Source organism: Rutidosis leptorrhynchoides, chromosome 10, assembly GCF_046630445.1.
Source record: "Rutidosis leptorrhynchoides isolate AG116_Rl617_1_P2 chromosome 10, CSIRO_AGI_Rlap_v1, whole genome shotgun sequence".
Taxonomy (NCBI): domain Eukaryota; kingdom Viridiplantae; phylum Streptophyta; class Magnoliopsida; order Asterales; family Asteraceae; genus Rutidosis; species Rutidosis leptorrhynchoides.
The window spans coordinates 70,580,122-70,652,210 of record NC_092342.1 but is presented as its reverse complement, the minus strand read 5'-3'; positions in this window follow the sequence as shown (position 1 = coordinate 70,652,210).

The window sequence follows — 72,089 nt, the reverse complement described above, 5'->3', positions numbered from 1 at the left end:
GTTCGTGAATCCGAGGCCAACCTTGCTTTTGTTCAATGCCGTCATATGCATAATTACTACAAAATACAGTATTGTGAGTTTCATTTGCTCCTCTTTTAAATGCTTTTGCAATATATATTTTTTGGACTGAGAATACATGCGTTGTTTTATAAATGATTGAAGAAATAGACACAAGTAATCGAAACTACATTCTATGGTTGGATTATCGAAATCGAATATGCCCCTTTTATTAGCTTGGTAGCCTAAGAATTGGTGTTTATTATAATTGCCACCAATTGACGCGAATCCTAAAGATAGATCTATGGACCTCGACAAGTCCCATTCAGGTTACGAATGCTTTAGTACTTCGATTATCATATCCGATGACAGTCCCAAAATGATGGGGATATTCTATATGCATCCTGTTAGTTCAGTTATCAAGCGTTCACCATATGAATGAATTTTAATTCACTGGTTACGCGTGTCATTATGTACTCGGGTTACGTGTACAATTAAATATCTGAAATCTTGTGGTCTTTTAAAAATGATAGAAATGAATGTTTACGATAAACTAATGAACTCACCAACCTTTTGGTTGACACTTTAAAGCATGTTTATTCTCAGGTATGAAAGAAATCTTCCGCTGTGCATTTGCTCATTTTAGAGATATTACTTGGAGTCATTCATGACATATTTCAAAAGACGTTGAATTCGAGTCATTGAGTTCATCAAGATTATTATTAAGTCAATTATACTTGGATATATTATGAAATGGTATGCATGCCGTCAACTTTCGATGTAATGAAAGTTTGTCTTTTTAAAAACGAATGCAATGTTTGTAAAATGTATCATATAGAGGTCAAGTACCTTGCGATGTAACCAAATATAATGTATTCGTCCAGATGGATTAGGATGGGTCATTAAAGTTGGTATCAGAGCAGTGGTCTTAGCGAACCAGGTCTTGCATTAGTGTGTCTATCTGATAGTTGCTTAGATGAATTTGTGGGTCTGAACTTCGACCGTGTCTGCATGTCAAAAGTTTTGCTTATCATTTCGTGTCGAAAATTATATGCTTATCATTCCTAAGTCTAGATACGTCTTACTGCATTTATTGCATAGATAGTGTATAGATAGATTCATATCTTAGCGTATCTGCTAATTCATATCTTAGCGTATCTGTTACTGTAAGCTTTGCCTGACAGCTTCCGAAAATTCCTCCGTAATTCACGGGATCTTCTGTACTATATACAGGTATTCTATGTAATTAGAATATCATCCGATATCCGAAAATCATTTCATAACGAAAACCCTTTATCTAACCATACGAGACGGAACTCACAACTAGTTCAAACTCCTTGGATTCCGACAACTATTCCAATATGGATTTCCACTCGAGCTCCGAAGGCAGTGTAACCAGAATAGATCAACCAATCAGCCTTCATCAATTCTGGATGAAATGGGGATGGGTTCGTAGTCTACTAAATCATTGGAGACAAGAAGAAGGTGATCCCTTCCATCCACCACATTCCCCTCTTGACGAAGAACCTGAAGCACTTATCGGCGAACCTGTTCGTTATACCATTTTCACCTTATTTCCCGAATATCTCGCCATGATTATATACTATCTCAAATTCAAAACCTTATTCAATCGCTTGTTCCAACCGCCAAACATTCCAGAGTAATCGAAGAAGTCAACGAGCTTCGCGCCTGAATAATGACTTTGGAGAATATGGTGCAAAACTTACCAGCTTCAGCAACATCACCGACATCAACAGAACCACCAGCAACAGCACCCGTACCATCAACACCACAAGCCACAATATCAAAATCTATACCGCAAACATGATCTTCATTCTACATATTGTTCTACATCGATTAATTTTCGTTCTACGAATCGTTCTATATCATTTATCTTCGCTGAACATGGCGATTATGTAATCTCTAAAGTCTTAGAGATTATTTATTCTAGCTCAAACCGAAAAGCAAATGAGATTAATATCATATTAACTCATTAAATCCATGATTACATCTGAAGAAAATATATATGTATATATGTTTTCATAAAGATTGTAATTAAAAAAAATTCTTTTGTACAAACTGTTAATGGTGAAAATATTTTAATGGGTAGTTAATACCCGAGGAATATTTAGATTTCACATTAATAAGTTATATTGTACATTCTTTGAATCTGATTCAACAGTCATTTACTATCCTACTTACATCCACAGATATAAGTATCCGTTCACCACAGAATAACCATTTTCATTCAATTTCATATTTGGATTTTGACCTATCAGAATCCAACAAGTAGCATAATGAAGAAAACATTGGATAAAATAAAATTGGTTAGAAACAAACAAATTAACTATGAGAAATTTTGCTAAGAATCCACGCTAACAAAATCCTAGCTAACTGTTCCTAGCTAACTGTTAATTCCTTATTACATTTATCGCAATTTATTCATCGCAATTTTAATTCTCGAAATTTTATTTATCGTCATTTAATTTCTGTTATTTATTTTACGCACTTTAAATGTCGTCGGATAAATCGGGACACATATACAATGTTTTGGCATATCATATCGACGTCATCTATATTTATTATTTGGAATAACAATAGACACTCTATATGCGGTAATGTTCGAGTTAGCTATAAAGGGTTGAGGTTGATTCTAAAATAATATATATACTTTGAGTTGTGATTAAGTCTGAGACATGTATACAATGAGTCACGATACGTATTAATTAATTCGAATATTATATCTTAAACTACATATGAATTATTGAATTACTAACTGTGGACTACTAACAGTGGACTAATAACATTGGACAATTAAAATGAATTAAAATATTAATTATAACATATGAAACTAAACATTTCTTCAAGTTTGCCACTTGATTTCATCTTAAACCTCATTTGTATCTTGACGATTACAATCTGCGTTCAAACCTTTCATGATTATTTAAAACACCTCAATCGAGAGGATGAACCTGAAATGTCCCATTCATAATGATTATAAATGTTTCATATTATTTGATTTCGTTGAGAGGTTTTGACCTCTATATGAGACGTTTTTCAAAGACTGCATTCGATTTTTAAACAAACCATAACCTTTATTTTATCGATAAAGGTTTAAAATATTATGTCGTTTATCAAACAATGATAATCTAAAATATAGCGTTTTCACATGACCATTACATAATGGTTTACAATAATATTGCACAACAATATAAGTTTTCGAATGCAGTTTTTAAACAATATTATACAAGCATGCAGACTCCAATCTTGTCTTTATTTAGTATGCAACAGCGGAAGCTCTTAATAATCACCTGAGAATAAACATTCTTTAAACGTCAACAAAAATGTTGGTGAGTTATATGTTTAACCTATATATTTATCAATTCGTAATAATAGACCACAAAATTTTCAATTTTCATTTCTCAATAACATGCAAACTGCATAAAAATCATTCATATGATGAACACCTGGTAACCGACCTTAACAAGATACATATAGAATATCCCCATCATTCCGGGACTCTCATCGGACATGATAAATCGAAGTACTAAAGCATCCGTAACTAGGATGAGGCTTGTTGGGCCAAATAGATCTATCTTTAGGATTCGCGTCAATTTGTGATAATTATAATAAACACCAATTCTTAGGCAACCAAGCTAAAAAGGGGCATATTCGGTTCGATAATTCAACATAGAATGTAAATTTGATCACTTGTGTCTATTTTGTAAAACATTTATAAAACTGCATGTATTCTCATCCCAAAAATAATAGATTTCAAAAGTGGGACTATAACTCACTTTCACAGATTTTTACTTTGCCGGAAATAAGACTTGGCCACTGGTCGATTCACGAACCTATAACAAATATATACATATATATCAAAGTATGATCGAAATATATTTACAACATTTTTTATTACGTTTTAATGCTTTAAGTTTGTTAAGTTAACAGTCCAACGTTAGTAATCTACAGCTAGTTGTCCACAGTTAGATGTACAGAAATAAATTAATATATATTATCTCGAATCAATCCACGACCCATTGTATACAAGTCTCAGGCTAGATCACAACTCAAAGTATATATATTATTTTGGAATCAACCTCAACCCTGTATAGCTAACTCAAGCATTACTGCATATAGAGTGTCTATGGTTGTTCCGAAATATATATATAGATGGGTCGATATGATATGTCAAAACATTGTATACGTGTCTATGGTATCTCAAGATTACATAATATATGTTAGAATACATGTATAATACAATATAAGTTAGTTAAGTTATGATTTGTATAGATTTGTTACAATTTTCACGTAGCTACAACAAGTAAAATTATTCAATCTTGTTTTACCCATAACTTTTTCGTTTTAAATCCGTTTTGAGTGATTCAAGTTGCTATAGTTTCATAATGAACTGAAATTTATGAAACTAAACAGAAAATGTATAAGTTTATAGTTGGAAATACAGGTTACAAGTCTATTTTGTAAGAGGTAGTCATTTCAGTCGAAAAAACGACGTCTTGATGACCATTTTGGAAAACATACTTTCACTTTGAGTTTTATCATGATTTTTGGATATAGTTTCATGTTCATAATAAAAATCATTTTCCCAGAAGAACAACTTTTAAAATAAAGTTTATCATAGTTTTTAATTATCAAACCCAAAACAGCCCCCGGTTTCACTACGACGGCGTATGTCCGGTTTTACGGTGTTCTTCGTGTTTCCAGGTTTTAAATCATTAAGTTAGCATATCATATAGATATAGAACATGTGTTTAGTTGATTTTAAAAGTTAATTTAGAAGGATTAACTTTGTTTGCGAACAAGTTTAGAATTAACTAAACTATGTTCTAGTGATTACAAGTTATAATCTTCGAATAAGATAGTTATATATATATGAATCGAATGATGTTATGAACACCATTAATACCTCAAGTATAGTAGGTAAAACTACTGGAAATGATGAGAAAATAACTTGAGCTTCAAAGGATCTTTGATGGCTTGGAAGTTCTTGAAGTAGAATCATGACACGAAAACAAGTTCAAGTAAGATTACTACTCGAATAAAGATAGTTATAGTTATAGAAAGTGAATCAAAGCTTGAATATGAATATTAACTTGAATTAGAAAGATAACCTACTGTAAATAACAAAGGTTTCTTGATCTTAGATGATTGATTGGAATGGATTAGAAAGCTTGGAAGTAGACTTGCAAACTTGAAAGTGTTCTTGTTGTGTTCTTGAGTAGTTGTTTTGTAAGTTGATCTAAGTTAGGATTTTTGTACAAGAAATGATCTAGAGCTTCAAAGGATCTTGGATGGCTTGGAAGTTCTTGAAGTAGAATCATGACACAAAAACAAGTTCAAGTAAGATTTTCTACTCGAATTAAGATAGTCATAGTTATAGAAATTGAATCAAAGTTTGAATATGAGTATTAACTTGAATTATAATAATAACCTACTTTAAGTAACAAAGGTTTCTTGATCTTAGATGATTACTTGGAATGGATTAGAAAGCTTGGAAGTATACTTGCAAACTTGAAAGTATTCTTGATTTTATGAAACTGGAACTTATAGAATTTATGAAGAACACTTAGAACTTGAAGATAGAACTTGAGAGAGATCAATTAGATGAAGAAAATTGAAGAATGAAAGTGTTTGTAGGTGTTTTTGGTCGTGGATAATGGATGGGATTTAAAGGAAATTCTTGTTTGTATTTTAGTTTAATAATTCATGATATAAAACATGTAACTTATTTTCTAGTTTGATATTTGGTATTAGATGACAAAGCTTTGAGTCCCACATGTTATTAATAATTTAGAGCTGCTAAGGAGCTGATTATTGAGGTGTATATACCAATAGTATATACATCTAGAAGCTGTGTATTGTACGAGTAAGAATACGGGTGCATACGAGTAGAATTGTTAATGAAAATGAATGAGAATGTAATTGTAAGCATTTTTGCTAAGTAGAAGTACTTTGATATGTGTCTTGAAGTCTTTAAAAAGTGTACTAATACAACTTAATACACTACATGTATATACATTTTAATTGAGTCGTTAAGTCATCGCTAGTCGTTACATGAAAGTGTTGTTTTGAAACCTTTAAGTTAATGATCACATTTAATGTTGTTAACCCAATGTTTATTATATATAATGAGATGTTAAATTATTACATTATCATGATATTATGATGTATGAATATATCTTAATATGATATATATACATTAAAATGTCGTTACAATGATAATCGTTATATATATGTCTTGTTTCAAAATTCTTAAGTTAGTAGTCTTGTTTTACATATGTAGTTCATTGTTAACATACTTGATGATACATATAATTATCATTTTATCATGTTAAATATAGTGTAACAATATCTTAATATGATACATATGTATTTAATAAGATGTTGTTATAACGATAATCGTTATATATATCATTTCGAGTTTCATAACTTAGTAGTCTCATTTTTATGTATATAACTCATTGTTAATATACCTATTGAGATACTTAATTAACATAATATCATGTGAACTATATATATACATATCCATATATATATATCATCATATAGTTTTTACAAGTTTTAACGTTCGTGAATCGCCGGTCAACTTGGGTGGTCAATTGTCTACATGAAACCTATTTCAATTAATCAAGTCCTAACAAGTTTGATTGCTTAACATGTTGGAAACATTTAATCATGTAAATTATCAATTTCATTTAATATATATAAACATGGAAAATTTCGGGTCACTACAGTACCTACCCGTTAAATAAATTTCGTCCCGAAATTTTAAGCAGTTGGAGGTGTTGACGCATCTTCTGGAAATAAGTGTGGGTATTTCTTCTTCATTTGATCTTCACACTCCCAGGTGAACTTGGGTCCTCTACGAGCATTCTATCGAACCTTAATGATTGGTATTTTATTTTGCTTAAGTCCTTTAACCTCACGATCCATTATTTCGACTGGTTCTTAAATGAATTGAAGTTTTTCATTGATTCGAATTTTGTCTAAAGGAATAGTGAGATCTTCTTTGCCTAAACATTTCTTCAGATTCGATACGTGGAAAGTATCATGTACGCCGGCGAGTTGTTAAGGTAATTCAAGTCGATAAGCTACTGGTCCGACACGATCTATAATTTTGAATGGTCCAATGTACCTTGGATTCAGTTTTCCCCGTTTACCAAATCGAACAACACCTTTCCAAGGTGATATCTTAAGCATAACTTTATCACCAATTTCAAATTCTATATCTTTTCTTTTACTGTCCGCGTAGCACTTTTGTCGACTTTGGGCGGTTTTCAACCGTTGTTGAATTTGAATGATTTTCTCGGTAGTTTCTTGGATAATTTCTGGACCCGTAATTTGTCTATCCCCCACTTCACTCCAACAAATCAGAGACCTGCACTTTCTGCCATAAAGTGCCTCAAACAGTGCCATCTCAATACTCGAGTGGTAACTGTTGTTGTAGGAAAACTCTGCTAATGGTAGATGTCGATCCCAACTATTTCCAAAATCAATAACACATTCTCGTAGCATGTCTTCAAGCATCTGTATTGTCCTTTCACTCTGCCCATCAGTTTATGGATGATAGGCAGTACTCATTTCTAGACGAGTTACCAATGCTTGTTGTAATGTCTGACAAAACTTTGAAACAAATCTACCGTCCCTATCAGAGATAATAGAGATTGGTATTCCGTGTCTGGAGACAACTTCCTTCAAGTATAACCGCGATAACTTCTCCATTTTATCATCTTCTCTTATTGGCAGAAAGTGTGCTGACTTAGTGAGACGATCAACTACTACCCAAATAGTATCATAACCACTTGCAGTCCTTGGTAATTTAGTAATGAAATCCATGGTAATGTTTTTCCATTTCCATTCTGGGATTTCGGGTTGTTGAAGTAGACCTGATGGTTTCTAATGTTCAGCTCTAACCTTAGAACATGTCAAACATTCTCTTACATATCTAGTAATATCGGCTTTCATACCCGGCCACCAAAAGTGTTTCTTGAGATCTTTGTACATCTTTCCCGCTCCGGGATGTATTGAGTATCTAGTTTTATGTGCTTCATTAAGTACCATTTCTCTCACATTTCCAAACTTTGGTACCCAAATTCTTTCAGCCCTATACCAGGTTCCGTCTTCCCTAATATTAAGATGTTTCTCCGAACCTTTGGGTATTTCACTCTTCAAATTTCCCTCTTTTAAAATTCCTTGTTGCGCCTCCTTTATTTGATTAGTAAGGTTAGTACAAATAATTATATTCATAGCTTTTACCCGCATAGGTTCTCTGTCCTTTCTACTCAAAGCGTCGGCTACCACATTTGCCTTCCCCGGGTGGTAATGAATCTCAAAATCGTAATCATTTAACAAATCAATCCACCTACGCTGCCTCATGTTTAGTTGTTTCTGATTAAATATATGTTGGAGACTTTTGTGGTCGGTATATATAATACTTTTGACCCCATATAAGTAGTGCCTCCAAGTCTTTAATGCAAAAACAACAGCACCTAATTCCAAATCGTGAGTCGTATAATTTTGCTCGTGAATCTTCAATTGTCTAGACGCATAGGCAATTACCTTCGTTCGTTGCATTAATACACAACCGAGGCCTTGCTTTGAGGCGTCACAATATATTACAAAATCATCATTCCCTTCAGGCAATGACAATATAGGTGCCGTAGTTAACTTTTTCTTTAACAATTGAAACTCTTTCTCCTTCTCATCCTTCCATTCAAATTTCTTCCCTTTATGCATTAATGCAGTCAAGGGTTTTGCTATTTTAGAAAAATCTTGGATGAACCTTCTGTAGTAACCAGCCAGTCCTAAAAATTGGCGTGTATGCTTCGGAGTTTTCGGGGTTTCCCACTTTTTAACGGTTTCAATCTTTGCCGTATCTACTTAAATACCTTCTTTGTTCACTATGTGACCAAGGAATTGAACTTCTTCTAACCAAAATGCACACTTTGAAAATTTTGCGTACAGTTGTTCCTTCCTCAATAATTCTAGCACTTTTCTCAAATGTTCTTCAGGCTCTTGATCATTCTTTGAGTAAATGAGTATGTCATCGATGAAAATAATGACAAACTTGTCAAGATATGGCCCACACACTCGGTTCATGAGGTCGATGAATATAGCTGGTGCGTTAGTCAATCCAAACGGCATAACCATAAACTCGTAATGACCGTAACGCGTTCTAAAAGCAGTCTTTGGAATATCATCCTCCTTCACCCGCATCTGATGATACCCGGAACGTAAATAAATCTTCGAATAAACCGACGAGCCTTGTAGTTGATCAAATAAGTCATCGATTCTCGGTAATGGATAACGGTTCTTGATGGTAAGTTTGTTCAACTCTCGGTAGTCGATACACAATCTGAATATACCATCCTTCTTTTTGACAAACAAAACAGGTGCTCCCCACGGTGATGTGCTTGGTCGAATGAAACCACATTCTAAAAGTTCTTGTAGTTGGCTTTGGAGTTCCTTCATTTCACTGGGTGCGAGTCTGTATAGAGCACGTGCTATTGGTGCAACTCCTGGTACAAGGTCTATTTGAAATTCAACGGATCGGTGTGGAGGTAGTCCCGGTAATTCTTTCGGAAATACATCGGGAAATTCTTTTGCGACGGGAACATCATTGATGTTCTTTTCTTCGGAATTGACTTTCTCGACATGTGCTAGAACAGTATAGCAACCTTTTCTTATTAGCTTTTGCGCCTTCAAATTACTAATAAAATTTAGCTTCGTGTTGCTCTTTTCTCCGTACACCATTAAGGGTTTTCCTTCTTCTCGTACAATGCGAATTGCATTTTTGTAACATACGATCTCTGCTCTCTCCTTTTTCAACCAGTCCATGCCAATTATCACTTCAAAACTCCCTAACTCTACTGGTATTAAATCAATCTTAAACGTTTCGCTAACCAGTTTAATTTCTCGATTTCGACATATTTTATCTGCTGAAATTTGTTTACCGTTTGCTAATTCGAGTAGAAATTTATTATTCATAGATTTCAATGGAACACTTAATTTAGCACAAAAATTTCTACTCATATAGCTTCTATCCGCACCCGAATCAAATAAAACATAAGCATGTTTTTCATCGATAAGAAACGTACCCGTAACAAGCTCCGGGTCTTCCTGCGCTTCTTCCGCATTAATGTTAAAAACTCTCCCACGGCTTTGCCCATTATTAGTTCCCTGGTTTGGGCATGTAGTTTTGTAGTAGCCCTTCTTCCCGCATCCGAAACAAATAATGTGGGCAGTATTTGTTCTTTTAGTCACTGGTCCGAAAGCTTCACACTTCGTTGCAGCATGATCCTTCCTATTACATGTAAGACCCGATTATTTATTTTACAGAAGTGTATTAGAGTGCATGAAGTGTGGGGAAAATTGTGTGAGTAAACCGAAGACAGAACCTGTTCAGCCCTTCTTGCGCGCCGCGTAGGGGTAATGGTGCGCGCCGCGCACTGTCCCTGCGACAGAACCCCAGTTTTTCTGTTTTGAGTTTAATGAAGGGCATTATGGTCTTTTCACTTGAGGGTCGGTTTTAGGCCACAAAGGCAGATTGGTGGACTCTTTCAAGTCCACAATCTTATCTTCATCTCTTCCACACACTCTCAAACCCTAGAGTGAGAAATAGAGCTTAGAGAGAGAAAGCTTCATTTAGGGAAGAAGGAGCTTGAATCAAACGAAGTTGCAAGTGTTAAAGTTGTTCACCTTGTTCACATCTACGTTGTGGTGGTATTGGTAAGCTCTAACTCCGAGTTTTCATAGTTTGATTTAGTGTTCATAATTGGGGTTTTGAAATGGGTGTTCTTGAAATAAACCCATTAGTTGTTAATTGGATGTTTGAGCTAGTAAATGGTGTTAATAACCATTGTTGGTTGGTTTGGGTTTGTTAATGAAGATGATTAGTTGTTAATCATGTTTGGTTGTTGGAATCACTAGTTAATTAAGATTATAAGTGATTAGAAGTGTAAACTTGCAAATGGGTGTTGACTTGAGTTTGGGTCAAAATGGATTTTTGTGTCCTAATGATGCAAGTAAGTGTTTTGATGTTGAACCTTGAGCATAAGGGGGTGTTTGAACATAATCATTAGTTAATTTTGATTATGGGTGTTTTGGGCGAGTTTTGACTTAGTCAAAGTGATGCATGTGCAAATGGGTCGATATTGCACTTATGGTGTTTTGTGTATAAGCTAGTGTATTTAGCTTATTCGGTTGTAAATTACTTAGGTGATTTGCATCGGACGATTAGGAGCTCAAGCGGAAGTTGCCTTACTTGAAATCAAGGTGAGTGGAATATTTATACATGTATGTATGTGGTTTATTTACTCGTACGCGATGTGGGCCTTTGGTGCCACATCGTGAGTGTTGGGCGTTATGTCACAAGTTGGTGGCTTATTTGGTATTCGGGTGTAGAGAACTACGGGTCGGTAGTATCTCGCTAGGTGTCTCACGAGTCGGTGACACCTCTTGGAGGTTTACAAGTCGGTGACCTCATATGTATTGATGGGTGGTGCACTAGTCGGTGACACCCCATAGTGTTCACAAGTCGGTGACACTTGGTGGTACTTCACAAGTCGGTGATGCCACATGGCGTTCACGAGGCGGTGACCCATAAGTAATAGTGGTGATTCACAAGTCGGTGACACCTTATGATGAGTCACAAGTCGGTGACATTTCTTAGTGATCACAAGTCGGTGACACTAGGTGGGGCTTCACAAGTCGGTGATGCTACATGGTGATTCACAAGTCGGTGACACCATATGACGAGTCACAAGTCGGTGACATGGTACGAGTGAGACTCGATGATCTTGGTCGGCTACAAGTCGGTAGTAGTAAGCGGTGAACGGTTAGCGTGCTTATGCCCTTTTATGTTTAGTATATTATCGTGTTGAATTATATACTAACGTTGTTGCTAGTCGTGTGTTTGTTGATGCTAACTCGTTTGTTTGTTGTATGTAATGGTTTTGTAGGTGGATGCGTGTAGGTAAATTACATATGTATATGTATAAGTATTGCATTCACTAAGCATTAGCTTACCCTCTCGTTGTTTACCATTTTATAGGTTCCGGCGTGGATAATGGTTGTAGTGACCCGGGAATTTCCGATCAAATTTAAACTTTAATTTTTATATGGTTCCGACACGATAAGCAAAATCTGTAATGTTGAGTCTCGAAAGTTTTGAAATCTATATTCATGTAATCAATTACCCTTTGACTATTCCCGATGATTCACGAACCATTGCTTGTAAATATGTGAGTATATATAAACATGTGTATATATAAATATGTATATAAAAACTACTTATAAATATATAAAATAATATTAAAACTATTTGTTTAAAAATATATAATATATATTTATGTGATAAAACTTGTTATTTAAAACTGATTATATTTAGAGAGAGAGTAAATGGAAAATGAATGATTTCAAGCTTAATTAGTAAACGTTAGTAACACTCGGTTGACGTTTTATTAATTTTAATATAGATATAGTACTTGTTCATGTTGGATTGAAATAAAAGTTGAACTGGAAATTAATTTCGAAGATCTTAGATTTGTTAAATATATTTTTACCCTTTTTAGTTTGAATATTAGTACTCCGTACATATAAATTGGAACAGCAATAAAATATTTTTAGAACTTTTTTGATCAGGTTTCAATCAGGTAATGAGTGAAATAATTAATTACACTTAATCTAAAAATTTGAGATTTTTAGGAACACTTTATTGCGTTAACTGTTTAGCATTGAACACGATATACCCACCCTCTATCAACTGTCGGCAGAGAATAATTCATTGCACACTGTATATAGTACTCTAATCATTGGTTTTATTATTTTTTTAATTATTATTATTATTTATATTAAATATTATAATACATAATATATATAGGTAATAGATGTGTATATATATAACGAGAGAGATGGGGAAGAGAGACCCGTCACCACAACCACCCACAACCACCATCACCGGAATCATCTCCGGCCACCTTAACATCACCATGAACAATCACGACCACCATAACTATCATCGTCCATCCTTCTCTCTCTCTCTCTCGCTTCTTTCTCTATCTCTTGTCCAAAAATCACCAAACAAACACCATAACCATCGAATCACCACCACCTCGATCACTCTCAACCACCGGTTCACAGTCCATGAACAATCACGACCACCTTCTTTTTATTTTTCTCTCTCTCTCTCTCTTCTTTTTGTTCCTGCAACTCGCGACTGCCACAGTTATATGTTCAGTTAATTGTTTGCTGCTACTGCACCTTGTCTCGATATCAATCTTCTTCAAATCAACACTTGACTGCCGCCACTACTGCTACCGTAAATACTATTTCTATTTTCGATATCAAGGAGACGATGAATAGTCATAAAATAAAGAAGAACGATATTGAAATATTCTAATACAATAATTATAGCGATGAGGGCGTGCAACGTGAAGGTATTGAATGAAGAAGGACGATTGTTGCTCCTGTTAATTTATTCTGTTACGGTTACGTGTATGGTGTGGATAACTATGATGATAAAGATAAAGTTAGAGGATGACGATGAGGTGAGGTGGTGATGAAGGCAGCGAGAATGTTAAAGGCGATATTTGTTGATGATGATGATGTTTCGAGGAAGAACGCGATCGTGATTTTGTGAGGATGGTGATAACGATATGATGATGACTGACGATTATGAATGATGTAGATGATAAATGATGTCGTGATGATGATGATGCGTTTGATGTTCGTGCTTTTGGTCGAACTACGGTACCATACCACAAAACCACCGATGGGTTTATTTAAAAACATATATTGGACAGTTATATTGATTGTTGTTGGGTTTATGTTTCTGTATTGAACCGAAAAGAGTAGTAAATTAGAATCGGGTTTCATGTATTATCAGAAAGATAGTTAATGGATGAGTGGTTTATGGGATTAGCTTGTATGCGAGAGACCAGAGTTCGATTCTTGCCTGCTGCCATATTTTCTTTTTAATTAAGCAGCAAGTGTTGGGGCTTGGGCCGTGAGCTGTTGGGCCGTGAACTGTTGGGCTTAGTTAAAATGATTTTCTTGTTGGGCCGAGATTCAAAGTTTAGATTTTCTGTTGGGCTATTCAGGTGTGACATAGAAAATGGGTTATGTTAATTATATTGGGTATTAAATCAGAAAGTTAATAGAAAGACAGATGGTTAGGCATGGTGTTGGGTTAGCGAGAGGTTGCGGGTTCAAGTCCCGATTGTGGCAATTATTTTTTTTAAAGGGCTTTTGAGGTAGTTCTCTTTATTAATATTATGGCTATTATTAATACTATTATTATGATCAATGTTATGTATTATTATGAATGGATAAATATTGTTATAATTACTATCATTAATATTATTATTATTATTATTATTTTAGATTACTTATCATTATTACTAAGATTAACATGATTATTATTATCATCATTAAGTATTAATAAGTATTATTATTATTATTATTATTATTATCATTATTATCTTTAGTAGTAAAATTATCACTGTTATTATTATTATCGGTAGTATTATCATTATGATCCTTAAAGTATTTTTTTATTTTTTTATCATTTTTATTAGTATTATTATTGAAATAAACATTTTATTTAAACTATCACTGTTATTATTAAAAGTATCACTTTTATTATTATTAGAGTTATCATAATTTTTATTATAATAGTATTATTTTTATTATTATTATTATTAGTATTAAAAATATATCAAATAAAGATTTTCTATATAAAAAAAAAATATATATATATTTATGACATAAAAACCAAACCATATTAATACTTTTGTAATAAATAGTAATTATCTATATAAAAATAAATATATATCTAATTATCTTATTAATAAAAACATGATATAAGATAACAATTAATAGCACTAATAATATGTAAATTTGTTTGATTACAACTATATGTTTTAATATATATATACAAATGATATAGGTTCGTGAATCCGAGGCCAACCCTGCATTGTTCAATATAGTCATATGTATTTTTACTACAAAATACATTATGTGAGTTTTCATTACTCCCTTTTTAAATGTTTTCGCATTATATATTTTTGGGACTGAGAATGCATGCGCTGCTTTTATAAATGTTTTACGAAATGGACACAAGTGATCGAAACTACATTCTATGGTTGGATTATCTAATCGAATATGCCCTTTTTATATAGTCTGGTAATCTAAGAATTAGGGAACAGAAACCCTAATTGACGCGAACTCTAAAGATAGATCTATCGGGCCCAACAAGCCCCATCCAAAGTACCGGATGCTTTAGTACTTCGAAATTTATATCATGTCCGAAGGAGGATCCCGGAATGATGGGGATATTCTATATGCATATTGTTAATGTCGATTACCAGGTGTTCAATCCATATGAATGATATTTTTGTCTCTATGCATGGGACGTTTATTTATGAGAATTGGAAATATGAAATCTTGTGGTCTATTAAAATTATGAAATGATTGTTTATGATAAACTAATGAACTCACCAACCTTTTGGTTGACACTTGAAAGCATGTTTATTCTCAGGTATAAAAGAAACGTTCCGCTGTGCATTTGCTCATTTTAAAGACGGTATTTGGTGCCGATCATCGCAATGTAACCAGTTATTGGTGACTTCGTCCAGATGGATTAGGACGGGTCCTTTCAAGGGTAAGGGCATTCGTTCGGACTAGAGATCCCGCTTGATGCTAGGGGACGCTTTTGGCTTTAGTAGCTCTTCGAGTTTGACCGATAGTTGGGTAGTTTAATCCCAAACGCCATGCTCATTGTGTAGTTTGGAACTTAAACTTTTTGGTGGTCGAAACTCTAAACTTGTATTAAACTTGTATTTTGGGTCGTGTGGGCCCCGCTTGTAAAACATCGTTTTATGTTTGATTCGTGTTAGTTTTACATATATAAGTTTGTAGTGAAAAGCGTTCGGTCTAAATATGTCGGGAAGTGGTCCATCTTTTTACGAGTTAAAAACAGTTTGATCAGAGCCTGGAACGCCTTGTGCGCGCCGCGTACTTTCAGTGGAGCTCACCGCGCACCACACCTGAGCAGCAGTTTAAATTTTTTTTGGGACTGTTTTTGGTCGGTTATCGGGTTGGGTTGTTAGAAGTGGTATCAGAGCATGGTCTAAGGGATTTAGGTGACTTGAGATAGGCGCCTAGACTTAGACTTTTGTGTGTGCTATTATGCGGGACTTGTAGGATTGCGGGTCGGTTCGGGATTTAGTTAGTGCCTTAGAGAATGGGTGAACTAGCTATGTATTGATTATGTTGTTATTAATCGTGTTGTTTGCGTTGAATATCTAGCGAGATAGTTGTTGTATTCATGAGCTCGGCATGGCGTGTGAGCGTAATAATGCTTCGCGACCATTATTACGGTTGCAAGCCAAGTCATGCAAGTGATGTACAACAAGTGTTGAACTAGATGGGATGTACGAACTGTGGCATATTATATGTTTGTGAACGATTGATCGTGGTGGTGTGTGTAAGTTATTCATGTTGTGCTCCTAACCGAGTTCATTTCTTAGAATGACTACAAGGAGCAAACAAGCCAACGAAGATAAAGATGAAGACGTTGAGTTCACGGCTAAGGTTGAGGCCATCTTTAAACGTCAAAAAGCGGAGTTTCTCGAGGATGTTAGAAAAGTTTTTCGGGAATCGGTTGATGGGTAATTAACCGATCTAATTGATGAAAGGGTGAAGGTCGCAATCGAGGAAGCGCTTGATGCTAGAAATATTTATCCCCGAGGCGAAGGGAGTGAAGGAAATGGGAGGCGGGACTTCCATTACAAAAACTTCAAGGATGCACAACCTCCTATGTTTAATGGGGTAAGGGATCCGTTGAAGAGTACATGTTGGGTTTCAGACATCGAGGGGGCTTTCCGTACTAGTGAATGTCCTCCCGAGAAGAAAATGAGGTACGGTTCTAGTATGTTACGTGAAGAAGCCAAGTTGTGGTGGGATGACAAGATTCAATTGTATGGCGAGGAACAATGTATGAGCTTGTCATGGGATGAGTTCAAAAAGGAGTTCTTTGATGAATACCGAACTTCTTCCGACCTTGATAGAATCCGGGACGAGTTACACAATTTGTGACAAGGTTCGATGGACTTGGTTACTCTCAAGTCTACCTTCTTGGCAAAGACTCGTTTTTGTCCGGAGTATGTTGGTGACGATCACAAGTTGATGAAAGATTTCTACCGTACCATGAATGACGAGTTGAAGGGTAAGATTAGTCGGGGAATGGCTAAGTCTTTTGAAGAGTTGTTTGAGTTGGCGCGGGGTTTCGAACCGGAGGTGTCAAAGCCAAGTGTGTCCGATGTTAGTAAACGGAAGTTCGAAGCGGCGACGTTTTCGAACAAGAAGAGTAAAAGCGCTATCGAAGGTGTCAGAAGCGTAAAGATGAATGACACGGGTGGTTCTAAATTCGCGTGTTATAATTGTGGGCAAACGGGGCATAAGTCTCGTGATTGTCCGTCTGGTAAGGTCACATGTTTTAAGTGCCGAAAGGAGGGACACCGGAAGTCGGAATGTCCCGAGTGGAATAGTGACGGAGCGCGAAAATCTAGCGACGCTTGATTCAGGTACTATTCAATTTTAGTACTATCTTTATGCGGGTGATTTTGGATAATGATTGAGTTTATCCATGTGTTGTAGTGACTAGCTAGGTCGAGTTAGTCCATTGCGGTTTGATTAGCCATGTCGGGTTAATCAATTGGATGTTGGATGTTGACCGAGGCGGGTTAACCAAGTGAGTTTGACTAACCGGATCGGGTTAATCAATTAAATGATAAGTGTTGACCGAGTCGGGTTGACCTAGTGTGTTTGACTTAACCAAGTCTGGTTAATCAATTGTTGTTAGGCGTTGACCGGGGCGGGTTAACTAAGGGTATTTGACTAACCGAGCCGGGTTAATCAAATTGTTTTTAGGGGATTAACCAAGTCGGGTTGACCGAGATAGTTTGACTAACCAAGTCGGGTTAATCAATAAGTTGTTGGGAGTGTTGACCAAGTCGGGTTGACCAAGTGAGTTCGACTTAACCGAGTCGGGTTAATCAATTTGGTGATAAGTGTTGATCGAGGCGGGTTGGCCGAGCGTATTTGACTAACCGGGTTGGGTTAATTAATTCTTGTTAAGGGTTGGCCGAGGTAGGTTAACCGGGCGAGTTGGAGGCCTAACCGAGTCGGGTGAAACCGTGATTTGATTAGAGGGTTACTTGTATTGCGCTCCATAAGGTTTAGCGTAGTAATGGTATGCCGTTCGAGAGGCGTTCACGTTGACTTTGTATGTGTGCGATTATAGTCATGGTGGTTAACTATCTTTGTTTGTGTGTAAGTGACCGCGTTAACGGTCGAGACGGTACGGGTAGGGTATAAGTCTTGGTGGCACCAAGCATCGCCATTGTAAGTGAAAGTTTGCTAGGCCTGCTTTGTGTCCTAGGTAGATCTCGACTAGCAGTTGATTGCTAGGGAGTTGTGGCATTGAGCCGTAATGTTCATTGGGTTTGGGTGAATTCGAATAGTTAAGTGTCATATAACGCCAAGGATGGACCCCGAAAGGGGCAAGTGAATGAGACTCGGTGGTAGTAATGAGAGTTGCATAACACTACGTCAGGTGCCCTCCATATACCTGCAAGTGGAATGCTTCACTCCGGTGGTGTGATTACTTTGTACTTGGGTACCGGTGAGGAAACCCGAAGGTATGATCATGGTTTATTGCGACGACTAGCGGGCGTTGACGTTTAGCCTATTCGGAAAGACTAGGTTCGAGTATCTTGTGGTAAGTCTGCGGAAAATTTTGAGTATGACCGACGTTGGTACCGGTCATGTATGTTGTGGAATGTTGAAATTTCGCAAGGTATTATCATCTTGACGATGATAAGGTAGGGTTAAAACCCTAAGTGGGAGAGTATGTACCCGGAGGGTACGATGCTTCTTTGGTTTGGTAGGCGTGTTTGAGCCATTTGCCGTAAGTTATCTCGTTTTGAGAGCCAACTAGAGACGTAGAGTGTTAGTTTGGACTGTCTCATGTAGGGGCGTGTTAGGATAGAGTGCGTTCGGGAACGAACTCTCTAGAGTATTGGCGATGGGCGTTAGAACTCTAAGTCGTGAGTTGGAGTATGCCAAGGAAATCATGAAGGTTAATTGTGCAATTGGAACGTTGCATGGTGGTAAAGTGTGATCGATAGGATGCACGGTGGCCTCAAAGGTTCCGAGATTGTGTGAGAACTCGAAGACTTGTGGAAAATGAGTTGTTTTCGTTCGCGATGAGGTTTATATCGCGAGGACGCGATCCAATTTAAGTGGGGGAGAGTTGTAAGACCCGATTATTTATTTTACAGAAGTGTATTAGAGTGCATGAAGTGTGGGGAAAATTGTGTGAGTAAACCGAAGACAGAACCTGTTCAGCCCTTCGTGCGCGCCGCGCAGGGGTAATGGTGCGCGCCGCGCACTGTCCCTGCGACAGAACCCCAGTTTTTCTGTTTTGAGTTTAATGAAGGGCATTATGGTCTTTTCACTTGAGGGTCGGTTTTAGGCCACAAAGGCAGATTGGTGGACTCTTTCAAGTCCACAATCTTATCTTCATCTCTTCCACACACTCTCAAACCCTAGAGTGAGAAATAGAGCTTAGAGACAGAAAGCTTCATTTGGGGAAGAAGGAGCTTGAATCAAACGAAGTTGCAAGTGTTAAAGTTGTTCACCTTATTCACGGCTACGTTGTGGTGGTATTAGTAAGCTCTAACTCCGAGTTTTCATAGTTTGATTTAGTGTTCATAATTGGGGTTTTGAAATGGGTGTTCTTGAAATAAACCCATTAGTTGTTAATTGGATGTTTGAGCTAGTAAATGGTGTTAATAACCATTGTTGGTTGGTTTGGGTTTGTTAATGAAGATGATTAGTTGTTAATCATGTTTGGTTGTTGGAATCACTAGTTAATTAAGATTATAAGTGATTAGAAGTGTAAACTTGCAAATGGGTGTTGACTTGAGTTTGGGTCAAAATGGATTTTTGTGTCCTAATGATGCAAGTAAGTGTTTTGATGTTGAACCTTGAGCATAAGGGGGTGTTTGAACATAATCATTAGTTAAATTTGACTATGGGTGTTTTGGGCGAGTTTTGACTTAGTCAAAGTGATGCATGTGCAAATGGGTCGATATTGCACTAATGGTGTTTTGTGTATAAGCTAGTGTATTTAGCTTATTCGGTTGTAAATTACTTAGGTGATTTGCATCGGATGATTAGGAGCTCAAGCGGAAGTTGCCTTACTTGAAATCAAGGTGAGTGGAATATTTATACATGTATGTATGAGGTTTATTTACTCGTACGCGATGTGGGCCTTTGGCGCCACATCGTGAGTGTTGGGCATTATGTCCCAAGTTGGTGGCTTATTTGGTATTCGGGTGAAGAGAACTACGGGTCGGTAGTATCTCGCTAGGTGTCTCACGAGTCGGTGACACCTCTTGGAGGTTTACAAGTCGGTGACCTCATATGTATTGACGGGTGGTGCACTAGTCGGTGACACCCCATAGTGTTCACAAGTCGGTGACACTTGGTGGTACTTCACAAGTCGGTGATGCCACATGGCATTCACGAGGCGGTGACCCATAAGTAATAGTGGTGATTCACAAGTCGGTGACACCTTATGATGAGTCACAAGTCGGTGACATTTCTTAGTGATCACAAGTCGGTGACACTAGGTGGGGCTTCACAAGTCGGTGATGCTACATGGTGATTCACAAGTCGGTGACACCATATGACGAGTCACAAGTCGGTGACATGGTACGAGTGAGACTCGATGATCTTGGTCGGCTACAAGTCGGTAGTAGTAAGCGGTGAACGGTTAGCGTGTTTATGCCCTTTTATGTTTAGTATATTATCGTGTTGAATTATATACTAACGTTGTTGCTAGTCGTGTGTTTGTTGATGCTAACTCGTTTGTTCGTTGTATGTAATGGTTTTGTAGGTGGATGCGTGTAGGTAAATTACATATGTATATGTATAAGTATTGCATTCACTAAGCATTAGCTTACCCTCTCGTTGTTTACCATTTTATAGGTTCCGGCGTGGATAAGGGTAAGGGCATTCGTTCGTACTAGAGATCCCGCTTGATGCTAGGGGACGCTTTTGGCTTTAGTAGCTCTTGGAGTTTGACCGATAGTTGGGTAGTTTAATCCCAAACGCCATGCTTATTGTGTAGTTTGGAACTTAAACTTTTTGGTGGTCGAAACTCTAAACTTGTATTAAACTTGTATTTTGGGTCGTGTGGGCCCCGCTTGTAAAACATCGTTTTATGTTTGATTCGTGTTAGTTTTACATATATAAGTTTGTCGTGAAAAGCGTTCGGTCTAAATATGTCGGGAAGTGGTCCATCTTTTTACGAGTTAAAAACAGTTTGATCAGAGCCTGGAACGTCTTGTGTGCGCCGCGCACTTTCAGTAGAGCGCGCCGCGCACTACACCTGAGCAGCAGTTTAAATTTTTTTTGGGACTGTTTTTGGTCGGTTATCGGGTTGGGTTGTTACATTACATTTGGTACATACTACTTCACAAAATTTACCCGGATGATATCCTTCACACCTATAGCATGGAATTTTCTGATTGTTGTTGTCATTGTTGTTATTGAGATTGTTATTGGGATTGATGTGGTTATTATTGTTGTTGGGACGGTTGTTGTAGTTGTTGTTGTTGTTGGGACGTTTGTTGTAATTATTGTTGGGATTTCGATTGTTGTTGTTACGATTGATGTTGCGGTTGTTGGGATAGTTGTTGCGATTGTGGTTGTGATTGTTGTTGTTGTTGTTGTTGTTATATTGGTGACCTTCGTCATTGGTTTCTTTCCATTTTCTCTTGACTTGTTTCATGTTGGCTTCTTCGGCCGCTTGCTCTTTAATTCTTCCCTCAATTTGGTTTATGAGTTGAGCCATTCGACTTGCCTTTTGTATGGAGGCGGGCTCGTGTGAACTCACATCTTCTTGAATTCTTTCTGGTAACCCTTTTACAAACGCGTCGATCTTCTCTTCTTCATCTTCGAACGCTCTTAGACACAATAGGCACAACTCTGTGAATCTTCATTCGTACATAGTAATGTCGAAACCTTGCGTTCGTAATCCTCAAAGCTCTACCTTGAGCTTATCGACCTCGTTTCTGGGACGATACTGCTCGTTCATCAAGTGCTTGAATGCTGACCACTGTAGTGTGTAAGCAGCATCTTGTCCCGCCTGCTTGAGATAGGTGTTCCACCATGTTAAGGCAGTACCTGTGAAGGTATACGTAGCGTACTTTACTTTGTCTTCTTCTGTGCACTTACTTATGGCAAACACTGATTCAACCTTTTTAGTTCACCGTTTTAATCCGATTGGACCCTCGGTTCCATCGAATTCCAAAGGTTTACAGGCAGTAAATTCTTTGTAGGAGCATCCTACACGATTTCTTGTGGAATTAGTTCCACTGCTAGAACCAGAATTATTGTTGTTATTTTGCATTGCGGCCTGTACTGCGGATATGTTCGCAGCAAGAAAAACACGGAAGTCTTCCTCACTCATGTTCAAGTTCTGACGAGTCGTCGGTGCCATTTCCTTCAAAGATAGCCAAAAGAATTGAGTTAATCATATAGAATTCAAGAGTAGTCAATAGTATTTCGTAGCATAATATGAACTTATTTATAAAAGCTTTTTCTTCATATTAGCATTTTATAGTTTTAATTCGGGTAGTACCTACCCGTTAAATTCATACTTAGTAGCTACTATACAATTCAACTACTACGATTCTATATGAAAAACTAAATACAATAATATTTCGCGTTCAAACTTTTATACAATATTTTTACAAATTTACAATACCGCTATTTTACATATAGCATGAAGTATAGCACACAATAACTTTGATACAAGGCAATTGCTAAGACACTTCTAGTTTAACGCAAGTCGTTCCGCGAAGGCAATAAAGATACGTAATTCATAGGTCCAGAAGCAAGTCATGCATTCGGATTTTACTAATACTATTTCCCATCCTTGGTCTTGTGGAAAATAACCATTATGGCCGTTGGCTAGGCAGCATGTTGTAACGTCATCAAAAGGACGAGGGTTACGTAATGCCCAACAGCCCCGTAATAATCTAAAAATCTTATTTCTCACCCCAACTACTGAATCCGTCACTTGCGGGAATGTTTTATTTAGTAGTTGCAATCCTATGTTCTTTTTCTCAATTTGGTGAGAAGCGAACATTACTAACCCGTAGACATAACATGCTTCTTTATGTTGCATGTTTGAAGCTCTTTCTAAAGAACGAAGTCCTATGTTGGGATAGGTAGAGTCAAAATAGGCTCTCAACCCGTAGCGTAAAATTGCATCTGGGTTCCCCTCCTTCAATGCTTTAAAGAAAATACGGCATAACTTATGGTCTCCCCAATGTGATATACCCCATCTGTTAAAGGAAATCCTTTTATAAACTAAGGCATGCCTGGAACGTCTTTCAAATGTTTGACAAACTAATTTTGCCATAAATAATTGTGCTGATGAACTCTGACCGAATCTAGACAAGATTTCATCAATCATGTCCCCGGGTAGGTCTTCTAAAATATTCGATTGTCTATCCTTAACGTCCATTGTGTGTTTTTATACTGTAAAATAGACGAGGATTAGCTTCGTAAAAGATAATTAACAAACAATACAAGAAATTTTTACACATAACATGAAAATACAAGCACACTACAATACATATATTACACAACATGATTACAACTCTTTATTCCGACTCACTCGTTTCTTCCTCTTCGGACTTGGTTCGTTTCGATAATTTCCTAGGGATATATGGTGCTCCCCTAATACGAGCTGTTCTTTTCTCAAATGGTCTAGAAAAACCTGGTGGCTTAGATGTTCCCGGGTTATAGTGAAAGTTTAAGAAATACGGGTGTTTACGGTACACCCCATCAGGGTACTTCATGTTAACATAAAGTTCATCGATTTTGGGCTCGGGTTTTTCTATTTTAATGCCTTTTCCCTTATTGTTTTCTTTTGCTTTTTCAAATTGGGTCGAGGTAATTTCTATAACATCATCGGAATCCTCATAGGGATCTGATTCATCAGAAAACTGGTAATTTTCCCAATATTTTCCTTCCTTGACGGAAACACCATTGACCATTTTTAACTTTGGTCCATTGGTTGAAAATTTTATTTTATTTAACCGTTTTTCTGTAGTTATTAAAATTTCTTCCTCCGAAACCTCTTCTTCTTCCGGTTCTCCCTCTTCCGGTTCCTCCTCTTCCGATTCTTCCTCAGGAATTTGTGAATCTTCCCAAAATATATTTGACTCTTCATTATTATTAGGTGAGTCGATGGGATTTGTACTAGAGGTAGACATCTATCACAAAATATCAAACACTTTAAGAGATTAATATATCACATAATATTTACATGTTAATAATATATAGTTTCCAACAAAAAGTGTTAAGCAATCGTTTTTGAATAAAACACAGTCGAAGTCCAGACTCACTAATGCATCCTAACAAAGTCAGTAAGACACACTAATGCAATTTCTAGTTCTCTAAGACCAATGCTCGGATACCAACTGAAATGTCCCGTTCATAATGATTATAAACGTTTCATATTAATTGATTTCGTTGCGAGGTTTTGACCTCTATATGAGACGTTTTTCAAAGACTGCATTCGATTTTTAAACAAACCATAACCTTTATTTTATCAATAAAGGTTTAAAATATTATGTCGTTTATCAAACAATGATAATCTAAAATATAGCGTTTTCACATGACCATTACACAATGGTTTACAATAATATTACACAATAATATAAGTCTTCGAATGCAGTTTTTAAACAATATTATACAAGCATGCAGACTCCAATCTTGTCTTTATTTAGTATGCAACAGCGGAAGCTCTTAATAATCGTCTGAGAATAAACATGCTTTAAACGTCAACAAAAATGTTGGTGAGTTATAGGTTTAACCTATATATTTATCAATTCGTAATAATAGACCACAAGATTTTCAATTTCCATTTCTCAATAACATGCTAACTGCATAAAAATCATTCATATGATGAACACCTGGTAAACGACCTAAACAGGATGCATATAGAATATCCCCATCATTCCGAGACTCTCATCGGACATGATAAATCGAAGTACTAAAGCATCCGTAACTCGGATGAGGCTTGTTGGGCCAAATAGATCTATCTTTAGGATTCGCGTTAATTGGTGGCAATTATAATAAACACCAATTCTTAGGCTACCAAGCTAAAAAGGGGCATATTCGGTTCGATAATTTAACATAGAATGTAATTTTGATCACTTGTGTCGATTTTGTAAAACATTTATAAAACTGCATGTATTCTCATCCCAAAAATAATAGATTTCAAAAGTGGGACTATAACTCACTTTCACAGATTTTTACTTTGTGGAAAATAAGACTTGGCCACTGGTCGATTCACAAACCTATAACAAATATGTACATATATATCAAAGTATGATCAAAATATATCTACAACTTTTTTTATTACGTTTTAATGCTTTAAGTTTGTTAAGTTAACAGTCCAACGTTAGTAATCTACAACTAGTTTTCCACAGTTAGATGTACAGAAATAAATCAATATATATTATCTCAGATCAATCCACGACCCAGTGTATACAAGTCTCAGGCTAGATCACAACTCAAAGTATATATATTATTTTGGAATCAACCTCAACCCCGTATAGTTAACTCAAGCATTACTGCATATAGAGTGTTTATGGTTGTTCCGAAATATATATATAGATGGGTCGATATGATATGTGAAAACATTGTATACGTGTCTATGGTATCCCAAGATTACATAATATATGTTAGAATACATGTATAATACAATATAAGTTAGTTAAGTTATGATTTTTATAGATTTGTTACAAATTTCACGTAGCTACAACAAGTAAAATTATCCAATCTTGTTTTACCCATAACTTCTTCGTTTTATATCCGTTTTGAGTGATTCAAGTTTCTTTGGTTTCATAATGAACTGAAATTTATGAAACTTAACAGAAAAAGTATAAGTTTATAGTTGTAAATACAGGTTACAAGTCTATTTTGTAAGAGGTAGTCATTTCAGTCGAAAAAACGACGTCTTGATGACCATTTTGGAAAACATACTTCCACGTTGAGTTTAATCATGATTTTTGGATATAGTTTCATGTTCATAATAAAAATCATTTTCCCAGAAGAACAACTTTTAAAACAACGTTTATCATAGTTTTTAGTTATCAAACCCAAAACAGCCCCCGGTTTCACTACGACGGCGTATGTCCGATTTTACGGTGTTCTTCGTGTTTTCAGGTTTTAAATCATTAATTTAGCATATCATATAGGTATAGAACATGTGTTTAGTTGATTTTAAAAGTTAATTTAGAAGGATTAACTTTGTTTGCGGACAAGTTTAGAATTAACTAAACTATGTTCTAGTGATTACAAGTTATAATCTTCGAATAAGATAGTTTTATATATATGAATCGAATGATGTTATGAACACCATTAATACCTCAAGTATAGTAGGTAAACCTACTGGAAGTAACAAGAAATGATCTAGAGCTTCAAAGGATCTTGGATGGGTTGGAAGTTCTTGAAGTAGAATCATGACACAAAAACAAGTTCAAGTAAGATTTTCTACTCGAATTAAGATAGTCATAGTTATAGAAATTGAATCAAAGTTTGAATATGAGTATTAAATTGAATTGTAATAATAACCTACTTTAAGTAACAAAGGTTTCTTGATCTTAGATGATTACTTGGAATGGATTAGAAAGCTTGGAAGTATACTTGCAAACTTGAAAGTATTCTTGATTTTATGAAATTGGAACTTATAGAATTTATGAAGAACACTTAGAACTTGAAGATAGAACTTGAGAGAGATCAATTAGATGAAGAAATTTGAAGAATGAAAGTGTTTGTAGGTGTTTTTGGTCGTGGATAATGGATGGGATTTAAAGGAAATTCTAGTTTGTATTTTAGTTTAATAATTCATGATATAAAACATGTAACTTGTTTTCTAGTTTGATATTTGGTATTAGATGACAAAGCTTTGAGTCCCACATGTTATTAATCATTTAGAGCTGCTAAGGAGCTGATTATTGAGGTGTATATACCAATAGTATATACATCTAGAAGCTGTGTATTGTACGAGTACGAATACGGGTGCATACGAGTAGAATTGTTAATGAAAATGAATGAGAATGTAATTGTAAGCATTTTTGCTAAGTAGAAGTACTTTGATATATGTCTTGAAGTCTTTAAAAAGTGTACTAATACAACTTAATACACTACATGTATATACATTTTAACTGAGTCGTTAAGTCATCGTTAGTCGTTACATGAAAGTGTTGTTTTGAAACCTTTAAGTTAATGATCTCATTTAATGTTGTTAACCCAATGTTTATTATATCTAATGAGATGTTAAATTATTACATTATCATGATATTATGATGTATGAATATATCTTAATATGATATATATACATTAAAATGCCGTTACAACGATAATCGTTATATATATGTCTCTTTTCGAAATTCTTAAGTTAGTAGTCTTGTTTTACATATGTAGTTCATTGTTAACATACTTGATGATACATATAATTATAATTTTATCATGTTAAATATAGTGTAACAATATCTTAATATGATACATATGTATTTAATAAGACGTTGTTATAACGATAATCGTTATATATATCATTTCGAGTTTCATAACTTAGTAGTCTCATTTTTATGTATATAACTCATTGTTAATATACCTATTGAGATACTTACTTAACATAATATCATGTGAACTATATATATACATATACATATCCATATATATATCATCATACAGTTTTTACAAGTTTTAATATTCGTGAATCGCCGGTCAACTTGGGTGGTCAATTGTCTACATGAAACCTATTTTAATTAATCAAGTCCTAACAAGTTTGATTGATTAACATGTTGGAAACATTTAATCATGTAAATTATCAATTTCATTTAATATATATATATAAACATGGAAAAGTTCGGGTCACTACAGAACCAACCGCACTTCATCTACGGAAGAAAAGATTGATGCATATAGTTATGCACCTGAAAACACTCGAAACCTGATTAAACGTTTAACACGTATATGTGCTAGCTCCTTTGGTATTGTTATTACCGAAAATAACATCGCAATTCTTTTTCAAATTAGCCAATTTTATCACAGCTCCAGCAAATCAACTTCAATGTTTCATTCGAATAAACCTTATTATAAAGATTACCCCTTCATCATCGTTACCGGAGAATCGTTTATATCCCACCACATTAGCAGTAAACTTACCAGCAACTTCATTACTCATTGGCTTAAGTCTCTCCGAAGAACCATTATATTTGTTCGTTAAAACCTATTCATATACTCATTTACATCTTGTAACGAGAATTGCCATACCAATTACCAGGAATTAGCAATCAGTATTTTGAACCTCGCAGCGTTACTACATCAACAGTTATATGTATACATATAACATTTATCTCTTAAAATTATGATCTTCCATTCTGAAATTCTGAAAAGCACCCAGTCTACGAATCAATACTCCAAATTTTGAAAAAGCTGAATGAAGCAGCAAAAACTGTAAACGAAATTAACAGTCAAAAGTTTGATGATAAAGAATAGCGTGCTGGCAAGGCTCAGAAAAAGAAAAGGTTTGGAACCAAAAAACGGATTATGAAAAACTATGAAGGAGGCTGTGGACAAATCACAAAGACTAAACTTGCCTTCAAAGAATTCAAATGATTCAGTATCTGCTGAAGTCATTAACGAATACCTTGCTCCTGACTCTAAACCTTTACGGACAAATCTTTTTCATCATCCATCGATATTAGAAATTCTAAGATATCATCGTATCTTTCATTATAAATATCCTCGATATTTATGAAGATATCTTCATAACTATTCATATCTGAAAATATTTATCTCTTCACGCTATCAGTGTTACATCATAAAGAAAGCTGTTTTAGCTTCTAAATTCTGAAAAATTCGAATTTAAAATATGAATGTTTTGAAGTAGTGTTGGGAACTGAAGCATGAGTTAGTATAATATAATGACACTTGATCAGCGTGATTATATTACAGTAAGTCATGCTGAGTTTCTAATGGAACATGATGATTCATAGACCATAACATCAGCATGTGCCATATTACATGACTCTTACATTCTATCAAAGCTCTAAACATAATCGAGAACATATCTTCTTGATAAATCTATTTTTCCAGGATATTCTGGTAATTTGACAAATCAAGATCGTACTATTACAATTTCTCTCTTAAAATGTTAGCTATGTTCATTTCGAATTTCTTCTGGACCATTATTCGCTTGACTTAAAGTCGGGAAGAGAAAACAAAAGGATGGAACTCCAAAATATAAAGGAAACGAAGAGGGTGGATTTATAGGGAAATATCAGATAGAGCAATCAAGACAGATCATCGCATTTAACCAAAAAAAAAAAGATCCTAATGTCTTTAATTACCGAAGAATCAACTCTTATTACGAAGATTTTCTCCAAATCTCTCGAACTTCGGAAATCAACCATATCTACATCAAAAGATATAACGAAACATTATTTTCTCATTTCACTCTTTTGCAATAGCTTCATTCATACTATTCGAGTAATCGAATTATTTTATCCCAATTACTCAACGGTGATAAAACTCTATTTATCAACTCATATTCGTCATGAAAAAACATTCTTATTGTTAGCCATGACGACCTCGATCAAATTTCGGGATGAAATTTCTTTAACGGGTAGGTACTGTGACGACCCGGAAAATTTTGACTAATTTTAAATCAAACTCTCGATACGATATTATATTTTGACACGATGAGCAAAGTCTATTAGGTTGAGTCTCAAAATTTTTGAACTGTTTCATATATTCAATTGACTTTCGACCATTCCCGACGATTCACGAACAACTATTTGTATATATATATATATATATATATATATATATATATATATATGTAATAAATTGAATTGTAGTAATTTATAAATATTATATGTAAAAATTTATAGCAATTATTTATATGTAAATAATTACAAAATAACATATAATTGTTGTGTTAACACTAAAATTATTATTGTTACTTTTATTATTATTAATATTAATATCAATATTAATATTATTAATATTATTATTATTATTATTATTATTATTATTATCTTTATTATTAATTATTAATATTAAATAAAAAAAGATATATAATTGTACGAAATCTGTTTCCTATCTCTTTCAACTTTAAAATTTCTTCTTTCCTTCTGTACATCCTTGAACCATGATATTATTGATATTTGATATTGTGTGTGTTTGTCTCCTTTTCCTTCTAATCAGTGATCCTACCAAGAAAATATCTATATACATATTTACATATGCAAAACAATGTATATAGAACACACACATACACTAACTCAATTCTTTCTCTCCTCTCTTCTTCTCTTTAATATATCAAAGCTTCCATAATCACCTTCCTAACCTACTACTTACTTATGTTTCTTGATAAACTAAATGCAAAACACAAACACACACCCGCAAATCATCATCAATCACTTATAGTTGCTGCTATTCATTTTTATTGTTGAACCTTGACCGAACCAAGCTGCAACCCATCTTCATATATGCTCTATTCTATCTCGACTACACGAACCCACAATGGCTTTTTGATTCCCTCTTCGTGAACCCACTTCTCTTTACATGATTATAACCGCAACTAGTACTCTCTTTTGGTTTGATCAACCGCCACCCATTTAGTCATCACAAGACCATCACACCACCTTCACTTTCCATTCACGTTTAACACCACCTACAACCGGAGCACCACCGCCACCATCTTAAAACACCAAACCACAATACACCATCACTATTTACAATCGTCAAACCCATTTAAATTCCTACTACGGGCTATGAACACATTCCATCACCACTTTTATCTCTCCCCTCTCTCTCTCCCTCTCATATTTTCTATTTCTCTGGTTTGAATACTGCAGTTTACATGTCTATTTATTTAGGCTGTTGTGTAATTCTGTTAGCTACATGCTGCTATTCGGTTGCTATGAACGCCAAGAACAATCACCATCCACCATCGAATCATAATTATTATTATCACTGTACTGCTGCCATACAGTCTCCATTGCAGCTGTTTTTCCTTTAGACTAAACCAAACTCAACATTTACTAAACATCATCGATACCCACCCATGATCATCTCGTCTACTGTTAAACGATAAGAACACACATTTACCTTTGCCTTGTTCCTTCTTTAACGAGTCGAATTGATCACCCTAGTTTCTATTTCTGTTGATAAACCGTAACACGACCCATCACTTTTGTTGTTTGCTCTTCACTTGAACCAAACCCAAAACCCACGATATATTTATTATTCAACACCCACTTGTTTAATTCACTATTATTTCCACCAAATTCCTTTTACTAATTGATGTGGGTGTCAGTTTAAAAGAAGATGGATAAAGTGGAAATCGTGGCCGACATTGATGGGTCACCCAAATTGACGAGTTGGTGTATTTTTTTTGTATATTCATGAGGATAATTACAAGCATGGGGATGATGAATATAATATTAATTAAAGCTGAAGATGATACTTATAGCTAAAGAGATGAATGGTGAAGGTATTATGAATTCATGGTTGCGTTCTTTTCCTTTTATTCCCATTAAGTAAACGTTGATGATGTTAATTGTTACCACCTATTGCTACTATACGACCTTGGTTTTGTTAGGATTGAAAACAAGAGAGATGATGATGAGAGGATTAGGATGATAATAATGATGGCTAGGATTGACGATGTTTAGATGATGATGACCATATAAAAGTACATGAAACAGCGAAAATGAATTAAAATATGTATGATGATGAAGATAATCGTAAGCATGATAGAATGATGTTATGATTATGATTGTTAATTTGATTTAGTTGAAGAAGAATGAAACATAATAAGAGGGATTAAAAGAAATTATGAATCACTTAAATTAGAAAAAATAAGACAGAGCAGACGGTTAGTGGCATGTTTGTTAAGCAGGAGGTCTAGGGTTCGATACATGGCAGCTACCAATTTTTTTTTATTATTACATAGCCATTGAAGCAGCCCATTTAGGATGTGCAAGGCACAATCCTTATCTAATCCGGTTAGGCTAAATTATCTATTGGGCCGTAATCTTGTACGAGATCCAACTTCTGTTTCGTGTGGGCTGTAAATAAAAAGGATTCAAAATTGAGATGATATCAGATAATTCGATGAAGAAGAAACTGAAGCAGATTAGAACGGTTTATATACAATTATGTTGTATATCAAATTAAGAAAGCTGAGATTGAGGAATGGTTTGAGGATGTTTTCGGATTAGCGGGACGTTGCGGGTTCAAACCCGGACTTGGGAATTTTTTTTTTAAGAACTACTTCTTTAAGGTAGTTTACTTATTACTCATTATTATTATTATTATTATTATTATTATTATTATTATTATTATTATTATTATTATTATTATTATTATTATTATTATTATTATTATTATAATTATAATTATAATTATAATTATAATTATTATTATTATTATTATTATTATTATTATTATTATTATTATTATTATTATTATTATTATTATTATTATTATTATCTTAAGGTTAGGTTTAAAAATAAAAGTTAGGATTAAGTTTATGATTTAAAATAAGTTAATGATATGATTATGATTATTAAGAAAAAGTATGATTAAGTTTATGACAAATATCTATTATTATCATTGAAAATTATTAATAATATTATTATTAAAACTATTATTATTATTATTATTATTATTAAGTATCATTATTATTATTATTAGGATTATTATTATTTTCATCATTATTATTTTATTATCTCCATTATTATTATTTTTAACATTAATATTATTATTTTTACATTAATAGTATTATTATAATTTTTATTATTACTAGTATCATTATTATTTTTATAACAACCATATTATTATTATTATTATTATTATTATTATTATTATTATTATTATTATTATTATTATTATTATTATTATCAATATTACTACTAATATTATTATCATTACTACAAAAAAAATTAGTCATATAGAATATACCTAACTAAACTGTATTAACATTTTTATTTATTTAAAATATATAAAATAAATACATTTAATTAAGTTATTAATGAAACACATAATTTATTAAAATAACAAATAAGATCACTAATAATATATATATTTGTTCGATTGCCATTACATGTGTTAATATACATAATTGAATATAGGTTCGTGAATCCGAGGCCAACCTTGCATTTGTTCAATGCCGTCATATGCATAATTACTACAAAATACAGTATTGTGAGTTTCATTTGCTCCCTTTTTAAATGCTTTTGCAATATATATTTTTGGGACTGAGAATACATGCGATGTTTTATAAATGATTGACGAAATAGACACAAGTAATCAAAACTACATTCTATGGTTGGATTATGGAAATCGAATATGCCCCTTTTATTAGCTTGGTAGCCTAAGAATTGGTGTTTATTATAATTGCCACCAATTGACGCGAATCCTAAAGATAGATCTATGGACCTCGACAAGTCCCATTCGGGTTACGAATGCTTTAGTACTTCGATTATCATATCCGATGAGAGTCTCAGGATGATGGGGATATTCTATATGCATCCTGTTAGTTCGGTTATTAAGCTTTCACCATATGAATGAATTTTAATTCGCGGGTTACGCGTGTCATTATGTACTCGGGTTACGTGTACAATTAAATATTTGAAATCTTGTGGTCTATTAAAAATGATGGAAATGAATGTTTACGATAAACTAATGAACTCACCAACCTTTTGGTTGACACTTTAAAGCATGTTTATTCTCAGGTATGAAAGAAATCTTTCGCTGTACATTTGCTAATTTTGTTATTCGTCGGTCCGTAGACCTCACACTTTGCCGCGCCATGACCATTTTTTTTACACTTGGTGCAAAATGTTGTACATAACTCATTCGGATGGTACTCTTCACACCTTTGGCATGGCTGTTTCTGCTTCTTGTTGGTATAGGGATTGTTGTTGGTGCGGTTGTTATTGTTGTTGGGACGATTCTTATAGTTGTTGTTGTTGTTGGGATGGTTGTTGTTGCGTTTGTTTTTGCGAAAAATGGTATGATTATAGTTGTGATTGTTGTGTTGGTTATTGAAGCGATAGTTACTGTTGTTGGGTTGGTGACTCTTGTCACTGTTTTCTTCCCACTTTCTCTTGACTTGTTTCATGTTAGCCTCTTCGGCCTCCTGCTCTTTAATTCTTCCCTCAATTTGGGTTATGAGTTTGTGAGCCAATTGACTTGCCTTTTGTATGGAAGTAGGCTCGTTTGAACTCACATCCTCCTGAATCCTTTCTGGTAACCCTTTTACAAACGCGTTGATCCGCTCTTCTTCATCTTCGAACACTCTTGGACACAATAGGCACAACTCTGTGAATCGTCGTTCGTATGTGGTAATATCGAATCCTTGTGTTCGTAATTCTCTAAGCTCTGCTTTGAGCTTATTGACCTCGTTTCTGGGACGGTACTGCTCATTCATCCGGTGTTTGAATGCTGACCATGGTAATGCGTAAGCAACATCTTGTCCCACCTGCTCGAGATAAGTGTTCCACCATGTTAACGCAGTACCATGAAGGTATGCGTAGCGTACTTTACCTTGTCTTCTTCAGTACATTTACTTATGGTAAACACCGATTCGACCTTCTCGGTCCACCGTTTTGATCCGATTAGTCCTTCAGTTCCATCGAATTCCAGAGGTTTGCAGGCAGTGAATTCCTTGTAGGAGCATCCTACACGATTTCTTGTGGAATTTGTTCCATTGCTGGATTCAGAGTTATTGTTATTTTGTATCGCAGCCTGTACTGCGGCTATATTTGCAGCAAGGAATGCACGGAAATCTTCATCGCTCATATTCATGTTCTGCCTAGTAGTCGGTGCCATTTCCTTATAAAATTGCCAAAAGAATTAAGTTAATCATATAGAATATATAGAGTAGTATTTTGTAGCTATTATGAACTTATTATAAAAGGTTCTTCTTCATATTAGCATTTTATAATTGTGATTAAGTTATTACCTACCGTTAAAGTTCATACTTAATATTTAGTACACAAATTAACTACTACTATCAACATAATATTCTATCATGAAAAACTTCAATTCATTAACATTTCACGCTTAAATTTTCGATACAATATCATACAATACCGTTATTTTACATACAGCATGAAATAAGGCACACGATGACCATAATACCAGGCAGTTGTTAGGACAATTCTAGTGAAACTCAAACTGTTCAGTGAAGGCAATAAAGACACGTAATTCATAAGACCAGAAAGAAGTCATGCATTCGGGTTTCACTAGTACTATTTCCCATCCTTGATCAAGTGGGGAATAACCGTTGTGACCGTTGGCAAGGCAACATGTTGTAACGTAGTCAAAAGGATGGGGGTTACGTAATATGCAACAGCGTCGTAATAAGTTAAAAACCTTATCTCTTACCCCAATTACTGAATCTGTCACTTGTGGGAATGTTTCATTAAGAAGTTGCAAACCGATGTTCTTTTTCTCAATTTTATGAGAGGCGAACATCACTAACCCATAAACGTAACATGCTTCCTTAAGTTTCGTGTTTGAAGCCCTTTTTAATGAATGAAATCCTATATTGGGATATTCGGAGTCAAAATAGGCTCTCAACCCGTGGCGGAAAATTGCATTAGGGTTTCCTGCACACATAGCCTTATAGAAAATATGTCGTAACTTAAGGTTTCCCCAATGCGATATACACCACCTATCGAAGGAAAGCCTTCTATAAACCAAGACATGCTTGGAACATCTTTCAAACGTCTTACAAACTAATTTTGCCATAAACAATTGAGCCGAGGAATCCTGACCAACTCTAGACAAGATTTCATCAATCATATCCCGTGGTAGGTCTTCTAAAATATTTGGTTGTCTATCCTTAACATCCATTTTGTATTTTTATACTGTAAAAGAGATGAAAAATTAGATCTTGTAAAGGATGATAGAATACAAACATTACAAGCAATTTTTACATACAGCATAAAAGTACAAGCACACTAAAGTACATATATTACACAGCATGATTACAATCCTTTATTCCGACTCACTTGTTTCCTCCTCCTCGGACTTGGTTCGTTTTGCTAATTTCCTAGGGATACATGGTGCTCCTCTAATAAGAGCCGTCGTTTTCACAAATAGTTTAGAAAAACCTAGTGGCTTAGATATTCCCGGGTTATAGTTAAAGTTTAAGAAATACGGGTGTTTACAATATATCCCATCGGGATATTTCATGTTAACATAAAGTTCATCAGTTTTGGACTCGGGTTTATCTATTTTGATAGCTTTTTCCTTATTATTTTATTTTGCCTTATTAAATTGAGCCGGGGTAATTTCTATAACATCCCCGGAATCCTCGTCGGGATCCGATTCATCAGAAAATTGGTAATCTTCCCAATATTTTGCTTCCTCGGCGGAAACACCATTGACTATTTTTAATTTTGGTCCATTGATTGAGGATTTTCTTTTATTTATCTATTTTTTAGTGGTTCCTAATATTTCCTCCTCCGAAACCTCTTCTTCCAGTTCCTCTTCTTTCGGCTCCTCTTCTTCCGGTTCCTCTTCTTCCGGATCCTCTTCTTCCGGTTCTTCTTCTTCCAGTTCTTCTTCTTCTTCCGAAATTTGTGAATCTTCTCAAAATACATTCGACTCTTCATTATTATTGGGTGAGTCGATGGAATTTGTACTAGAGGTAGACATCTATCACACAATAGCAAGCACGTTAAGAGATTAATATATCACATAATATTTACATGCAAAAATATATAGTTTCCAACAAACATGTTAAGCAATCGTTTTTAAAGAAAAACACGGTCGAAGTCTAGACTCACTAATGCATCCTAACAAACTCGATAAGTCACACTAATGCAAATTTCTAGTTCTCTAAGACCAACGCTCGGATACCAACTGAAATGTCCCGTTAATATCGATTATAAATGTTTCATATTAATTGGTTTCGTTGCGAGGTTTTGACCTCTATAGGAGACGTTTTTCAAAGACTGCATTCGATTTTTAAAACAAACCATAACCTTTACTTTATCGATAAAGGTTTAAAAGACATAGCGTAGATTACCAAATAATGGTAATCTAAAGTACAACGTTTACATACGACCATTACATAATGGGTTACGATTATATATTACAACAACTTATTTTTTGAATGCAATTTTTCTTTAAACATTATCATACAAGCATGATGACTCCAAATCTTGTCCTTAATTTAGCATGCAACAGCGGAAGCTCTTAATAATCATCTGAGAATAAACATGCTTTAAAACGTCAACAAAAATGTTGGTGAGTTATAGGTTTAACCTATATGTATATCAATTTGTAATAATAGACCACAAGATTTCACTTTTCATAAACATCCATCTCATATCAAGCATTTTGCAAACTGCATAGAGAAAAAAAGCATTGATATGGTGAACACCTGTTAACCGACCTTAACAAGATGTATATAGAATATCCCCATCATTCCGGGACTCCCTTCGGACATGATAAATTCGAAGTACTAAAGCATCCGGTACTTTGGATGGGGCTTGTTGGGCCCGATAGATCTATCTTTAGGATTCGCGTCAATTAGGGTATCTGTACCCTAATTCTTAGATTACCAGACAAAAAAGGGGCATATTCAGTTTAATAGTTCAACCATAGAATGTACTTTCACGTACTTATGTCTATTTTGTAAAACATTTATAAAACTGCATGTATTCTCATCCCAAAAATATTAGATTTTAAAAGTGGGACTATAATTCACTTTCACAGATTTTTACTTCGTCAGAAATAAGACTTGGCCACGGGTCGATTCACGAACCTATAACAAATATATACATACATATCAAAGTATGATCGAAATATATTCACAACATATTTTATTACATTTTAACGATTTAAGTTTGTTAAGTTAACAGTCCAACGTTAGTAGTCCACAATTAGTTGTCCACAGTTAGTAGTACAGAAATAAATCAATATATATTATCTCGAATCAATCCATGACCCAGTGTATACAAGTCTCAGCCTCGATCACAACTCAAAGTATATATATTATTTTGGAATCAACCTCAACCCTGTATAGCTAACTCGAGCATTACCACATATAGAGTGTCTATGGTTATTCCAAATAATATATATAGATGAAGTCGATATGATATGTCAAAACATTGTATACGTGTCTATGGTCTATCAAGATTACATAATATATGTTAGAATACATGTATAATACATTATAAGTTAGTTAAGTTATGGTTAGTATAGATTTGTTATAAAATTTTCGTAGCTAAAACTAGCAAATTTAACCAATTTTGTTTTAGCCATAATTTCTTCGTTATAAATCCGTTTTGAGTGAATCAAGTTGCTATAGTTTCATAATGAACTGAAATTTATGAAACTAAACAGAAAAAGTATAAGTTTATAGTTGGAAATTGATGATGTAGCGTGAGGGTACGAAATAGTATTATTTTTAATACAAAATACTACAAAATATGACACAAGTTTTATTAATTTACGGATGGGATATACCTAAACCTTGCTACAACACTATAGGCAGTGTACCTAATCGTAGAGTAGTGTAGTTTTTAGTAAGTCCGGTTCATTCCACAGGGAGCTGGTGATACTTACTATATTTTTAACTATATTTATATAAAATATATATAATTATATAAGTAGTAATATTATTATAAAAGGGGGGTTTTACCGTTTAATGACCGGTTTGTCGATTCTATATTTTAAGCGTAAAGATAAATGACGATAATTAAAGTGCGTAAAATAATGACAATAAATAAAATGACAGTAAATAAAATTGCGAGTAATAAAATGACAGTAAATAAAGATACGATGAGAAATATAATAAAAGAATTATGCTTATTTAAACTTCCGTAATCATGATGTTTGACGTTTTGATTTTAATTAATTGTTACTCGGGTTAATTGTCCTTTGTCATGGTTTATTTGATACCTATCTGGTTTTTATCCATAATAGTCCATCGGTCATAAATATAAAGTGCGAGTGTCCTCGTCAAATTACCCTTATACCCGAAGTCAAATATTCCAACTAATTAAGGATTTAAACTGTGACGCAGTTATCACTTCTGTCAACAATTACACCAGTTATCACTGTATGTAATCTACCCCTGTTTTGATTAGATATGAATATTAATTTACCCACTTGATCAGTTTGAATAATCAATTACCCAACCCGAATAATTAATTAAATGATTATAATAGATTCCATATGAACGTCACTAAATAGGACAACCATAATCATTATTAATTATTAGGATAATTAATTTGAAGATAGGTTCGACAGACTCCAATGAGTTGTCACTCAATTAGACAATACCCCCCATCTATTAATAGTCAATAGTCCAATTTCCACAAGTGTCGGTCTTTTGCCCAAACCTAAATTATGGTCCAAAGTTCAATAACCCCATCTTAATATTTTAGCCTAACATCACGATTACTTCGGCTCAAATAAGCATAATAATAACTTAGTTACGAGACATTAATTTAAAAAGGAAGAACATAACTTACAATGATTATTTATAGCGTAGCGTTACACGGACAGAGTTTCGACTTACACACTCAAACGATCTCTATCATAAATCTTATTATTATCATAATTTAAACTTAAAATTAAGATTATTGTTATATCTTATTACATTAACATTATGATAGAGATATAGAATATAGATATTGATAATTGATATTGATATTTGATCGGATAAAAAAAAAGGATAGAAAAGTTGATCGAAAAAAGGTCTCTCTAATTTTGATCGTAAATCATCCTTTTATAGCGAAATTAGAAATTGAATTTTCATTTACGACCCCTGAACTATGCTCAATTAACAACTTTTTATTATTTAATATTATTCTTATTATGAATTATTTAAATATTATATTTTATTCTTGTGCATAGTTGACTCGTAATTTTTACACCGTTGCGTCGAGCGCTGAAAGTTGGTTCATGTCCCGGTTCCGGATTTTCGAACGTCCTTGCGTACTATTTAATATCTTATACTTTGCGTTTTGTAACTTGTACTCTTGTCATTTTTAGACGTTCTTCATCAATAATTTGAACCTTTTTGATTGTATCTTGTACTTTTGAGCTTTTTGGACCTTTGTGTCTTCAATTCGTCGTTTTCGCCTTTTGTCTTCGCACTTATTTAAAATAAACGAATATTACTTGAAAATGGAACAATTGCAACTAAAATCTTGTCTTTCTTGGGGGATTTTGCTATGAAATATATGTTCCTTTTTAGCCTTATCAATATCCCCACACTTGAGCGTTGCTTGTCCTCAAGCAATACAGTCTTGAAATAATATAATACATCACACGAATCACTTCTTTATTCTTTACACTTTGTACATCAGTGATTTTGATAGAGCGGTATAAACAATGATAGTAACGATATGGTTAAAGGTGGGTGTGTCATCCACAGTTACCTTGGGTTTAGGACAACGACACTTGCAATCAAATAGCCGATTTACTTTCGGTTTCCAAAGCAAAGTGCACATTTGAAAGGCGGTTTACAGTCCCACATGACTATAAAAATTTAGATCCTTTAGGAAATAGGATCTTTATGAAAACATTTGATCTTTTGAAAATTCAATCTAGCTTTTACCCTAGATAAGTTTTCTGATTTGATCCACCATTGGTGTTGCAAAATATATTTGTGGATCAATATTTTGGCTAAAAACATTTAGGTTCGTGTAATCCACTGCTATCCCGGTATCGGAAAGCACACATCCAGTTTACTTGTTCCGTATATTACCTTTCGGCAAACTACCGTCCGGTTGTAAAGGAAAGCGATGAACAAGAAATTGTTAAGGCAATGTCCCGTGACATGCAGATGATTATGGTCTTTTAACGTGTCGGATGCTAGAACTATCCTTGGTAGGAGCGATAGTAAAGATCATCCTATGATTTTTCGGTCTGGCACAAGGTCCTGTCTCCGACCATGCTATGCAACCACCGTTCTTACGGTTGACACCCGATTTGCTTCAGGTGACCTAATGAATTCCAGGTGAATTCCTAGGATTTTACGTTCAATGGTAATGAACGCATTGAAAATGGATTTTCAGAAAACAAATCGGTTTGCAATTTTGATCAAAATATTTTCTCGTTCAAGCTCGAGTTTAGATATCATCGAATTCCATGAGTTTGAATTCTCAATCTTTAAGGTCGATCTCTAGGATTGAGTATTATCAGTCTTAAAAGCTGATTTTTAATCTTTAAGGAGATTATCCTTTTCTGGGGATCTGATTCATTAGTCTTATCAAGCTAATTTGCACGGTGCCTCCCCATTGTACGAGATAAATCCTTCTCATGGTTAGGATAAATCTGACCACTTGGCGACCCTGTTAGATGCTGAGGTCCGTGGATTTCCTGCTGATTTTAGAGATGACTTTTCTAGATTTTTCGTCAACCTACAGCTGGTCTGGACGACAACTTCTTGACCTAAATCAAGAAGCGCGTGTCTTTTTCGGAAGACTTTACTTCCTTTTAATGATGGAATTGATTCATCGTGTAGATCCATCTCTTTTTTCAAAAGTATTACAATAAATCGGGTAAAATAGTTAATTTAGTCCAAAACAAAAGCACCTGCAATAAACTTTACACAAACATGTGATAGATAGTTTTTAATTGAATAACTTGGTACATTCTCCCCACACTTAGTTTCTTTCTTTGCCTTTTTATTCTCCTTTATTCCATTTTAAATGAATTCAAGCGTTTTAGGTTGTTTCTCAATTTATGTCCTTTCCGAGGTAACGATAATTTCGGTATTAACACCTAGTTTTCACCGTTCATAAATATGTATAAACATGATTTTGACTTCATTTAATTGAAAATTTTTCAAATTTTCGCAAAATTTGGCAAATAAACCAAGTATAAACCCGAGAGAATTTATAACCCTTCCCCACACTTGAGATCATGCAATGCCCTCATTTGCATGAAATCAGATTCTAATTATAAATTCATGAGGGTGATTAGTGTAGAAAAGTGATTAGAAATACCCAGTTTGTAAATTCTAAGCTCATCGAATGATAGATGGCGCGCCTCATCGTTCATTCCTTCATTTGTATATCACATTTGTTGTTTTGCGTCTTGTCGTCAAAATCAGTACCTTTTGCTGAACTTAATGTTAGTCTTTGAAAGTGCATTGTTTTACCCTGTTGTTTACATGATAAAATACGAACATATATACATATTTTTAAAGTTGGGTATATTACCCCACGTTCAAAAATTTATAAAATCAAATATATTTTTTTTTGGCATACTTTAAATCAATAAAATTAAAAATAATGATGAAAAAATTTTTCGCCCCGCCCTCGGGTAAAGTAATTTCGGCTCAACGGCCTAGTCTTCAACTCACGACGAATTTTAGAAATCATTTTTTTTTCAACTTAATGAAATAAAGTAAATTTTTGTTTTTAAATTCACACAAAACTTAAAAAGAAAGCATATTAATTTCATATAAAACCTAAAAAACAAAAAAAATTCAGAATGGGGGGAGAAAACTAGTTCTTTAGTGTCTGCTAGCGGAAAAGACCAATCGAATTCCATTCTCGGAACTACACGAGAACAGAACAACTAACTCCAAACAGCATTTTCTTTTTAGAATATTTGAATCTCTTCACACTTAGGTAGATGTGGTGTCGAAATTGTGATTAACTTCATCGTCAATTTCTCTTGGACCATAATCAACTTGCATATCTGTGACTTTTGCTTTAAGCCAGTGACCAGCTTTTTCCGTAATATCCACAAATTCAACTAGCTTCGCCTTTTCTTTAGGTGACAGATTGGATACTAACCGGTTATATAACCTAAAGTTTCCCTTACTTTTAGCATCAATAACCCGTTTAAAAAGTTTCTTCATTGAACTGTTAATAACGGGGTTATTTAATTTCGTATCAACTATGGGGTTCTTTATTATCAAGTCATCATTAGGTGTTACTTCATTTTCCCCACACTTAGGCGTTCTATTATTGTTAAGCATTACCGTTGGAGTTGGTAAAACAACATGGTTCTTACCAATCATTTTTGTCGGTTCAACGGTTTTGGTTTGTGGATATTTAGACTTTCGAATCATAAAGGTGATCGATTTCTCATCATTACTAAGTGTCATTCTACCATTTCCTACATCAAATAACGCCCCGGTGAACGCAAAGAATGGCCGACCTAAAATTAGAGGAATGTTTGGGTCCTCTTCTATGTCAATGACAATAAATTCGACTAGAAAGGTTAAATTGCCTACTTGAACGGGTAGGTTGTCAGCAATTCCAACTGGGTGCTTAATGGTTTGATCAAAGAGTCGAACACTCATATCCGTTGGACTTAACTTACCTACACCTAATCTCTTATATAAGGAAAGAGGCATAACACTTACACTTGCACCTAAATCTGCTAGTGCATCATACATGACACAATCACTAAGTAGACAAGGAACAATAAATTCACCCGGATCACCTACTCTTGGTGGAGGTTTTGGTGGAACTGTCTTCACCGGGTTTACTTCTACGGTTTTTGTTTCTTGCACTTTCTTATACTTCTTCTTCTTCTTCTTTCCAATGGTATCACCAACTTTATTACCTATTACTTGCTCATACTCAACTCCTTTTCTTGGAAACGGGATGGGTGGTTTATATGGTGCCACCACTGGCTTTACATACTCTGGTGGTGGTGGTGTAACTTCTTCATTGTTACTCACATCTAAAACCTTCCCAACTTCTGGAGCTGGTTTTTCAGAATTTGTTGACACCATGTTAACATTCTCATTCCGAGGATTTACTTCAGTATTACTCGGTAGATTTCCTTGTTCCCTCTCACTCATCATGCTAGCAAGAGTACCTACGTGTTTTTCAAGATTCAAAATGAAAGCTTGTTGAGTTCTTAATGACTGATCAAACCTCTCGTTCGTTTGGGTTTGAGATGTAATGAATTGTGTTTGAGATTCAATCAGCTTTGCCATCATTTCTTCTAGATTTGGCTTTTTCTCTTCGGGTTGTTGTGGTGTTTTATACAAGCTAGGTCTTTGTTGATTGAAAGTGTTGTTTTGAGTTGGTTGGTTATTCGGACCTTGTTGGTTGTACGAGTTGTTGTTGGGTCCGTTTGGATTGTAAAGAATGTTTTGATTTCGATTGAAGTTTAACTTTGGCGGTTGATAATTATTTTGATAATTATTTCCAGGCCTTTGGTTCATATAGGAAACATTCTCTCGTTGTTCCATGGTTGGTTCAACATTACAATCTTTCATTAAGTGTGGTCCACCGCATAGCTCACAACTGATTCGTATTGCGTGAATATCTTTATTCATCTTTTCCATTCGTCTTTCGAAAGCATCTATTTTTGCGGAAACGGAATCAAAGTCATGGCTAGAATCGGCTCTAGCCGCTTTAGATGAACGAAAAATATCTTTTTCTTGATGCCACTCATGAGAGTGGGAGGCTGTGTTATCAATAATTTTGTAAGCTTCAGTTGCGGTTTTCTTCATAATGGAACCACCAGCTGTTATGTCGATGTCTTTTCGTGTAGCAACGTCTACGCCTTGGTAGAATATTTGTACTATTTGAAAAGTATCTAATCCGTGTTGAGGACATCCTCTCAACATCCTTCCGAATCTTGTCCACGCCTCATATAATGTTTCATTTGGCTTTTGCGTGAACGTAACAATTTCTCCTTGAAGTCTCACGGCTTTGGATGCCGGAAAGAATCGTTTAAGAAATTTTTCAACTAAAACATCCCATGTGTCAATCGCCCCTTCAGGTAACGATTCTAACCAATCTTTGGCTTCTCCCTTTAAAGTCCAGGGAAACAACATGAGATAGATCTGCTCATCTTCCACTTCTCGGATTTTGAATAGTGTACAAATTCTTTTAAACGTACGAAGGTGTTCGTTAGGATCTTCATTCGGTGCACCACTGAATTGGCATTGGTTAGTTACCATGTGTAGAATTTGTCCTTTGATTTCATAATCTGGCGCATTAACTTCTGGCTTAATAATGGCGTGACCTTGGCCCGTGCGTTTAGCCCTCATTCGATCTTCCATACTTAGAGGTTCTAGATTTTCCATGATTGGATTTGTTGTATCCGAATCACTAGAGGATTCTGATTTAACGGTTTGGGGTTCAGGATCTTGGAATTGTCCTTGAATATCTTCCGGGTTCTTAATTGTGAAGTCGGGTTCAAAAGATGGATTATCGGAAATTTGAGTTGGAGTTCTTGTTCGACTAGATGACGATTCTAAAGAAAAATCAACAGCGACAATATTTGCTAGATGTCTTGATCTAGTTACAGGTGGTGAACGTACAAAAGGTGGTGAACGTTTTGCTCGGTGCATTCACAGAATATCCTATTAGTTATAAAAATAATAAGAAAAACTTATATAAGCTATCCAATTAATAGACTTTTCTGATTTTGCCCACGTTTCGAATAGCCAAAAGATGCAGCAGAGGGGCAGGATTCGTTTGGTCTCAATATAATTGAGGACTGTTTGGCTCCAATAACCCGGTCCACGTACAAATCCAACTATTACTACGAACCAGAAAAATGTCAACGTCTATTAACTTAACCACTTAGATAATTTTCCTTTTCGTTTAAGAAATATTAGATAAGAAGTAGATAAAATTCTATGTCCTATAACTAGAATGACGAGAAATAAGGAAGAAATAGATTGCGCGTCGAAAAGTGTCGAAAAATGAAAAAGGTCGAAAAATAAGCGTCGAAAAATAAAAATAAGAAGGTAGCACGAAAAATGGCGTCGCAAAATTCTAAAGCACCTAAATCTTAGTCTAAGGAATAAGCACTTAAGGGATTTTACGGCAAAGCCTAAAAATTCTAGAAGTAAAAATAACTATGGCAAAACTAAACTTAATACTAAAAGTTGCGACTATAGTCTAAAAATCTAAAGGTAATAAAACTAAAAAAAACAATTTTTTTTTTTATAGACAAAATCTTAAAAAATATATATTTTTTTTTAATAATTTTTTTTTTTACGTTTTTTTTTTAAGTGTTTTTTTTTTACGTTTTTTTTTAAAAACGAATTTTTTTTTCTAAAAAAAAACGTTTTTTTTTACAATTTTTTTTTTTTTTTAAAAAAATGATTTTTTTTACAAATTAATACTTTTTTTATAATTATTATTTTTTTTTCAAAACTTTTTTTTAATTCATTTACTATTCATGAATAGTAAATGAAAAGAAATTAATTAATTTACTATTCACATGAAAGCGACATGATAGAAATTATTAATTACAATTTACATAATATACCCCTGAAGTATTTAATAAATACGACTTTTTAAAACTTTTACGATTCAAAATATATTCTAAAATATTATTATATTATTATATTCTATTTCAATATTATTATATTATTATATTTTATTTCAATATTATTATATTATTATATTTTATTTCAATATTATTATAATTAAAAATATAGCGTTTTAGCGCTCCCCGGCAGCGGCGCCAAAAACTTGATGATGTAGCGTGAGGGTACGAAATAGTATTATTTTTAATACAAAATACTACAAAATATGACACAAGTTTTATTAATTTACGGATGGGATATACCTAAACCTTGCTACAACACTATAGGCAGTGTACCTAATCGTAGAGTAGTGTAGTTTTTAGTAAGTCCGGTTCGTTCCACATGGAGCTGGTGATACTTACTATATTTTTAACTATATTTATATAAAATATATATAATTATATAAGTAGTAATATTATTATAAAAGGGGGGTTTTACCGTTTAATGACCGGTTTGTCGATTCTATATTTTAAGCGTAAAGATAAATGACGATAATTAAAGTGCGTAAAATAATGACAATAAATAAAATGACAGTAAATAAAATTGCGAGTAATAAAATGACAGTAAATAAAGATACGATGAGAAATATAATAAAAGAATTATGCTTATTTAAACTTCCGTAATCATGATGTTTGACGTTTTGATTTTAATTAATTGTTACTCGGGTTAATTGTCCTTTGTCATGGTTTATTTGATACCTATCTGGTTTTTATCCATAATAGTCCATCGGTCATAAATATAAAGTGCGAGTGTCCTCGTCAAATTACCCTTATACCCGAAGTCAAATATTCCAACTAATTAAGGATTTAAACTGTGACGCAGTTATCACTTCTGTCAACAATTACACCAGTTATCACTGTATGTAATCTACCCCTGTTTTGATTAGATATGAATATTAATTTACCCACTTGATCAGTTTGAATAATCAATTACCCAACCCGAATAATTAATTAAATGATTATAATAGATTCCATATGAACGTCACTAAATAGGACAACCATAATCATTATTAATTATTAGGATAATTAATTTGAAGATAGGTTCGACAGACTCCAATGAGTTGTCACTCAATTAGACAATACCCCCCATCTATTAATAGTCAATAGTCCAATTTCCACAAGTGTCGGTCTTTTGCCCAAACCTAAATTATGGTCCAAAGTTCAATAACCCCATCTTAATATTTTAGCCTAACATCACGATTACTTCGGCTCAAATAAGCATAATAATAACTTAGTTACGAGACATTAATTTAAAAAGGAAGAACATAACTTACAATGATTATTTATAGCGTAGCGTTACACGGACAGAGTTTCGACTTACACACTCAAACGATCTCTATCATAAATCTTATTATTATCATAATTTAAACTTAAAATTAAGATTATTGTTATATCTTATTACATTAACATTATGATAGAGATATAGAATATAGATATTGATAATTGATATTGATATTTGATCGGATAAAAAAAAAGGATAGAAAAGTTGATCGAAAAAAGGTCTCTCTAATTTTGATCGTAAATCATCCTTTTATAGCGAAATTAGAAATTGAATTTTCATTTACGACCCCTGAACTATGCTCAATTAACAACTTTTTATTATTTAATATTATTCTTATTATGAATTATTTAAATATTATATTTTATTCTTGTGCATAGTTGACTCGTAATTTTTACACCGTTGCGTCGAGCGCTGAAAGTTGGTTCATGTCCCGGTTCCAGATTTTCGAACGTCCTTGCGTACTATTTAATATCTTGTACTTTGCGTTTTGTAACTTGTACTCTTGTCATTTTTAGACGTTCTTCATCAATAATTTGAACCTTTTTGATTGTATCTTGTACTTTTGAGCTTTTTGGACCTTTGTGTCTTCAATTCGTCGTTTTCGCCTTTTGTCTTCGCACTTATTTAAAATAAACGAATATTACTTGAAAATGGAACAATTGCAACTAAAATCTTGTCTTTCTTGGGGGATTTTGCTATGAAATATATGTTCCTTTTTAGCCTTATCAGAAATACAAGTTACAAGTCGTTTTTGAAAGAGGTAGTCATTTTCGTCGAAAGAACGAAATCTTGATGTCCATTTTGAAAAACATACTTCCACTTTGAGTTTAACCATGATTTTGGATATAGTATCTTGTTCATATGAAATATCATTTTTCTAGAAAACAAACTTCAAATTCAAAGATTAAGATAGTTTTTATTTTTCCAACCCAAAACAGCCCCCGGTTTAACTACAACGACGTATGTCCGGTTTGACGGTGTTCTTCGTGTTTCCAGGTTGTAAATCATTAAGTTAGCATATCATATAGATATGGAAAATGTGTTTAGTTGATTTTAAAAGTTAAGTTAGAAGGATTAACTTTGTTTGCGAATAAGTTTAGAATTAACTAAACTATGTTCTAGTGAATACAAGTTATAATCTTCGAATAAGATAGTTATATATATATGAATCAAATGATGTTATGAACACCATTACTAACTCAAGTATAGTAGGTAAACCTACTGGAAATGATGAGAAAATAACTTGAGCTTCAAAGGATCTTTGATGGCTTGAAAGTTCTTGAAGTAGAATCATGACACGAAAACAAGTTCAAGTAAAATTACTACTCGAATTAAGATAGTTATAGTTATAGAAATTGAATCAAAGCTTGAATATGAATATTACCTTGAATTATAAAGATAACCTACTATAAATAACAAAGGTTTCTTGTTCTTAGATGATTGATTAGAATGGATTAGAAAGCTTGGAAGTAGACTTGCAAACTTGAAAGTGTTCTTGTTGTGCTCTTGAGTAGTTATTTTGTAAGTCGATCTAAGTGATTTTTGAACTAGATTGATGTAGATTTTGATGAGGATGATGAAGAACACTTAGAACATCAAGAGAGAACTTGAGAGAGAGTAGTTTGATGCATGGAAGTTGAAAATTGAAAGTGATAATGGTGATGGTGAAAAACGTGATTTAGCTCTCTGTTGAGTCTCCAAAATAATTAAGGATTTAATTATGACAAAACTGTAATTTATTTACACTAAAATGTTATGTGCAGCCAGCACAAGTTTGTTTATGTATAGACAACAAATATTGCTGTGTCAAGTGTTCAGTATGCTGCCTAGTCTAGCAGCACAAGGTACAGTGTATTCTTTGAATCAACACAGGATGAGTACTCAGCAATTCAAGAATATCAAGTGACTCAGCATAAGAAGAACCAGTAAACTTGGTAAGCAGCATACAACACAAGACATCCATGCTCCATTACAAGCATGGTGTTTTCCCGAGTAGTCTACATCAATTGTATTATTCAACAGAAGTCAAAGACAAAGTTGAACAGGAAAGGACACGCGTCGGCGGCTGACAAGTGACCTTACAAGACCACGTGGGAATGCAGAAGTTTAACGCATGTGCAAACATGTGCTATACTTTGTCAATGCCTAGGGAACACAACATTCTATTTGTTTAAACGAATAGTGGTGCCAAACCAAATTGGGGTGTTCATGTAAATAGCTACCAAAGAGGAAAGAGAAGAGCACGCTCTCTGATGCAGTTATCCCCACAAGTACAGACATCCTATGTACCAGTGGACAATAGAACCATTACACGGTTAATAGGACTACTATAAATTGTTGTATCCACTATTGTAACAACTAGTGGTGTGGGTTTATTTATTTAGAGTCCAAAATGTGTTATAGCTTTAAGTTTATCCTCTTAGCTATACTTAAGAAAATCTGGTATCTCGATAGTGGTTGTTCGAGACATATGACCAGATGTAAGTCCCTGCTGATGGACTATCAAGAAAAGGATGGTCCAGTTGTATCATATGGAGATAATTCGTTGGGTTACATAAAGGGTTTTGGTACTTTAACAAATGGGAATGTTACTTTTTCAAATGTAGCATATGTCGTTGGGCTTAAACATAATCTACTCAACATAAGCCAACTGACAAGCAAAAGTAAGATAGTCCAGTTCAGAAGCAAGATTGGCACTATTTTTGATAAGACAGGGAAGCCACTGATGACAGCAAAAAGACATGAGAACATGTATCAAATTGACATGAACACAGCAATCACAACAACTGATACCTGTTTTTATTCAAAGGCAGCAGACAACCTCAAGTGGTTATGGCACAAGAGACTCTCACATCTCAACTTCAAAGATATTCATAAGTTATCTAGTAAAAGTTTAGTATCTGGGCTACCCACAATGTCTTATGTGAAGGACAGATTATGTCCTGGATGTGAAAAAGGGAAGCGTCACCATGCCTCATTCAAATCAAAGCAGATTTCATCTGTTGAGAAACCATTTCACCTTCTTCATATAGATCTTTTTGGTCCTGTTAATATAGCCATCTGTAGTGGGAAGAAGTATACACTGGTGATTGTTGATGAATATTCCAGATACACTTGGGTGTTCTTTTTGAAGTAAAAGAGTGAAGCTGCTGATGAAATAATAAATTTTATCAAAAGAATGGAACTACTGAATGGGCAATTGGTGAAGCAGCTTAGAAGTGATCATGGTACAGAATTCAGAAATGCAACATTGGAAGAATTTTGTGCTGACAAAGGTATTTCACAGAACTTTTCTGCTGTGAGAACACCTCAATAGAATGGTGTTGCAGAAAGAAGAAACAGAACTCTCATTGAAGCAGCAAGATCTATGTTGGCTGAGTTTGGGCTGAAAAATTCATATTGGGCAGAAGCTGTGAACACTGCTTGTTTTACCCAGAATAGATCTTTAATAGTAAAAAGACATCAGAAAACTGCTTATGAAGTTCTCAAAGGCAGAAGACCCTCAATTTCATTTCTTCAGGTATTTGGCATTCCCTGTTTCATTCTAAACAATAGGGATCAGCTAGACAAGTTTGATGCTAAGGCTGATGAAGGTATATTTTTAGGATATTCCAACATGTCAAAGGCATACAGGGTTTTCAATAAAAGAAGGGACTGTTTTGAAGAATCCATTAATGTTACATCTGATGAAACTGCCCCTACTTCATCTTCTGGTCAAGAAGATGAGGAGTTACTATTTGAAGAGTTAACTCAACAAGCTCTTGATAATGAAGAAGAACCAGCAGCAAATCCCTCACCAATCCATGTTGCTGGGTTCTCTGATGATGAGATGGAACACTCTGTTCCATCTGTGTCTAAACCATGTGGACCTACTGGATCTACTCAAGTTTTACAATTGGAGCATAGGTCTACTAGTTCTGAAGGATCTCAAACTGGTACTAGTTACACTCATAATGAACAGCTGTCTCCCAATGCTGCTCATTCCTCTGAGCCAGCTGATGATCAATATGCTGTGTGTTTCACAACAAGCTCACCTGTTTATAACACTAGATGGATAAAGGAGCATCCAATTGAACAAGTTATTGGTAATCTGGCAAGTGGTGTTAAAACAAAAAGACATGCAACCAGCAATTTTTGTATGCATGTAAACTTTGTGTCTACCATTGAACCTACTTGTCCTGATGAAGGAACCAAAGATCCAAGCAGGGCAGGAGCTATGCAAGAAGAGATCTCCCAGTTTGATAGGAATAAGGTTTGGACATTGGTACCTAAACCTGAGGATGAAACTAAGAAGATCATTGGTACCAAGTGAGTTTTCAAGAACAAGATGGATGAAGATGGGATTGTAATTAGAAACAAAGCTAGATTGGTAGCTCAGGGTTTCAAACAGGAAGAAGGATTGGATTATGGAGAGACATATGCTCCAGTGGCTAGGATGGAAGCTATCAGATTGTTCTTGGCATATGCCGCTAAGATGAACTTTAACGTATTTCAGATGGATGTTAAATCTGAATTTCTAAATGGGAAGCTGCAAGAAGAAGTTTATGTCAAACAGCCTCATGGTTTTGTAAGCAGTAAATATCCAGACCATGTCTACAAGCTAGACAAAGCTCTTTATGGCCTCAAACAGGCACCAAGAGCATGGTATGAGACAATTCATGTGTATCTCACTGGTATAGGTTTTAAAGTTGGAACAATTGATACCACTCTGTTCTCAAAAGAGATAGATGGTGATCTCTTGTTGGTACAAATATATGTGGATGATATTATTTATGGATCTAAAAATGAGAAACATTGTCAAGATTTTTCAAAACTTATGTCAAAGACATATGAAATTAGCTTACAAAGAGATTTGCAATACTTTTTAGGATTGCAAATTAAACAACTTGATGATGGAATTTTTATAAGTCATGATAAATATATCAAAGATATGTTAAAGAAATTTGGTCTGACCTGTTTAAAAGATATAGGGACCCCAATGGCAACATCTATTAAAATAGATGCTGATCCCAATGGTGAACCAGTCAATATCACTGAATATAGATGTATGATTGGATTCCTACTTTATCTTACAGCCAGCAGACCAGATATTATGTTTGCCACATGTCCCTGTTCCAGATATCAAGCCGATCCTAAAGAGTCACACTTGCTAGCAGTAAAAAGGATATTTAGGTATCTGAAAGGTACTGCCAAACGTGGTCTTTGGTATCCCAAAGACCAGGATTTTGAGCTAATTGGGTATTCAGATGCTGACTTTGCAGGGTGTAAAATAGACAGGAAAAGTACTACTGGTGGTTGCCAGTTACTGGGTGGTAGGCTAGTCAGCTGGACTAGCAAAAAGCAAAATACTGTATCCACATCTACTGCTGAGGCAGAATATGTTTCTGCTGGTAGTTGTACTACACAAGTACTATGGATGCAAAGCCAGCTGAAGGACTATGGTGTTCATGTCACAAAAACTCCAATCGACTGTGACAACACAAGTGCTATTACTATTACCAACAATCCTTTAATGCATTCTAGAACAAAGCACATTGACGTTCGATATCATTTCATAAGGGATCATGTTCAAAAAGGAGATGTGGAGCTACATTTTATTTCAACAGACCAGCAGTTAGCAGATCTTATCACAAAGCCCTTAAATGAGAAACGTTTTAACTATCTCATCTCTGAGCTGGGTATGCTTGAACTTTAAAATAAAAGGCAATTTTGTTGGTGTGCTGGCTCTACAACATGTAGGGCAAACCAGTAAGTCAAAATTTCTTTCACTTACTGCCTACATGTCAAACAGTTAACACAACAAGGTCTTTTATATCATGGTTATTCAATGTTCAAAACGAAATAATAAATAGCTCACAATACTTAAATGATACCTTAAATCTGAAACTCATTTACTCCCAATGATTTAAAATTAAATTCATTACATATTAAATGTCACAAAGAATTTTTGTATTTAATACAAAATTTATATTATGGTTTTTAACTTCAAATTGAATTGAAAACTGCTGCATTTAATGCTTAATGGGAGGTATGAGTGTTCAAGCCGATTAAACGTCATGTCAACATTCTGTGTCCCCTCGAAAATGTGCCAGTCTGTCACATCTGCCCACGCGCCTGCGGATGACAGTTGCCACTTTCTCTCTCCTGCACTTTTTCCACCAATCCGAAAGGTTAAATAAGGCGATCATTTCCACATAATAACCTTCAGTTATTAACTCTTTGATTTACCTTTCAAATACACACTCTTCTCTCTAAAAATCCCAAATCTTCAAATACTTCATACATTCATCTTCATCATTTCATCAATGGCAGAACAGCAACACCAATCACCACCTGCTGAGAATCAGCCAGAGGGACAACAACAACAACAATAACAACAACAGGTGGAACAACAACAACAGCAATAACACCCTCCTCCGGTCATTGAGGAACAAGCTGTACAGGGTCCACTGTTCAATCTTCACCCCAACCTGATCAGGGCCAATAATGCACCAGACCATGCACTGATTCACCTTTCCAGAGGCAATGCAGCACACGCTCTCTCTATTCCCAAGTCTAAAGCCAACATTAGCTATGAGGCTCTGATCTGATGGAATTTAACAAGTCCATAATAACATGTTCATGTAGTTTACTTAATTACAAAACCAATTAGAATTAGAGTTGAAACAAGAGAAAGCATAATGTTAAATGCATGTTAATAAGTTTATCCATTTAGTTAAATTCCATGTAAATATCAAGTCTTGGATAAATGCTTACAAATATAACAAGTAGAGAAGATATATGTACCTCCTCAAGCTAGTTGAGGGTTGTTTACAAAGTTGCAAGATGAAGATGAAGATGATGGAAAATGGAGCCTCTAACTTGAAGCCTCAAGCAAGTAATACCACAAGCTTTTGATACCAACACCTTGTACTTTGGTTAGGAATTATTAACACTTGTATTTAGTTTCCAAAAACCAAATTATGAACCCCTTTTGTGCACCAAAACCCCACGGCCAGAACAGCCCATCAGCAGAATGTTTTTGCAGTTTTTTTATGTTTTGAATGCCTAGTTTCACTTGAGAGAATGAGTCAATCTTTAGTCCAAGAGTTACCCATGCTTATGAGGACTTGTGTGGTCTTAAAAGTAACAAAAACACCAAGCATGGGAGTGTCTTGGAGTCCTAAAATCTGCCCACTATATATTTTATAACAATGTTATATCTAATATATAAACTTGTTACAAATATATAAAACATGTATTTGTTATATTACTTTCACATTTTATAAACCTTTTATAAAATATAACACAATATAATCATTTAAACATATAAACAATTATATATAAATTATCCAAATAATTTATCTCAAGTGATAATATTTTAGAAAAACCAATTTTCTAAAATTCAAGTGTCGCGTATCTACTCAATGATTTAATCGTTAAGCTTAAATACGTTTAAGTGTCGGTAAGCTTGTTATTGGGTATGACCTGACTTGGATCATAACATATTAGCCACATTAATTAAATATGTCTCTCGGGCATACGAAAAACCTTCAATCTCCCACTTGCACGAGAAACATAAGAAATTAATGCAAGTGACGGATACCACCTAACGACCGTCCATCACCCCCAATATGTTATGACTATGTGCCATTCAATAACATCATCTCTTTCGAGTTCCCATCTCGAATATGAATAGGTGAATCTTTCATTTTATCCTTTCGTCCTAGATGTCATATTAAATCCAAGAGATACATAGTGATCACTCTCTTTTAGATTTAACTTTATCAGGCCTTAGACATCTGACTCTCAACAAATAAGAGGGACAAATTCCATCTTGACTACATACGTCCTAAATATGTACCTTGCATTATGCCTGAGCTCTTCCTTGTGAGCTACCATATTTCAGAATAGCGAAGGAAAGAATCAAGGCACGATACTTGGTAAATATCTGAACCCAATATGTATCTCAGGTCAGAGGATATAATGATATTTGCCTTTACTCAAGATTACATGTGATCAACCACAAAAGCTCCATTTAGTAAGTCTTGAGGGCGGGTCTTCCAATATTTGTATCCCACAAATATCTATGAACCTTGGTTGCAACCTTGCACCACATTCATCCCGTGAATGTATACCAATCCGAGTTCATAATAGTCTAAACCTCACACTTGCTCCCACAAATGTGATCGACTACGGAATTTAGAATAATTACTTATTCATGGATAAAATATGAAAAATAGGAACATAACTCAAAATACATTAATACCATAATTATATTAATGAGTTTGAACAATTTCGTTCCGTTACAATACTTAAAACAGATCATGACCAATCACTAGAATATCGAAGCCCTAATGTACAAACATGTCATGTATGTTTTGCTCCATGTAAGAGCTTCGTGAGAGGATCCGCTATATTAAGATCTGTGTGAACTTTGCGAATACATATCTTTCCCTTTTCAAATTCATCCCTTATGTAGTTGAATCTCCGCTCAATGTGACGGGTCTTTTGATGAGCACGAGGTTCCTTGATTTGAGCAATCGCACCCTCGTTGTCACAAAAGATCTCAAGAGGGTCCTGAATGGAAGGGACAACTCCTAAGTCGTCAATGAATTTCTTCATCCATGCAGCTTCCTGAGCTGCCAATGAGGCGGCAATGTACTCTGACTCTGTAGTGGATAATGCAACAACAACCTGTTTTGAACTCTTCCAAGAGACCGCACCTCCATTTAATGTGAATACATAACCAGATTGCGATCTAGAATCATCTCGATCAGTTTGGAAACTCGCATCCACGTAACCTTTTACAGCGAGTTCCTCCTCACCAGATCCATATATTAGAAACATATCCTTAGTCCTCCTAAGCTTTTTCAATATACTTTTAACCGCAATCCAATGACTGTTTCCTGGGTTATTCTGGTATCTACTTGTCAAGCTAAGAGCGCATGACACATCCGGTCTAGTGCATATCATTGCATACATGATTGACCCAATAGCAGATGCGTACGGGACTTTCTTCATTCTCTCTTGTTCATCTTTCATGGTAGGACACTGAGATGAACTGAGAAGCGTTCCTTTTTGAATAGGTACCAAACCTTTCTTAGAGTTATCCATCTTGAACCTTTTCAAGATCTTTTCAATGTATGCACTTTGATTCAAACCTATCAGTTTCTTGGATCGATCCCTGTAGATCCCAATCCCCAAAACCTATTGTGCTTCTCCAAGATCCTTGATGCAGAAGCATTTACTTAACCAAGTTTTAACACCTTGCATTGCCAGAATATCGTTCCCAAATAACAATATATCATCCACATATAGTACAAGGAACATGATTGTGCTCCCACTAGCTTTCTTGTATACACAAGCTTCATCACCATTTTTAATGAAGCCAAATTTCTTGGCCTCCTCATTAAAATGATGATTCCACATTCTAGATGCTTGTTTCAATCTGTAGATTGACTTCTTTAACTTGCATACATTTTTAGGATATTTCGGATCAACAAAACCTTCAGGCTGAACCATATAGACATCTTCCTCAAGATGTCCATTTAGGAAAGCGGTCTTGACATCCATTTGCCATATTTCATAATCATAATGAGCAGCAATGGCAAGTAATATCCTAATAGACTTTAGCATTGCCACAGGCGAAAAAGTTTCATCATAGTCAACCCCTTAAGTTTGAGTGAAACCTTTTGCTTCAAGTCTAGCTTTATATGTATCCAAGTTTCCATGTATGTCGATTTTCATTTTAAAAAGCCACTTACAATCAACTAGCCTTGAGCCAGCAGGTTGTGCAACAAGTTCCCAAACTTGATTGTCATACATGGATTGCATCTCAGCATTCATGGCTTCCTGCCATTTATCTTTATCAATCCTTGATAAAGCATCTTGGTAGTTTGTTGGTTCATCCAAATCAGCCACATAGCAACCATCCATGAGAAACCCATATCTCTCAAGAGAAGTACTAATCCTACCATATCTTCGAACGTCTTGTGTATTTTGATCATCCATTTGATCATTCTTAACATTTTCACGTTGAGTGCCAGCGTCAACCAATTGTGTATCATCTACTTGATCTTGAACCTCTTCAAGATCTATCTTCCTTTCACTATTTCCTTCCATTAGGAACTTAGTTTCAAGGAATTCAGCCTTTCGAGCAATAAATACATTCTGCTCAGCAGGATCATAGAAATAATATCCCATATTATCCTTGGGGTATCCTATGAAGATACACTTTGTGGATCGAGCATTTAACTTATTAGGGACGTAATGCATAGGGTAAGCTTCACATCCCCATACCTTTAAGTATGATAGAGATGGAGGTTTTCCAAACCACATCTCATGAGGTGTTCGTTCCACTTTCTTGGTTGGGGCCATATTTAAAATACGAGCCGCGAAGCATAGACAATAACCCCAAAATGATAGAGGTAATGAGCTTCTAGCCATCATACATTGAACCATATCCATTAGGGTCCGGTTCCTCCTTTCGGATACTCCATTAAGTTGGGGTGTTCCAGGAGGAGTAAGTTGCGAGATAATCTCACAACCTTTAAGATGATCTTGGAAAGCATCGCTTAGGTATTCACCTCCTCTATCGGTATGAAGTACCTTGATTGTCTTATTGAGTTAATTTTGTACTTCGTTTTGATATTCCTTGAATGGTTCAAAAGTTTGGTCCTTATCTCTTAACAAGTAGACATATCCGAAACGACTAAAGTCATTAATGAAAGTGACGAAGTACCTTTCACCTTTCCTAGTCATGGGCTTAAAGGACCCACATACATCCGAATATACTAATCCCAATAAGTCTTTAGCCCTTTCATAGGTCCCTTTGAAAGGTGCTTTAGTCATTTTGCCTTGTAAACAAGATTCACATACATCAAACGAGTCTAGTTCATTTGATTTCAAAAGGCCATTCTTTTGAAGTGTATGCATTCGATTCTTGTTTATGTGACCAAGGCGACAATGCCATAAGTAGGAATCACTCAAATCCCTTTTGAGTTTCTTGGTGTTTTCATGGTATATTGAGCTAATGTATGATGTGTCATCATGAACCAGTTCATAAATACCATTCGAAGGCGAAGCCTTAAAATAGAACACATTATCTAAAGAAACATGGATATCATTATTAATGAAATTAAGATTAAAACCATATTGTTTCAAACGGGATACAGAAATAATGTTTCGAGATAAATCGGGTGCATACAAAACATTTTTCAAAATAAGCTCCAACCCAGTTTGTAGCTTTAAAACAAAGTCTCCCTGAGCTTCTACGTGCACCTTTGCACCATTTACCATGAAGAGACTTGTTGTTCCCGCTGGTTGTTTACTTTTTTTGAACCCCTGCAAAGAATTGCAAATATGAGTTCCACATCCTGTGTCTAATACCCATGTATTAGAAGAAGTAATACTAAGCTCAATGTATACCATATATACATTACCTGAGGTTTGCCCTGCATCCCTCTTTTCCTTCAACTCCTTAAGGTAGACCGGGCAGTTGCGTTTCCAGTGACCCATTTCACCGCAACCAAAGCACGGATCTTCCTTGGGGTTAGCTTTTTCGGCAACCTTTTGCTTCTTGTTTTTGTTGGTTGGGGTAACCATCTTCCCTTTTCCCTTGCCCTTGCCTTGGTAGGTGGGTCCTTTCCTCTTAGCCACCTTTGGCTTAGAAGTGTTATTGGTTTTGGACCCGCCTTCATTGATCATAAACATGGGTGAAGCCCTTTTACCCATGCTTGCTTCGGCCGTCTTAAGCATGGCATGTAATTCGCCAATGCTCTTATCCCAACCATTCTTATTGTAATTCATTACAAATGTGTCAAACCACTTTGACAAGGAATTAAGGATAAGGTCCGTGGCTAATTCATTAGACATGTTGCAGTTTAGACGGTTTGCTCGATCAATTAGGCCTTTCATCTTAAGGACATAAGATAAAACGGATTGGGAGTCGTCCATCCGACATGCATGAAGCGCTCGAACCGTTTCGAAGTGCTCGACACGAGCTTGTTGAAGGAACATCTCCTTTAATTGTGTGATCATGTAATATGCACTATGATGCTCGAAGTCCTTTTGAAGTTCGGGTATCATAGTCCCAAGCATAAGGCAAGAGACTTACACCGAATCGGTACAATACTTATCCCAATAAGCCATGCCTTCCGTATCATCCTCGTCCGGTTGATCGGGAATGGGGTCTTCCAACACATACGCCCTATCCTCTAGTTTGAGGACAATTCTTAGATTGCGAAACCAATCCATGAAGTTCGTATGGTTGAGTTTTTCCTTTTCGAGGATTGACCTCAACGATAGGTTGTTAAAGTTTACTGGTGCGTTTGGAATGTTGTTGTTATTGGCAGCCATCTACAAAATTTAACAAAGTTGTTTAAGTATCAATTTTAATTTAACAATCAATACCTTTAAATCTAATTGATATTTATTAAATTTTAGAATCCAACGGTAAACCAAATTTCGGTTAGGTGACCTTTATCTCGTCATTTGATTTAGCTAGGTAGTCATTGTTTGACAATTGCAATCCTTTTGCAACTTCTAAGTTATGGGACCATGTGATGTTATGCGAGGGGTATATGAAATAGTTATATATTTGCAAGGAAATACTATTAAATACGATACAATTTTACACAAGTTATTTATTTATTTATAGAGTGGATATACCTAAACCTTGCAACAACACTTATAGGCAGTGTACCTAATCGTACAGTAGTGTAGTTTTTAGTAAGTCCGGTTCGTTCCACATGGATCTTTTAAACAAGCTTAACGCTATATTTTTAAAAACTATATTTGTAAAAATACAAAAAAATATATAAGTAATATTATTATTATAAAAAGGGGGTTTTTACCGTTTAATGACCGGTTTGTCGATTTTAAAACTTTAGTCGCAGTTAAAACCTAATGTAAAATATTAAATATATAAAAGACTTAATTTAAAGCGTAAAGTAAATAACGATAATGAAATTGCGATAAATAAAAGTGCGATAAAATAAAATTGTGATAATTAAAGAGTACGATAATTAAAAGTGCAATTAAATAAAATGACAATAAATAAAAGTGTAATTAAATATGAAATATATAAATTATGCTTATTTAAACTTCCGTAATCATGATGTTTGATGTGTTGATTTTAGTTTATTCCCATGGGTTAATTGTTCTTTGTCCTGGATTATTCAATATGTCCATACGGATTTGTCCATAATAGTCCATCAGTCATAATCATAAAATGCGAAAGTCTTCGTCAAATTATTCTTATTTCCGAAGTCAAATATTCCAACTAATTGGGGATTCGAATTGTAACAAGGTCTTAATACTTTGTTTAATGAATACACCAGGTTATCGACTGCGTGTAATCCAAGGTTTTACTACTTTGTTAACAATTACACCAATTACCCTTGAATGTAATCCACCCCTATTTCAACAAGTCTATTAACTATTAATCCAGTTCCGTGTCCGGTAAAATTAACAATTATTGGTATTTATAGATATCCCGCCCACCGTGCCCAGTCAAGCGTATGTGGTTATATATAAATACGTCAAATTATAAGTCTATATATTAAATTAACGAGGTATCATTTAGTTAATATAAAACCCATTAATAGCCCATAATCTAATTTCCACAAGTGTCGTTCTTTTATTCAAACCCCAATTATGGTCCAAAGCCCAATTACTCAAATTTAATATTTAGCCCAACATCACGATTACTTCGGCATTAAATAAGCATAATAATAACTTAGCAACGAGACATTAAATTAAAAATAATATTAACCATAACTTACAGTGATTAAAAATAGCGTAGCGTTACACGGACAGAATTTTGACTTATACCCTTACAACATTCGCTAACATACCCTTATTATTAGAATTAAAATTAAAATTAAAATTAATATATATATTTACGTATGAGAGAAAGGAAAGAAAAAGATGGATGTAAACTGAGCCAAAACTGTGAAATTTATAGCATGTGGCCTAACTTTTTGGCTCATGCGATCGCATGAGATTATCTCATGTAGGCCATGCAATCGCATGGCCTGGGATTCCGGCTCACATGTCTTCGTTTGCATTCTGCCGACGGATTTTAAATATAAATATAATATATAAATAATTTTAAGAATTATTTAAATATTATATTATATTTATGTGCATAGTTGACTTGTAATTTTAGGTCCGTTGCGTCGAGCGTTGAGAGTTGACTTTGGTCCCGGTTCCGGATTTTCGAACGTCCATGCGTACAATTTAATATCTTGTATTTTGCGTTTCGCGTCTTGTACTCTTGTAATTTTGAGACGTTTCTCATCAATAATTTGAACCACTTTGATTGTACTTTATACTTTTGAGCTTTTTGGTCGTTTGCGTCTTCAATTCGTCGAATCTGTCTTTTGTCTTCACCTTTTATTATTTAAACGAATATCACTTGTAAATAGAACAATTGCAACTAAAAGCTTGTCTTTCTTGAGGGATAATGCTATGAAATATATGTTCATTTTTAGCATTATCAAATATTCCCACACTTGTGCGTTGCTTGTCCTCAAGCAATATGGTCTTGAAATAAAAACATACTAGAATCACTTCTTTATTCTTCACACTTTGTACATCAGCGATTTCTATATGGCGGTATGAACAATGGTAGTAACGTTGTGGTTTACAGTCCCACATAACTATAAAAATTTAGATCCTTTAGGAAATTGGATCTTTATGAAAACATTTAATCTTTTTGAAAATTAAATCTAGCTTTTACCCTAGATAAGTTTTCCGGAATAACCCATCACCGGTGTTTGCAAATTGTTTTTGTGGATTTGGTGGGTTTCAGATTTGAAAACTTTAGCTCAAAACTTGCGGTTTTATGTCACCCACTTGCTAACCTTGTATTAGGAAAGCAATACGTCCAGTATACTTGCTCCGTATATTACCTTTTGGTAAACTACCGTCCAGTTGTAAAGGAAAGCTTTGAACAAGCAACTGTTAAGGCAATGTCCCCTGACATGCTTTTAATTATGGTCTATAACGTGTCGGATGCAATTACTATCCTTTGTAGGAGCAATAGTAAAGCTCACCCTATAATTTTTCGATCTGGCACAAGGTCCTGTCTTTGACCATGCTATGCAACCACCGTTCTTACGGTTGACACCTGATTTGGTTCAGGTAACCTAATGAATTCCAGGTGAATTCCTAGGATTTTACGTTCAATGGTAATGAACGTATTAAAAATGGGTTTTTCAGAAAACAAATCGGTTTGTAATTTTGATCAAAATATTTTCTCGTTCAAGCTCGAGTTTAGATATCATCGAATTCCATGAGTTTGTAATTCTCAATCTTTAAGGTCAATCTCTAGGATTGAGTAATATCAGGCTTAAAAGCTGATTTTTGATCTTTTAAGGAGATCATCCTTTCTGGGGATCTGATTCATTAGTCTTATCAAGCTAATTTGCTTGGCGTCCTCCCCATTTTACGAGACAGATCCTCTCATGGCTAGGATAATTCTGACCACTTGGCGACCCTGTTTGATACTGAGGTCCGTGGATTTCCTGCTGATTTTAGTGATGACTTTTCTAGATTTTTCGTCAACCTACAGCTGGTCTGGACGACAACTTCCTGACCTAAACCAAGAAGCGCGTGTCTTTTTCGGAAGACTTTACTTCCTTTTAATGATGGAATTGATTCATCGTGTAGATCCATCTTTCTTTCAAATATATTACAGTTTTCCGGGTAAAATGGTTAATTTTGTCCAAAACAAAAGTATCTTTGTACAAAATATGTGATATATGTTTTTAAATAACTTGGTAAATTTTCCCACACTTGGCTTTTATTTTCCTTTTTTATTGTCCTCTATTCCATTTTAAATGAATTCTAACATTTTGGTTTGTTTCTCAATTTATGTCCTTTCTGAGGTAACAATAATTTCGGTGTTAACACCTAGTTTTATCGTTCATAAATATGTATAAACATGATTTTGAATTTATTTAATTGAAAATTTTGAAAATTTTTACTAGAATTGGGTAGTCAGTATATAAGACTAGGGCTGTTCTTTATTATCAGAGAGCGCTAGATTCTAATACAACTACTGTGTTACTAGTATTTTGGTAACCAAGTGTTTTAAGTTAAAAATTTTAAAAATCCGAAAGAATTTAACCCCTTCCCACACTTAAGATCTTGCAATGCCCTCACTTGCAAGAAATCAGTAATAATTTAAATTATTGAGGGTGATTAGCGTAGAAAAATGATTAAATTTTACCAAAGTTTCCAAACATATTCGCGTTTGTTTGCTGAATGATAAATGGTGCACATCATTTATTCATTCCGTCTTGTTGTTACATCACATTTGTTTTTCGTTTTGTCGTCAAAGTTAGTAGCTTTTGCTGAACTTAATGACAGTCTTTGAAAATGCGCTGTTTTACCCTGTTGTGTACAATTGACAATATACATACATACAAATATAAACATGCATGGTAATTTGAAATGAGACTTTAAATCCCACTTTCAAATCAAATATGAAATATTAGTACCAAATAATAAAAATATTAAACAATACATTAATGTATCACAATATCATATGTTTAAACATAAATAAATAAAAATAATAAAAAGATAAAAATCATAGAAATCACCAACAGGAACTATATCAATCTGGATTGGGGTTCCAGTTCATGTCGTCGTCCGGGTTCCATGGTTGGTGATAGGTGTACTGGTAGGCCTAGTTAGGGTCGTAGAGAGTATATGGTGGTCTCATCTCGGGCTGGTGTGGAGGATAGTAAGTGGGTCGGGTCGGAACGTAGTGATCCTGAGGTGACAGCCGGCTCATAATCTGACGCTGATGATAGTCCCATCTATCATGCTATCGTTTCCTGGAATGCTCGTAATCATTCTGGGCTTGCCACTGCTCTATCCGACTAAATCTCTCCCCGTTTATCATATCTACCTCGTCTACACGCTGGTAGACATCAGTCATAGCCTCCCTAATGACATCCCTAATGTCATCCGCTTCCTCCATTTCCTCATCTGAAACTCTCTATACCTGAGGATGACTACCTTCATAGGGTACTGGCTGGTTGCGTCTGCTCTTTAATACCTTAGCACCCTGATAGACCTTCAATCCTAAAGGCTCAACCTGTTCCCTACATACCATAAGTGGACCCCCTTAGTCCCTATCTACACCCAAATACTCTCCAATGAGAGTAACAAAAATACATCCTCCTATAATCCCCCCTTCCTGTATTCCTTCCACCATCTTAGACAAATAAAAACCAACACAGTAGGGGATATTAACAAAACTTCTTGGGTCTCGAATACACTTTAGGTAAAATAAATCATGTAAGGTCATTTTGTCCTTGTTGTGACCTCTCTGTGTAATCGAGTTAGCCAGAAATCTATGAATTATACGTAGCTCAGCTTTGTTAATATGTAAGTAGGAGTGTTTTCCTCCCAGTGTAAAAAATTATAGTTTGACATACGCCTCTAGACGGCGTTCGCATCAAAATTCCTATCTACCCTTTCACCACGATAAATCAAATTCATACAATCGGGTAGTAGCAATTCACTAGGAGTATAAATCTGTAATGCCCTGGCCATATCCAGCATGGACATCCTGTACATCCTACGGCCAAGTATAAATCTAAGAAAACTTCTATAATCTAATCTATCTACATCTACATTTAATGCTATAGTACTCATCAGCTCAACACACCATTCCTTATATACATGTCTACGAATGGTGAAAAGACGTTCCCAATCGGTAAAAGAAGAACTGCCATACCTTTGGATCAGATGCTCCCGAACTGAGTTAGCTAGTTGGACCCTTTCCAAAGGATTCCAATCAATTACCCTAGGCACCTCTACATCTTTCGTTACTAATTTGAATTTATTACTTTGATATGCCAGGTAATCCCTCCAGCTTCTATCGAATCTCATATTAGGATGCAAGGTGTGTTCAGGAATCGTTGGGTATTCTACTGGCGGATGTATCGAAAATACTATAAAGGCATCAACAAATTGTAGCGGATCATAATAAGGTACGTGTTGATCAGGCTGTTGTTGTGGTTCCTGTTGTTGTTCTTGTTCGGGCTCGTATTGCATTTCTGGCTCAGGTTCTGGAGCAGGTCGTCTAGATGATGATGATGATGAACCTCCAGTTTCAGTATTAGTAAATCTCTGCAAAACATATTAAACACAAATTTTGTGCATCCAAATATGCATTAGTGTTAGCAAAATAACAAATTAACACAATTACAATAACATGTTAAATCAAAATTAAACTTATACACATTTTCACAATTTTAACAATTCTACACTTTTTCAAATAAGCATATATGAAAATGTATACAAAGTTCATAAGCATTTAACTCAAATAACATGTCAAAATATTCATTACTAGCAATTAAACAAGTCTCAGATGGCAATTATATCAAATTAATCAACTTCATGAATTTTGGACCTAAAAAGTCCACTTTAATTCTCAAAAATCATGTTTAGGATCAAAGTTTAAATCATTTAGCTACCTAAACATGTTACACTACTTAATTTAGCAATAATTCATGAAAAAAATCGGCCATAACCTGTTTATATCAAAAAGCCCCAAATTGCTCAAGAACACAAACCCTAGATTTCTAAAATTTTTGAAGTTTTTGGCTTCAAATCATGTTAAATAGCATCAATCTAGGTTATACATGCATAAAATACTAACAATTTAACTCTAATTATACTAGAAATTAACAAAATTAAATTAGGTAAATTATAGCTCAAGAACACTAAAAATCAAATTTAAAGAGGTTTAGGAGTGAAATTTTACCCTTTTTGATAAACTCCTTATCAAATTCATGTTTAAAGCGGATTGTAGCAAGAAATTTGGTGAATTTTGGTGTTAAAATGATGGATTTAGAGGTGTTTGTATGTGTATGTTCGTATGTGTGTATGTGTGAAAGTGGAGACAGAGAGCAGCTCGCTGCCAGTTTTGTTTCTGGCCTGATTTCCAGCCTCATGCGATCGCATGAAGTTGCAGTGCAAACCCCGTGCAATCGCATGGGTCTGCTATTTTTTTTTAAAAAAACCTTATAACTTTTAAAACATAAATTAATAAAATTTTAAAAATTTGTTTCTTTTTAGGATGAGGGTGTTTCGGATCGTTGTCCTAGTCCGTCCCTCGACAAAATTTTAAAATTTGTCATTTTTAAGCTCAGTTTTAAAAGCAACGATTTTTGGGTTTTTTAAATGTTTTTGGCATACTTTAATTCAATAAGGCTAAAAATAATGATAATAAAAGTTCTCGTCCCTCCCTTGGGTAAAGCAATTTTAGTTCAATGACCTAGTCTTCAACTTATGACGAATTTTAAAAATCATATTTTTAACTTAACGAAATAAAGTAAATTTTTGTTTTTAAATTCACACCAAACTTAAATTTAAAATGCATAAAATTAAAAATTCATTTTATTAAAAATTCATACCAAACTTATATTATATTTTGTTTTTTTGTTTTTATACATACAAACTTATATTAAAAATATTAATTTTTCAAATATTTACAAATTTAAATATATTGATTTAAAAAAGTTTACAATAATAATTTTAATATTAATTTTAAAAACAAAGTAAAAATAAAATTAAAAATCTTTTTGGTCTTTTATCCCACATTAATGAATCAAATAATATCAAAAATATACGCCCCTCTTTTTGGTAAAGTAATTTCGGCTATATTACCTAGTTTTACTCCTGACGAATTTCTGAAATATTTTGGTTTGATCGACTAAAGATATTTATACCTTAAGAATAAACGGTAAATTTCGCAGTGATGTAATAAATTTTTGTATGATATCAATAATTTCAGTCGCAAAACCTAATTTTATTGAGTATTGTGATGACCCGGAAAATTTCGACTTATTTTGAACCAAATTCTCGATATAATTTAATATTTCCGACACAATAAGCAAAGTCTATGAAGTTGAATCTCAAAATTTTAAACTATTCAATTACCCTTTAATTGTTCTCAACAATTCGCTAACAATTATATGTAAATACATACTATAACTTGAAAACGTAACAAAGTGTTGAGTATATGATACTGTGCATTAAACTTATAGGTTGGATTATCTGATTGATATATTCAACTATGGAGTTAAAAGATTATGACAAATGATTCAAGTAAAAGATATTTACTGAGTCTCTTAAGGATTATGATATTATTACGGGTCTCTGTTGAGAGGTCCACGTTGATTTGAGAAATCATTCATTTTAACGGTATTCGGAAAATGGTAAAGTGTTAGATAAATGTTAATGTAGAACTAAACTGCATAATATTAAATTGGTTTTGTTTCAAACGTGCGAGAACGTGTTTCGATATAATAAGATTGGTTAATTAAGTGTATTTGTTTAAATAACACATACGATAAATAAGGAATATTAACTGTTAGAATTAATTATATGAATAATGTGCGATGTGCATTTTATAACATGTTTATTAATATTGAAATTATATATTTAATAATAATACGATAAAATATAATATTAACTTGGTCATAAAATGAATTGTTATTATATATATATTAACAAATAGCGAGACGATGATTTATAGAAGTAAATGATCAAAACACTCAAATGTATAAGTTGTACTTTGAGTGGTATAGTTATGGATAATTTAAGTTTATATTTTGATAAAGGTACGAGTCACGAAACGAAAAGTACTAATTTTCTCAGCGTACGAAAGGGCGTTCGAAAAACTGGAACCGGGACATAAGTCGAGTGACAACGTACGACTTATCGGAACAAAAATTACAAGTCAACTATGCACGTGAATTTAATATAATATATAATTAATTATATAATTTAAATATATTATATTTATATTATTAAAACATTTCTACAAACATGAAAACAAAAAATTGTGAGCTGGATTTTGGGGCCATGCGATCGCATGGAAAATAGGCATAAAACCCATGCGATCGCATGGGGTCAAATTTCAGGAAAGGTCTATAAATTGAATTCGTTTTTGCTCGATTACACACACACATACCCTCTGCTCTCTTTATATATTATTATTATTATTATTATTATTATTATTATTATTATTATTATTATTATTATCAGTATTATTATTATTATTATTATTATTATTATTATTTTATTATTATTATTATTATTATTATTATTATTATTATTATTATTATTATTATTATTAATTAAAATTATAATTAATCTTAATACTATTAGTAGTATTATTATTAATTAATATTATACATAAAATACTACGACGAGGTCATGAGCGTGTCACTTCAAAACAAGCTTTTAGAGCGGGATAGAGCTAAGGAAATCATGGGTTATAACTATGGAAGTTATGGGTAATGTTCATGGGTATTATTTCGAAAGTCAAACCTAGTGTTTATCATCTCCATTACGTCTACGTACTTTTCTGAAATATTGAATCACAATATTGACACGTAAGCATTTATATTTTATCTTTTATAAATTAATAGTGTATACATGTCTAGTGCTCGAGTATATATATTTATACATGTTTGTATGCTAAATTTCGTCGTTAAACAGTTTATAATGCATCACGAATTAAATACATATATTACTAGTAAAAGGTATATGATATACATGTTTTTGGAAAGCTAACGAAAAATCAATAACTTTTCATTTAGACACCAAATAGTTTCGATGAACGGATTAAAATATATGATTAACTGAATTATGACTGACGTTAATTGAAATTACTTTTGAATCTGTAATTAAGATTTAAACAACTTGTTTACGAGATTGATAAAATGGATCTTTGAATATTACCAACAGAGTAAATGAATCCTTATACAAGGTACGTCTCGTTTTGTTGAACTATTGTCAAAATTGACTTTTTGAAACGATCTTGGATAACTTTTGTATGTCAATCTCGAGCATTAGGATTGTGATACACTATGACATGACCTAGCTTGATAGACATCTATTGACCAACATATGTTCTCTAGGTTGAGATCTACGATTATTTGATATTCCGAGTTTCGGTCACATTACGATGAACAACTTTATGTCTGCTAAGGTGAGTTTCATTGACCCCTTTTTAATTGCTTTTGCAATATATATTTTTGGGCTGAGAATACATGCAATTTATTTTAAACGCAATGGATACAAGTACATACTTAATTCTACACTAAGTTTAAACCGAAAATCCCTTAGCTTTGGTAACTAGTAACTGCCAGTACATAGGATGTGGACTGGTGGGCGCGAATAACAGTATATGGATCCATAGGGCTTAACATCCCCGTCCGAGCTAGAGCACTAGCCTTTTAACGGACGTGTGTTATTTGAAGTTTAGGACACGTTGGTTTGCGTGTATTAAAACGAATGGGGTATTTATCAATATAACATTAAAGCTTAGTTACCAGGGTGCTCTGTTATGTAGAATCGATTGATAAATGTTTCTGGATGAAACAACTGAAATCTTGTGATCCATCTATATATACAGATTATGCGCAACAATAAAACTTTGAACTCACCAACCTTTGTGTTGACACTTGTTAGCAGGTTTATTCTCAGGTTCCCTAGAAGTCTTCCGCTGTTTGCTTACATGTTATACAAGCTATGTGTATGGAGTCTTGCATGCTTTATTCAAGAAAACGTTGCATTCACGAAACCATCACCATGTATCTATTTGACTGTATTGTCAACGGAAGTATTATTGTAAACTATTATTTACGGTGATTGTCTATATGTAGAAATCATCAGATGTCGAAAACCTTTGATATAAATATTCATTTATGGTGTGCCTTTTCAAAAGAATGCAATGTTTACAAAACGTATCATATAGAGGTCAAATACCTCGCAATGAAATCAATGAATGACGTGTTCGTCCATATAGATTTGGAGCGATCGTCACAGTTGGTATCAGAGCGTTGGTCCTAGTGAACCAGGTCTTGCATGAGTGTGTCTAACTGATAGTTGTTAGGATGCATTAGTAAGTCTAGACTTCGACTGTGTCTGCATGTCAAAAGTTTTGCTTATCATTTCTTGTCAAAAATTACTTGTCTATCATCTCAAGTCTAAACACGTGTTACTGCATTGATTGCATGAATAGTGTATAGACGAATCATATCCTATCATATCTACTACAGTGGATCTTATTTGGCGTTTTTCGAAATTCCCTCCGTGAATTACGGAATCTTTTTACTATATATACGTATGCGAGAAGACGAAGGTATCATCCAGTATTCAACCCTCAATTCATATCGAGAATCATTTCATAACTTTCAGTGATCGCGTAAGATGGCCTCTTCGAATAGACCAAGTCTCTCCAGCTCCGAAGATAGCGTGACGGGAACGCACCGACCGATCAACTACCGTGATTTCTTTAGAAAATGGGGATGGGTTCGCGAAATACTTACCCTATGGAGAAATGAAGAAGGTACTCCATACCACGAGCCGAACTTGCCGCCTAACGTCGGAGTACTCGATCCGCTTACCGGCAAACCTGTTCGCAACACCGTTTTCACTCTTTTCGCCAGGATTTTCCGCCTCGAAGGTCGACTCGATGTAGTTAAAGATAGTATTCTTCCTTTACTTCCGAATCCTAACCAGATATGATTATTAGAAGAAGTTAGAAGACTTCAAACTAAATATCAAGAATTGACAAATCTTACGGAAGAATGGGTAGAACTAATTCATAAACTCGAGCGTAAAGTAGAAACCCTGGAGGTGACAGTGTTCGATTTGGAAGCTAGGCTCGCATCTACTACGCAGGTACCACAAGATGTACCAAGACCAACAGCAACACCCCTAGTACCAGCATCCTCTACAGCACCACAAGCACTGCAATTACCACCAGCTCCGTAGGCACCAATAGCATCACCGGCATCAACAGTACCACCGACAACAACACCAACAGTACCATTACCACCACCAACAACCACATTCGCATCACACGCCTCAACATCACAATCTGTACCTCGGATATCAACATCATACGACGATAGGTACCAAGGAGTACGAACAACAATAAATGATGAAGTATTGACTCATAACTTCATTGGAGAAATATCCTACGGCAATTATATAATCTATAATCTTAGAGATTATCTATTCTAGCCCTAACCATAAATCAGATGAGTGAACCAAAAGTATAAACCCTGACAAGAATGGTGCGTAAGGTACAAGCTAGACTTGTTTTACCAACAACATCAACAGTACTCTTAGCCTCATCAGCACAGTCAGTGCTGTCAACATCGCCTTTAACATCACAAGCTCCGCCAGTTCAAGAAAGAACCGTGGATATTATTACATGTCAACAACGCGTATATTTGTATCAACGAGTTATGAAATATTAACTCATTCCCTCTGAGAAATTTATATGTATATCTTATATATATAAATTTTTAAACCATAA